General features: G+C 42.8%; 1 protein-coding gene across 1 annotated transcript; it reads right to left on the bottom strand.

The window, feature by feature from the left end:
* Positions 1-16028: 16028 nt before the first annotated feature.
* On the bottom strand, positions 16029-66404 carry LOC121541116 (neuropeptide FF receptor 2). Its single transcript, XM_041850096.1, has 5 exons — positions 66240-66404; positions 63062-63427; positions 47260-47359; positions 47029-47149; positions 16029-17098 (listed from the first exon to the last, which is right to left on the bottom strand). Exons 2-5 carry the CDS (start codon positions 63417-63419, stop codon positions 16307-16309), a joined length of 1371 nt encoding a protein of 456 aa, XP_041706030.1. The 5' UTR covers positions 63420-63427; positions 66240-66404; the 3' UTR covers positions 16029-16306.
* Positions 66405-72089: the final 5685 nt, after the last annotated feature.

The following is a 72089-nucleotide window of genomic DNA, read 5'->3' as shown; positions in this document are numbered from 1 at the left end:
CAACAACACATACAGGGGGGGAATATCCATTGTTATTGTACCGTGATATGAGGTTTTTATAGTGTTGTGGGAAACCAAGGTAGAGTTAGTAGATACGTGACTTGGTGCCACAGAGTCTGCATTCCTGATGTCAAAGGAGATTACTGAGGTTGATCTTAGAATAATTGATGTACAGGATATATGACTTGGGGTAAAGGGTAATAACATCAAATAAGGTAATGCCCACTGAGGGGTAACAGAAGTTCGTGAAGAAACTTGTAACAGAGTGTATGTATAGAGAGAGTGGCTCTTTGTTCTGGAGTTCGGAGATGGTAGAGGCAAAGCTCTGTCCTTCTGATATAACGAACCATAATACCTATTAAATACTCATATGAACTTCCCAGCGAAGTGTCTAAATCTATTCTTACATTCTTAATTACTTGATAACCGAGAAACTCATCATAACAGATTGGCATCTAAATGAACAGGATGCAGTTCACAGCCAAACTAACAGGTAAGCAGACTTACATTTTTGGGGGATTATGTCAAATTCTGCTTATCTGTGGTAAGGCTTAGCTGTAACGGACGTTTAAAATTCAATATTTTTTAAAGGGGGACGATGAGTGGTGTTGAGTTGTATAGAAGGGATGTAAGGAGAATTATCAAATTAGACAATAACATGGTGCTATGATTCAAAATAGAGTTTGGTCAGAGTAATGACTCTGACTAAAACAACAGAGGAGAATGAGAAGATTAGGTTAGAGGTTCGAGTCCTCAACGTGATGAGATTATAAGGTGTATGACATTGTAGAATGGGTCAGAGGTTTGAGTCCTCAACATGACGAGATTATACAGTGTACGACATTATGAAATAAAATAAGGTATTTTGGTACATAGGTTCGAGTCCTGTGTCGACAGAATGTAGATATGAAGAGGTTCAAGTCCTTGGTAGAAGGTTATAAAGGCCCTATAAGGTATTTTGGTGTAGGTTCGAGGCCTACGGTTGAACGTTAAAATTATTTGATTACAGTCCTCAGTAGAAAGACGATACTAAAAAGGTGAAAAGTTGTGAGGTTCAAGTCCTCAGCAGACTTAGGGATAAATGTTAGAGCCCTTTATCATTATGTTCAAGTCATAATGGTTAAAAGAAATGAGTGGGTTTGAGGCCCTTTTGATATGTACAAATTAAGAAGGTGCAATACTGTGGTGAAGAGTGAATTAGTATTTCGTGAATTACTCAATAACTACCAGGAGATGGAGCAGAAGCAACGTAACATATTGCATCATAGCACCAAAAACGACAAATAGGCAAACATTTTAATACAGACCAGGATGGGGATTTTATTTAAGTATTTAATTATTAATAGCAGTAATGAATGTCCAGCTTAGTAGACCATTAAAAGTAAAGCAGAGCTTCATTTAACTCGAACTGAGAGACAGGAAATTACGAAATTATTACAGCAAATCCGCATTTAGAATATTTGAATCTGAAGGGTGCATAATAAGTTCTAAAAATGGGTATAATAATTTGATATAAGTTTGGATAAGAAGTTACAATATATAACATAATTAATTCATAGAATATCAAGGAGTGGTATGTTTAACTGTTCAGCAGTCTTATGGCTTGTGGGTAGAAGCTGTTAAGAAGACTTTTGGACCTAGACTTGGCGCTTTGGTACCGCTTGCCGTGCGGTAGCAGAGAGAACAGCCTATGACTAGGGTGGCTGGAGTCTTTGGCAATTTTTAGGGCCTTCCTCTTCCTCTGAGGTCCTGGATGGCAGGAAGCTTGGCCCCAGTGATGTACTGGGCCGTACCCACTTCCCTCTGTAGCGCCTTGCGGTCGGATGCCAAGCAGCTGCCATATCAGGCGGTGATTCAACCAGTCAGGATGCTCTCGATGGTGCAGCTGTATAGCTTTTTGAGGATCTGAGGACCCATGCCAAATCTTTGGCATGGTTCCTCCTGAGGGGGAATAGGCATTGTCGTGCCCTCTTCATGACTGTCTTGGTGTGTTTGTAGCATGATAGTTTGTTGGTGATGTGGACACCAAGGAACTTGAAGCTCTCAACCTGCTCCACTACAGCCAAGTTGATGAGAATGGGGTGTGCTCTGCCCTCTTTTTTCTCTAGTCCACGATCATCTCTTTTGTCTTGGTTACGTTAATGGTGAGGTTGTTGTCCTGGCACCACACTTCCAGGTCTCTGAACTACCTATAAGCTGTCTCATCGTTATCGGTGATAAGGGCTACCACCATTGTGTCGTCGGCAAACTTATTGATGGTGTTGGAGTCGTGCTTGGCCATGCAGTCATGGGTGAACAGGGAGTACAGGAGGGAACTAAGCACGCATCCCTGAGGGGCCTCCGTGTTGACGATCAGTGTGGCAGATGTGTTGTTGCCTACCCTTACCACCTGGGGGCGGCCCGTCAGGAAGTCCAGGATCCAGTTGCAGAGGGAGGTGTTTAGTCCCAGGGTCCTTAGCTTAGTGATGAGCTTTGAGGGCACTATGTTGTTGAATGCTAGCAGTAGTCAATGAACAGCATTCTCACGTAGGCGTTCCTTTTGTCCAGGTGGGAAAGGGCAGTGTTGAGTGCAATAGAGATTGCGTCAGCTGTGGATCTGTTGGGGTGGTTTGCAAATTGGAGTGGGTCTAGGGCAGGGTTCTTCAATTCCGGTCCTGGAGGCCCGAAACACTTCTGTTTTTTATTTCTACCTGGTAGTTAATTGCACTCACCTGGTGTCCCAGGTCTGAATCAGCCCCTGATTAGAAGGAGAGGATGAAAAACAGAGGTGTTTCGGCCCTCCAGGACTGGAATTGAAGAACCCTGGTCTAGGGTTTCTGGGATGATGGTGATGATGTGAGCCATGACCAGCCATTGAAAGTTCTTCATGGTTACAGATGTGAGTGCTACGGGTCGGTAGACATTTTAGGCAGGTTACCCTGGTGTTCTTGGGCACAGGTTCTATGGTGGTCTGCTTGAAACGTAGGTATTACAGACTCGGCCAGGGACAGGTTGAAAATGTCAGTGAAGACACTTGCCAGTTGGTCAGCGCATGCTTGGAGTACACATCCTGGTAATCTGTCTGGCCCTGCGGCCTTGTAAATGTTAACCTATTTAAAAGGTCTTACTCACATCGGCTATAGCGAGCGTGATCACACAGTAGTCCGGAACAGCTGGTGCTCTCATGCATGGTTCAGTGTTGCTTGCCTCGAAGCGAGCATAGAAGGAATTTAGCTAGTCTTGTAGGCTCACGTCACTGGGCAGCTCGCGGCTGCGTTTCCCTTTGTAATCCGTGATAGTTTGCAAAACCTGCCACATCTGACGAGCGTCAGAGCTGGTGTAGTAGAATGCGATCTTAGTCCTGCATTGACGCTTTGCCTGTTTGATGGCTCATCAGTAGTCATAGCGGGATTCCTTATAAGCGTCCGGATTAGTGTCCCGCTCCTTGAAAGCAGCACCTCTAGCCTTTAGCTCAGTGTGGATGTTGCCTGTAATCCATGGCTTCTGGTTGGGCTATGTACGTACGATCTCTGTGGGGATGACGTCGTTAGATGCACTTATTAATGAAGCTGGTGACTGATTTGGTAAACTCCTCAATGCCATTGGATGAATCAGGAACATATTCCAATCTGTGCTAGCGAAACAGTCCTGTAGCTTAGCATGCGCTTCCATATTAAGCGAGTCACCCGTACTTCCTGTTTGAGTTTTTGCTTGTAAGCAGTAATCAGGGGGATAGAGATAGGGTCAGATTTTCCAAATAGAGGGCTAGGGAGAGCTTTGTATGCGTTTCTGTGTGGAGTAAAGGTGATCTAGAGTTTTGTCTTCTCTAGTTGCACAGGTGACATGCTGGTAGAAATGAGGTCAAACGGATTTCCGTTTCCCTGCATTAAAATCACCGGCCACTAGGAGCGCCGCCTCTGGATGAGCATTTTCATGTTTGCTTATACAGCTCATTGAGTGCAGTCTTAGTGCCAGCATCGGTTTTTGGTGGCAAATAGACAGCTACAAAAAATATAGATGAAAACTCTCTTGGTAAATAGTATGGTCTACAGTTTATCATGAGGTATTCTAACAGGCAAGCAGAAACTCTAGACTTCCTTAATATTAGAGATTGCGCACCAGCTGTTGTTAACAAAGAGACACACACCTCCTCCCTCGAACTTACCCGAGGCTGCCGTTTGATCCTGCCGATGCACAGAAAAACCAGCTAGATGTATATTATCCATGTCCTTGTTCAGCCATGATTCCGGGAAGCATAGGATATTACAATTCTTCAGGTCCCGTTGATAGGATAGTCTTGAACGGAGCGTGTTCAGTTTGCTTTTCAGTGATTGTATGTTCGCCAATAGAACAGAGGATAGAGAACAGTGGAGCCTGCTGAGGACGGCTCATAATAATGGCTGGAACGGCTGGAACGGAGCAAATGGAATGGCATCAAACACATGGAAACCATGTGTTTTATGTATTTGATACCGTTCCACTAATTCCGCTCCAGCCATTACCATAAGCCCGTCCTCCCCAATTAAGTTGCCACCAACCTCCTGTGGTAGAGGCGGTTTATTTACTCACCGAGTAGTTTCGTCAGGATGCCCGCATGTCGACCCGCCGACTCTTATTTTCCGAGTCTCTGGGATTAGGGCATGGTCCAGGGTGAGCAGTATGTCCTGCAATGCCGACTCGTTGAAGTAGAAATCTTCATCCAAAAGGAGATTAGTGATCGCTGTTCTGATGTCCAGAAGTCTTTTTCGGTCATAGGAAACGATGGCGGAAACATTATGTTCAAAACCAAATTAAGATCAACACAAAATAGCAGAATTGGTCAGGAGCCCATAAAACGGCAGCTATCCATTGCTGCACCATTCTGTTCTCTCTCCTTGTCTACTTGTACATCAAGCTGCCACAGGCTACAGAGAAAAGAGATGCTCCTGCTCCTATGAACCATTCCGGCTTGTACAAGCTAAGGCTTGTGCAAGGCTACTTAACCGCACTTACCCAAAATGGTAAGGTCTACAACAGTTTATACAGTAATGCTAATGCTCTGTGCCCAAGAATAATGCCTGTAAATGTCTTGCCAACAACAAGGACAATGTGGTGAAGTCCATGTCTAAATGTGGTGGAGTCCTTGTCTAATAGAATAGAATATAACTTTCTCGATCCCCAAGAGGGCATTAAGATGGACTTACTTTTGAAGTACTTCTGTATATGCTAAATGACTACTAGCCAACACTCTGAAACTCTCTGAACTATTTGAGCTCACTGACAAGCGTGGCTCTCTAAAAACCAATGGATTCTATACTCCTCTTTTTGAAGTTTAAAGCACAGTCCAAATCTCACTGCAGACTTGTTATACTTCTCACCTAATCTTTCTCTAGTTTTCATTTCAAGACGTAGCCTATATTAGGTGTCTGGATTTTGTCCGTGAACAGAATATTGATATATTGAAAAAAGAAATCAAACTGATAAGTCTAAATTCATGTCAAAGCGTACATTCATTCACAAACTTACTGACTCAACAACTGAGCTTCCATGTAGATTTTTAACATGTTTATTTTGAAGCCACACTGTTCTCCTCCATCAGAAATTACAAGCTCACACAGCGTATAAATCGTTTACACAGAAGCCCAGTAACACAACGTAACAACATAGTACAGCCTTTGACATCTTGAAAAATAAAATCCTCTTAACTCTATAAATTAGAAGAAAAGGGGGCTTATCTGCCTGTCTGTAAACAGTTCAAAGGATTGTCCAATCTCAGAGGGTGGGTGGACTCATCTTCAACTGATAAGATGAAGTATGTATTTTTTATGGTGCACATTTCTTAAACCAGACAATCACAACCCTGCCATTGTGACAACACTTCATGACAAATCACAGCCCTGTCCCATTTCATGACAATGACAGACTACCTATAAAAATAAATAAAGAGAGTTGCACTCTCTCTCTCTATATATATATATATATATATATAAACTCTCAGTAATTTATTGGGTACACAATAACCCAATAAATTACTGGGAGTTTACATACAGTGGGGAAAAAAAGTATTTAGTCAGCCACCAATTGTGCAAGTTCTCCCACTTAAAAAGATGAGAGAGGCCTGTAATTTTCATCATAGGTACACGTCAACTATGACAGACAAATTGAGAAAAGAAAATCCAGAAAATCACATTGTAGGATTTTTAATGAATTTATTTGCAAATCATGGTGGAAAATAAGTATTTGGTCACCTACAAACAAGCAATATTTCTGGCTCTCACAGACCTGTAACTTCTTCTTTAAGAGGCTCCTCTGTCCTCCACTCGTTACCTGTATTAATGGCACCTGTTTGAACTTGTTATCAGTATAAAAGACACCTGTCCACAACCTCAAACAGTCACACTCCAAACTCCACTATGGCCAAGACCAAAGAGCTGTCGAAGGACACCAGAAACAAAATTGTAGACCTGCACCAGGCTGGGAAGACTGAATCTGCAATAGGTAAGCAGCTTGGTTTGAAGAAATCAACTGTGGGAGCAATTATTAGGAAATGGAAGACATACAAGACCACTGATAATCTCCCTCGATCTGGGGCTCCACGCAAGATCTCACCCCGTGGGGTCAAAATGATAACAAGAACGGTGAGCAAAAATCCCAGAACCACACGGGGGGACCTAGTGAATGACCTGCAGAGAGCTGGGACCAAAGTAACAAAGCCTACCATCAGTAACACACTACGCCGCCAGGGACTCAAATCCTGCAGTGCTAGACGTGTCCCCCTGCTTAAGACAGTACATGTCCAGGCCCGTCTGAAGTTTGCTAGAGTGCATCCAGAAGAGGATTGGGAGAATGTCATATGGTCAGATGAAACCAAAATAGAACTTTTTGGTAAAAACTCAACTCGTCGTGTTTGGAGGACAAAGAATGCTGAGTTGCATCCAAAGAACACCATACCTACTGTGAAGCATGGGAGTGAAAACATCATACTTTGGGGCTGTTTTTCTGCAAAGGGACCAGGACGACTGATCCGTGTAAAGGAAAGAATGAATGGGGCCATGTATCGTGAGATTTTGAGTGAAAACCTCCTTCCATCAGCAAGGGCATTGAAGATGAAACGTGGCTGGGTCTTTCAGCATGACAATGATCCCAAACACACCGCCCGGGCAACGAAGGAGTGGCTTCGTAAGAAGCATTTCAAGGTCCTGGAGTCTCCAGATCTCAACCCCATAGAAAATCTTTGGAGGGAGTTGAAAGTCCGTGTTGCCCAGCGACAGCCCCAAAACATCACTGCTCTAGAGGAGATATGCATGGAGGAATGGGCCAAAATACCAGCAACAGTGTGTGAAAACCTTGTGAAGACTTACAGAAAACGTTTGACCTGTGTCATTGCCAACAAAGAGTATATAACAAAGTACTGAGAAACTTTTGTTATTGACCAAATACTTATTTTCCACCATAATTTGCAAATAAATTCATTAAAAATCCTACAATGTGATATTCTGGATTATTTTTCTCTCATTTTGTCCGTCATAGTTGACGTGTACCTATGATGAAAATTACAGGCCTCTCTCATCTTTTTAAGTGGGAGAACTTGCACAATTGGTGGCTGACTAAATACTTTTTTCCCCACTGTATAGAGTGTGCGACTCTTTATTTTTATAGCTTAGAGTTAATTCACCGTTAGTCAGCACCTCTACACAAAATAATTTTTAATAATTTTTTGCGCCAGCTCATGCTTTTTATTTTAATGACAGACTACCTATCATAACATTTCATGGCATTTCATGACTTTGACAGACATGATACAGTACATAATATATTTACACAGCAAACCCTTTCATGGAGAGTTACCGTCCTGTAGGTTTTTTCTCCTACCCTAATTTAGCGCAACTGATTCAAAAAATTAGCTGGTTGATAAGCTGCGTCTGGTTAGTTCCAACTGGAGTTGGAGCAAAAACCTACTGGAGGGTAACTCTCCAGGAACAGAGTTAGAGAGCCCTGGTCTAGATCCATAATTCCCTGTTAACAGTGTCAGTGGCTGTGTCCGAATACCCATACTAGCGTACTACATACTTAAACTGCATACTGTACTCATCGTCGCATAATATTTAGCACATACCGTTTAATAAAAAGTATGCAGTATGCCTCGGCCGCAACGCAGTAGCAGATCCTGACTGGCTGAGTAGGTGGAGTGGGGCTGAGTGTGAGTGGATTTTTCAAAATTCAACAGACATGCATCACATTAAACAAGCCTGATAATACAGTAGCTTAAACTCTGAATAGAATAGTAATGGAGTCATAGGCCTACTCAGGCAGGTTATATGCAGACTATCACAATCGACCTATACTGTAGCCCATATAAGACAGAAACAGATAATTTGGTTCCATTTCAACATATTTATTAGTGAAACCAAAGTGATGTACTGAACAAAAATATAAACGCAACATGTAAAGTGTTGGTCCCTTGTTCCAAATGCACAAAAAGCATATTTCTCTCAAATTTTGTGCACAAATTTGTTTACATCCCTATTAGTGAGCATTTCTCCTTTGCCAAGAGAATCCATCCACCTGACAGGTGTGGTATATCAAGAAGCTGATTAAACAGCATTATCATTACACAGGTGCACCTTGTGCTGGTTTTGATTATCAAGTTTTGAGGGAGCGTGCAAATGGCATGCTGACTGCAGGAATGTCTACCAGAGCTGTTGCCAGAGTATTGAATGTTCATTTCTCTACCACAAACTGCCTCCAACATTGTTTTAGAGAATTTGGCAGTACCACCAACTGGCCTCACAACCGCAGACCACGTGTAACCACGCCAGCCCAGGACCTCCAGATCCGTCTTCTTCACCTGTGGGATCATCTGAGACCAGCCACCTGGACAGCTGATGAAACTGAGGAGTATTTCTGTCTGTAATAAAGCTATTTTTGTGGGGAAAAACTAATTCTGATTGGCTGGGCCTGGCTCCCCAGTGGGTGGGCCTATGCCCTAGCCTACAAAACTAAAACAATCCATACGTTCGAATCAAAAGGCCTGATTAACATTGCATCAATAACCAGCCACATCCCGAGTCCCTGGTGCCAACACATTCAGAAATCAAAAGATGGTTTAGTATTTAGTTTAAAAGCTCTGACGAAGGCCAAGACAACAACAAACACTTTTCAATGAGAAAACAGAAATCCACTATGGGTAAAAAAAAAATAGACTGTTTTCAAAGATGTCGCCTACAATGCAATACTTGTGATCATTTAAGGACACCAAAACTACTTAGCCTACATTTGAACACCACTGCAGAAGCTTCGCTAATCTGAATCATCCCAATTAAAGGGTAAGTAGCATAAACATAACCACATGTAAAATATGGATTTGCATTAATATACTCATCAAAAGTCCCTCACGTTTCTATTTTTTGAGTTGTTACATAAAACCGATTAGAATTCCGAAGAATGCCGAAGTCATGTCGGAAAATGTTTTTCGGGGAGTGATGTAATATGGAGGATCCAGCAAGCCAGTCTATTTCCTATAACTCCAACAGAAATAACTTAAAATTAAACCAAATCGTTTGCACTGATGACTATTGTTTTCAATTTAATTTTCTGCCAACTTGCAAGCAAATACTTTATGAATGTATTGTTACAGGTTGCTAGCCAACTAGCCTGCTAGCATTAGCCCTACCACCCTGCTAACGTTACGTTAGCAGTGCATGAGTCAGCCAGTTTCTATCAACACCTAGCTTACAGCTAGCCACATTCAGGTAAACCAAAGTTTTGGAAATACATAACGGCATCTAACCAATTATCAACGAATGTTCACTATATGCAGTTATCTTAGCCAGCAAGCTAGCCAGCCAGCTAACGTTAGCTATTTAGCCAACTAGCTATTAGCCTAGCCAGCCAAGCCAACCACCATGGTTATGGTCGGCAAGCTAGAGCCCAACTACTGGAGACCAGCTAACTGCAGATTAAAAGCAAAGAAAGAGCAGATTTACAGATTGATGGCTGGGGCCCATATGATGGTAAAACTTTTTAAAGTGTGCAGGCTGAGTTAGCAACCAAAGCGTGGGGAAGGCGGGCACTTCACCGGGCCGAGGGAGAGGCATGGAAATCCACAATAATTTAGATAGATTCCAGATGTCCATCAGCTAGCGCGCTATCACTAAGCCAAGGTGGAAAAACGTACAAAACTCCCGTAGCCTACTTCACAGAGAACATGCCAAAAAGTTGACAAAACAAAAAGGAGAACAGACGAGATACTACACAGTTAGAGCAAGTAGGTATGATTTTCTCTTTCGTTTTTAGCCCACGGCACGAATGCACCAGAGCCTCCCATGCTAATGGGGTTTCCACTAGACAACACAGCCACAAAGGCTGTGAAGAGCATGCGGCATGGCCGTACTTGCCCGATCTGCTCCTTGTTTGCATCACACTTCCTCTGTATTGGTGGATTGTATCTCACCACTGCAGACACTTGGTCTGGAATGTAATTACATGCTAGCATGGCTAGTGGCTAACATTAACCAGGTTGAGATAGCTACTGAGCTAGGATACGAACTTGATAGGTTCCTCTATATGAAGTTTAGAAATAGTGCATTGTGGGTAGTTTAGAAGATATCCGGTAATAACTTAATATGTAATAAAACAAAAACATAACTGTTTGTACTTATAGGTAACCAGATCTTGACTACAACTAAGTTACTGAGTCTTAAAATAAAAACTCTTCCTACCCTTTAAGTAGCCTAGTTGTGTTGTTTGGTTACTTGAAGAGAACTAGGGCCTATCACTCACAGCCCACCTCTTCCAATGCATTGTGGAAAAATTTGCATCGAATTCTACTAGATGAAGAGCCAAAATGAGCATTTAAACCATACTCGATTTTCGAAAATTCACATACTATAAAACATATTATCACATACTGAGAATGTGTCATGCATGATTGCGTTGTTTCCCGCTATTCGTTGATTTCGGTAGCGCATCCCCATATCTAATTGATCAGCTGTTGTCAATGACAAAATGAGTCTGACATGCGGGCATTTAAGCTATACCCAATTTTCGAAATGTGACTTAAAAATGTCACTATTAAACTTTATTTTTATGCATACTCAAAGGCCTACTTTTTAGGACTCAAGTATGGCTATTCAGACATGGCCAGTGTGTCAGCTGTCATAACTGTGATATTCTGTTACTATGTTAAGACACAGTGTTGCGTGGGAACTGGAAACCATAACAGGAGTTTGGAAGTGAAATATTAGACTACCACTTGTTTTCGAACAGGATAAAGATTTTCAAAGAGAGTAAAACATGCATGAATACAGTTACAAAATTCAACCACCACTGACAGATAGATTCATTAGCCTCCAAATTAAGTAGGCTGTCACTCGTGAAGTAATATTGTCTTTGTAAACAATAATAAATTAGAGTAAGAGGAACAATTGTTCCTGTTTTGCAGAAGAGCTCACTATATTTTGGCACAGAAAAAGCTCCAGAAAATGCAGGCAAAAGATACACAGTTTTTAAAAAGTTTTTTTTTTGTATTTTTTTAAATTTTTATATACAGTGGTGTGAAAAAGTGTTTGCCCCCTTCCTGATTTCTTATTTGTTTGCATGTTTGTCACACTTAAATGTTTCAGATCATCAAACAAATTTAAATATTAGTCAAAGATTACACAAGTAAACACAAAATGCAGTTTTGAAATGAAGGTTGTTATTATTAAGGGAAAACAAAATCCAAACCCACATGGCCCTGTGTGATAAAGTGATTGCCCCCTACAACCTAATAACTGGTTGGGCCACCCTTAGCAGCAACAACTGCAATCAAGCGTTTGCGATAACTTGCAATGAGTCTTTTACAGCGCTGTGGAGGAATTTTGGCCCACTCATCTGTTGTAATTGTTGTAATTCAGCCACATTGGAGGGTTTTCGAGCATGAACTGCCTTTTTAAGGTCATGCCACAGTATCTCAATAGGATTCAGGTCAGCACTTTGACTAGGCCACTCCAAAGAGATGCTCCTGCTCCTATGAACCATTCCGGCTTGTACAAGCTAAGGCTTGTGCAAGGCTACTTAACCGCACTTACCCAAAATGGTAAGGTCTACAACAGTTTATACAGTAATGCTAATGCTCTGTGCCCAAGAATAATGCCTGTAAATGTCTTGCCAACAACAAGGACAATGTGGTGAAGTCCATGTCTAAATGTGGTGGAGTCCTTGTCTTTTTAAGGTCATGCCACAGTATCTCAATAGGATTCAGGTCAGCACTTTGACTAGGCCACTCCAAAGTCTTCATTTTGTTTTTCTTCAGCCATTCAGAGGTGGACTTGCTGGTGTGTTTTGGATCATTGTTCTGCTGTAGAACCCAAGTTCGCTTCAGCTTGAGGTCACGAACAGATGGCCGGACATTCTCCTTCAGTATTTTTTGGTAGACAGCAGAATTCATGCTTCCATTTATCACAGCAAGTCTTCCAGGTCCTGAAGCAGCAAAACAGGCCCACCATATTTTACTGTTGGTATGATGTTCTTTTTCTGAAATGCGGTGTTACTTTTATGCCAGATGTAATGGGACACACACCTTCCAAAAAGTTCAACTTTTGTCTCGTCAGTCCACAGAGTATTTTCCCAAAGGTCTTGGGGATCATCAAGATGTTTTCTGGCAAAAATGAGATGAGCCTTAATGTTCTTTTTGCTCAGCAGTGGTTTTCGTCTTGGAACTCTGCCATGCAGGCCATTTTTGTCCAGTCTCTTTCTTATGGTGGAGTCATGAACACTGACCTTAACTGAGGCAAGTGAGGCCTGCAGCTCTTTGGATGTTGTGGGGTCTTTTGTGATCTCTTGGATGAGTCGTCGCTGCGCTCTTGGGGTAATTTTGGTCGGCCGGCCACTCCTGGGAAGGTTCACCACTGTTCCATGTTTTCGCCATGTGTGGATAATGGCTCTCACTGTGGTTCGCTGGAGTCCCAAAGCTTTAGAAATGGCATTATAACCTTTTCCAGACTGATGGATCTCAATTACTTTCTTTCTTATTTGTTCCTGAATTTCTTTGGATCTCGGCATGATGTCTAGCTGTTGAGGATCTTTTGGTCTACTTCACTTTGTCAAGCAGGTCCTATTTAAGTGATTCCTTGATTGCTTTATCTTGGCCAGGTCGCAGTTGTAAATGAGAACTTGTTTTCAACTGGCTTACCTGGTTAAATAAAGTTTTTTTTTTTTTTTTTTAAAGAACAGGTGTGGCAGTAATCAGGCTTGGGTGTGGCTAGAGGAATTGAACTCAGGTGTGATAAACCACAGTTGAGTTGTGTTATAACAGGGGGGGCAAACACTTTTTCACACAGGGCCATGTAGGTTTGGATTTTGTTTTCTCTTAATAATAACAACCTTCATTTCAAAACTGCATTTTGTGTTTACTTGTGTTATCTTTGACTAATATTTAAATTTGTTTGATGATCTGAAACATTTAAGTGTGACAAACATGCAAACAAATAACAAATCAGGAAGGGGGCAAACACTTTTTCACACTACTGTAGGGGGTAGATCAGCTTTAATATTGCAGATAGATTGTAACTTCCATCAATGTAATTGTCTGCATCACTTCAAATCCCATTTTTTTCTGTCGCAAATATATATATATATATATATATATATATATATATATATATATATATATATATAGATATACATACATATACATATACATACATACACACATACATACATATAAATACATATACATATATACACATCCTTTTTAAAAATATATTTCCCTTTACTACTTTCCAACCCCACCACCCCTTCCCTAATTGGAGTAAACTAGTGAACAACAATGCTTAGGCCTCTACTTCCAGCTTATACATACAATATACATTTTATGGACACAGTCAACATTACAATAATTCTATTTTGTTTGTTTTTACTCATGAACTTCCTCTACCCTCAACCTCTCTGATCATTTTCATGATGTCCATCCGGTTTGATTCTATATGCCATATATTTTTAACTGTGCTCTTTCACAAAAGCTCTCAACCTATAACCTATATACTTATTATGGACACAGTATGCTTTACATTAGTTATCTTGTTGTTATTAGTTGTTAGTTGTTATTAGTCCCATCCTTCAACTCCATTCAACACCACCCATCTATCTCTTAACACCATCCATATTGGATTTCTATTTGCCATATATTTTTCAACTGTACTGTGATGTTTTACAAAAGTTCTGAACCCTTCTATTCTCATTGTCTCTATAGATTGTAAATTGAAAATAAACATTTTTGCTAAAAGTATTATTATATTATTGATCGATTGACTATGACTTTTCAGATCACCCAGAAGTGCTATCTGCAGGGTTAGCTCCAGGTAAATATTGCAATCCTTTAGCCATTCCTGGACCTGTGTCCAAAAACAAGCTACAAATGGACAGTACCAAAACAAATTATCTAATGATTCTGTCTCTTCGCAGCAAAATCTGCAGAGCTGGGAAGATTGTATCCCCCATATAAATAACATTCTATTGGTAGCAAGAATTTTATATAATAATTGAAATTGAAAAAGTTTTGAATCCGGCGTCGTTTTGCGTATCAGTTAATAAACACTATGTCATGGGATCGGTACGTCAAAAATCTCTTCCCAACTATTTTGCAATCTATATGGGACGGCTGTCAATCCTTTAGTCCTTAAATTAAACTGGTATACTTTGTTAATTATCACAGTTTTCTTTAAACAATTATGTTCTTTAATGCAAGGCCGACAGACAAGTTCCTTACATTTTCCTCCTTCCACTTTCCTCTTCCATGTTTGCGGTAATACTGCAATTATTTGGTTGTAATTTTGGGTAGAGCAGACATTTCCATATGTTTTTGTTAGCTGCATGTGCGACATAACTCCACCAGTCCTACCGATAATATCATATATGAAGATTATACCTTTTTAAAACATTTTTTCAAAAAATAATGTTTTTTTATCAATTTGTATATTTGAGTTTAACCACAATATTTGTTGCATTATTTGTTCTGTCGTTTCTGGAGGATTAAATTGAAATTTCAACCAACTTTCTATGGCTTGTTTTAGATTATTTCCTTTTCAAATAACTGAAAGTGAGAGGTTGTAATCTGAATAAAGGGGAAAAGGCCATTCTTGAACATTGGGTGAGACGATCTTACTAATTTGCTAGAGAACCAGTTCGGATTTAAGTATAACTTTTGTATGACTGAAGCTTTTAGTGATAGGTCTAATGCTTTAATATTTAATAATTTATGTCCTCCGAATTCATATTCATTAAATAAACAGGCCCATTTAATTTTGTCTGGCTTGCCGTTCCAAATAAAATGGAATAGCCGTTTTTTACTATTTTACACCTAGGGTTACTGTACATGATTTTAACCCATTTTATAAGAGATTCTCCAAAATTGAAATGCTCCAGGCATTTATATATAAACTCCAATCGTACTTGATCAAATGCCTTTTCAAAGTCTGTTATGAATAGCAGGCCTGGTTTCCCAGATTTTTCATAGTGTTCTATTGTTTCCAGTACTTACCTTATATTATCTCCAATGTATCGTCCATGTAAAAAACCTGTCTGATTAGAATGAATAATGTCCGACAATACCTTTTTAAGTCTATGCGCTATACATTTTGCTAGAATCTTTGCATCACAACACTGAAGTGTAAGGGGCCTCCAATTTTTTAAATGGACTGGATCTTTATATTTTCCACTTGTATACTGTTTCAGTAATAATGAAATCAGACCTTCTTCTTGAGTGTCTGATAATCTACCATTTACATAGGAGTGGTTAAAACATGCTAATAACGGTCCTCTGAGTATATCAAAAAAGGTTTGGTATACCTCGACTGGTATGCCATCCAACCCTGGAGTTTTCCCAGACTTAAAGTCTTTAATTGCATTCAGAAGTTCCTCCTCTGTAATTTCACCTTCACATGAGTCTTTCTGTATGGCTGTTAATGTTACATTATCAATAGAAAAAAAATCTCTACAATTAGCTTCTGTTAGAGGAGATGGAGGAGACTGAAACGAAAACATATGCTTAAAGTACTTTGTTTCCTCCAACAAAATATAATTTGGTGAATCATGGGTGACTCCGTTGTTTGTAACCAGTTTTTGGTAGCATTTCTATGTTGAAGATTTTTTTAAAATGTGGGTACATTACAGTATGTGCATTACAGTACATGCAATAGTACAAATGTTTAAATGTAATTTTTATCTGGGATACCATCTCCAGGTTATCTGAATTTATCTCTATGGCATGTACAATACAGTGTGTGTTTTACAGTACACATGGTTTAAATGTCATGTTTAAATCTGTGCTCTACATGTCCTAATGGCACATACAGTATGTATGACATGTTTAAACCTGGGATACCTTCTCCAGATCCTTCATGATCAGATCCTGCTCCTTCACATTGCTCCCCGACGACCTCTCGTCTGACGTCCGCCCGACAACTTCCTCCCGGCCCAGCCCCTTCCAGTTCACCAAAGCCAATCCTGACCTTGCCGAGCCGGGCCTGGTGGGCAGATGCAGGTTTGCGGGTAACACTGCGTTGCCTTGGATACGATGTGAGTAGGTCCTCTGGCGCTCCATGTAGGCGGCGCACAGCTGGAACTTAAATGCAACCTTGAACCCCCGGCGGAAGTTCTCGTTGAAGAAGCCATAGATGATGGGGTTGATGGAGGAGTTGAAGAAGGCCAGCCAGTGGGCCAGCGGGTACACGTAGATGTTGATGACGCGGTGCTGGCTCGCTGTCAGGCTGGCGTAGTCACTCAGCATCATCAGTGTCCAGAGCGGCAGCCACGACAGGATGAAGAGCAACGCCACCATCAGTAGCATCTTGATCACCCTCTTCTTCTTCTTCGACACCGTCTGATGGTGGTTGTCCAGGCCGGGCTTCGTCCCACCGCTGCTGCCACTACCGCTTCCCCCGCCTGAGGCGGGTACAGCCATCTTGAAGAGGGTGAATCCGATGCGGGCGTACATGATGACGATGAGTGACAGTGGGGCTAGGTAGATGTTAGCAAATAGGACGGTGGTGTAGATCTTCCTCATTTCCTGATTGGGCCAGTTCTCACGGCACCAGTAGATTGGGCGTGTGTTGTTGTAGCCGTCCCCCAGTAGGATCAGGACGCGCTGCTCCTTGGTCACCTTGGATTAGATTAGATTTTTTTTAAACAAGATTAATTTCAATATAATTTAGATTGACTTTACAGTACCTTGCAAAAGTATTCATCCCCTTTGGCGTTTTTCCTATTTTGTTGCATTACAACCTGCAATTTAAATTGATTTTTATTTGGATTTCATGTAATGGACATACACAAAATAGTCCAAATTGGTGAAGTGAGATGAAAAAAATAACTTGTTTCAAATAATTCTAAAAAACAGAAAAGTGGTGCGTGCATATGTATTTACCCCCTTTGCTATGAAGCCCCTAAATAAGATCTGGTGCAACCAATTACCTTCAGAAGTCACAAAATTCAGAAGTCACATGTTCTGTCACATGATCTCAGTATATATTCACCTGTTCTGAAAGGCCCCAGAGTCTGCAACACCACTAAGCAATGGGCACCACCAAGCAAGCTCACCATGAAGACCAAGGAGCTCTCCAAACAGATCAGAGACAAAGTTGTGGAGAAGTACAGATCAGGGTTGGGTTATAAAAAAATATCAGAACCTTTCAACATCCCACGGAGCACCATTAAATCTATTATTAAAAAATTGAAAGAATATGGCACCACAACAAACCTGCCAAGAGAGGGCCGCCCACCAAAACTCACAGACCAGGCAAGGAGAGCATTAATCAGAGAGGCAACAAAGAGACCAAAGATAACCCTGAAGGAGCTGCAAAGCTCCACAGCGGAGATTGGAGTATCTGTCCATAGGACCACTTTAAGCTGTACACTCCACAGAGCTGGGCTTTACGGAAGAGTAGCCAGAAAAAAGCCATTGCTAAAAGAAAAAAATAAGCAAACATGTTTGGTGTTCGCCAAAAGGCATGTGGGAGACGCCCCATACATATGGAAGAAGGTACTCTGGTCAGATGAGACTAAAATTGAGCTTTCTGGCCATCAAGAAAAATACTATGTCTGGTGCAAACCCAACACCTCTCATCACCCCAAGAACACCATCCCCACAGTGAAGCATGGTGGTGGCAGCATCATGCTGGGGGATGTTTTTCATCGGCAGGGACTGGGAAACTGGTCAGAATTGAAGGAATGATGGATGGTGCTAAATACAGGGAAATTCTTGAAGGAAACCTGTTTGCGTCTTCCTGAGATTTGAGACTGGGACGGAGGTTCACCTTCCAGCAGGACAATGACCCTAAGCATACTGCTAAAGCAACACTTGAGTGGTTTAACTGAGTGGCGCAGTGGTCTAAGGCACTGCATCGCAGTGCTAACTGTGCCACTAGAGATCCTGGTTCGAATCCAGGCTCTGTCGCAGCCGGCCGCGACCGGGAGACTCATGGGCGGCGCACAATTGGCCCAGCGTCGTCCAGGGTAGGGGAGGGAATGGCCGGCAGGGATGTAGCTCAGTTGATAGAGCATGGCGTTTGCAACGCCAGGGTTGTGGGTTCGATTCCCATGGGGGGCCAGTATAAAAAATAAAATTAAAAAATAATAAAAAAAGTATTCACTAACTGTAAGTCGCTCTGGATAAGAGCGTCTGCTAAATGACTAAAATGTAAATGTTAAGGGGAAACATTTAAATGTCTTGGAATGGCCTAGTCAAAGCCCAGACCTCAATCCAATTGAGAATCTGTGGTATGACTTAAAGATTGCTGTACATCAGCGGAACCCATCCAACTTGGGGGGGGGGGGTGAATAGTTATGCATGCTTCAAAGTGGTAGGCATGTTGTGTAAATCAAATGATACAAACCCCCCCCAAAAAATTAATTCCAGGTTGTAAGGTAACAAAATAGGAAAAATGCCAAGGGGGGTGAATACTTTCGCAAGCCACTGTAAAGTCCTCAATGAGGCAATTTGGCAGGTAATTTGGCAGCATATAAAACACTATAATATATACAAAGTGACAGTCACACCAAAAAAACTGACAGGGATTCAAATGTGCTCTGATGCCTACTCAAGCACCTTAAAGACCATGTTGCAAGTTACATTTGGTTTAAATTTGCCAATAAAAATAGAATAGATGGCAATACCCCCCAAAAAGGTAAAACAATTCAAATGTGCGCTAGTAAGCAATGCCCTCCCTCAAGAGCATGACAGAGCCTGTAATGTTGCCTGTGACATTGCACCAGGTAAAGGCTCTGAAGCTGACTGGGGCAATTCGACTGGGGAACATTTCTGTAGAGGAAAGACAGTTTTACAAACAAGTAGCTATTACTCCTCGGCCTGAAGTACTAGACTAAAACCAAAATGATCTACTTGAAGGTAATTGTCTTTTTTATATGTGTACATCATTTTGGGGGGGGTAAAAGGCATGAACTTGGCATTGCATTGCAACTGGTAGCAGCTAGCTAGCTGGCTTCTGACTTATTCATCCTACTTTACTATCAACTGGGAAGCTGTATCAGGCAGATTTAGATGCAAGGGTCAAACACATATATTGGCATCTGATAAAAATTATTAGAAAAAAATTTAATAAACTATTAGCTAGCTAACTTAGCTAGATTAAAGCTGCTGGGGGAAAACTAGCTAACGTTAGCTAACTCCCACCATCAGCCTCTGAGTTCACCTTAGCTAGCTAGCTAAGTGGACTGTAGCTAGGTTTCGAGAAAATAACTACAGTGAGGGAAAAAAGTATTTGATCCCCTGCTGATTTTGTACGTTTGCCCACTGACAAAGAAATGATCAGTCTATGATTTTAATGGTAGGTTTATTTGAACAGTGAGAGACAAAATAACAACAAACAAATCCAAAGAAACGCATGTCAAAAATGTTATGAATTGATTTGCATTTTAATGAGGGAAATAAGTATTTGACCCCCTCTCAATCAGAAAGATTTCTGGCTCCCAGGTGTCTTTTATACAGGTAACGAGCTGAGATTAGGGGCACACTCTTAAAGGGAGTGCTCCTAATCTCAGTTTATTACCTGTATAAAAGACACCTGTCCACAGAAGCAATCAATCAATCAATCAGATTCTAAACTCTCCTCCATGGCCAAGACCAAAGAGCTCTCCAAGGATGTCAGGGACAAGATTGTAGACCTACACAAGGCTGGAATGGGCTACAAGACCATCGCCAAGCAGCTTGGTGAGAAGGTGACAACAGTTGGTGCGATTATTCGCAAATGGAAGAAACACAAAAGACCTGTCAATCTCTCTCGGCCTGGGGCTCCATGCAAGATCTCACCTCATGGAGTTGCAATGATCTTGAGAACGGTGAGGAATCCGCCCAAAACTACATGGGAGGATCTTTTCAATGATCTCAAGGCAGCTGGGACCATAGTCACCAAGAAAACAATTGGTAACTCACTACGCCGTGAAGGACTGAAATCCTGCAGCGCCCGCAAGGTCCCCCTGCTCAAAAAAGCACATATACAGGCCCGTCTGAAGTTTGCCAATGAACATCTGAATGATTCAGAGAAGAACTGGGTGAAAGTGTTGTGGTCAGATGAGACCAGAATCGAGCTCTTTGGCATTACCTCAACTCGCCGTGTTTGGAGGAGGAGGAATGCTGGCTATGACCCCAAGAACACCATCCCCACCATCAAACATGGAGGTGGAAACATTATGCTTTGGGGGTGTTTTTCTGCTAAGGGGACAGGACAACTTCACCGCATCAAAGGGACGATGGACGGGGCCATGTACCTTCAAATCTTGAGTGAGAACCTCCTTCCCTCAGCCAGGGCATTGAAAATGGGTCGTGGATGGGTATTCCAGCATGACAATGACCCAAAACACACGGCCAAGGCAACAAAGGAGTGGCTCAAGAAGAAGCACATTAAGGTCCTGGAGTGGCCTAGCCAGTCTCCAGACCTTAATCCCATAGAAAATCTGTGGAGGGAGCTGAAGGTTCGAGTTGCCAAACGTCAGCCTCGAAACCTTAATGACTTGGAGAAGATCTGCAAAGAGGAGTGGGACAAAATCCCCCCTGATATGTGTGCAAACCTGGTGGCCAACTACAAGATACATCTGACCTCTGTGATCGCCAACAAGGGTTTTGCCACCAAGTACTAAGTCATGTTTTGCAGAGGGGTCAAGTACTTATTTCCCTCATTAAAATGCAAATCAATTTCTAACATTTTTGACATGCGTTTTTCTGAATTTGTTGTTGTTATTCTGTCTCTCACTGTTCAAATAAATATACCATTAACCTCGTGTTGTCCTCCCAAATGCCTTACGCCTTTTGTCCTCTGGGGTCAAAAATGACCCCGCCTGGTTTGACTGTTTATAAAGCATACAGTATACATTTTCAATCAATTCTGTGTTACATCTTTAATCTTACTTCTGTTCAACCCATTACTAGAATTTTTTTCATTTGTTTTGGAATTTAGAGCCAATAGACCTTGTTTACATAAAAGTATACCCTGTTTTTAAGTAAAAATACAATGAAACTATGAATTATTTTGACCTATTATTATTTTGACTATTTGACTTATCACTGAGTGGTATTTGTAAAAGTTTAGTGAGGATGCTGTTTTTGAATCATTTTATTTTTATTAATGACAGCCCATAATCACACCTTTTTGTCCTCTGGGGTCAAAAATGACCCCGCCTGGTTTGACTGTTTATAAAGCATACAGTATACATTTTCAATCAATTATGTGTTACATCTTTAGTCTTACTTCTGTTCAACCCATTACTAGAATTTTTTTCATTTGTTTTGGAATTTAGAGCCAATAGACCTTGTTTACATAAAAGTATACCCTGTTTTTAAGTAAAAATACAATGAAACTATGAAATATTTTGACCTATTATTATTTTGACTATTTGACTTATCACTGAGTGGTATTTGTAAAAGTTTAGTGAGGATGCTGTTTTTGAATCATTTTATTTTTATTAATGACAGCCCATAATCACACCTTTTTGTCCTCTGGCGTCAAAAATGACCCCGCCTGGTTTGACTGTTTATAAAGCATACAGTATACATTTTCAATCAATTCTGTGTTACATCTTTAGTCTGAAAATAACGTTAGTTGTTTAATACTATGCTCTTTATGATTCAAACAAATTTGAAGTAATTTGATTGAATTATGGGTGTTTTACTAAATGTAATAACTTCTGTTGTCCTCTGGGATCAAAAAGACCCCGCAGCACAAAGTTTACATACTGCTTGGCAAAACATCTTTGATCATGTTTCTTTGATGTGTGGGGTCAAAACATCTTTGATCATGTTTCTTTGATGTGTGGGGTCAAGCAATGGTTATGACAAAAAAAAAAAAAAAGTATTTTCTCACAGGTGTTTGGGCATTTCACATTTTAGTCTGAGAGAGACAGGCAGCACAATGAGGAGGCAGAAGTTTTATAATGCACAGGAGGCTTGCAAGATAATTTTTGAAATAAAAGAAAATAATGACCAGGAGGACAATGCTGCACATAATGAGGATGAATCAACTGATGAAGAGGGTTCAGGGTCAGAAGAGGAGGAACATAATGATGAGGTGATAGATCCAACATACAGACAGCATGCTACTTCTTCCTCCGAAGATTCCCCCACATCTCCTGCTGCAGAAATGGAAGATGATTATGAATATAAGGAAATGGATGAACGTGATGATGACGTAGAATCTGAAGCTGGTATGGAAGAAGTGTCAGAAGTGGAGCACTGCACCTATTATGATGAAGAATCAACAGATGAGGTAGAATCTGAAGTTGAAATGGAAGAAGTGTCAGAAGTGGAGGACATCATCTATTATGATGAAGACGAAGAATCAACAGATGAGGTAGAATCTGTGGAATCAACAGATGAGGTAGAATCTGTGGAAGAGGACCCATCTCAGCTGGGTCCTCTTCCTCAGATTCTACCTCATCTGTTGATTCTTCGTCTTCATCATAATAGATGATGTCCTCCACTTCTGACACTTCTTCCATTTCAACTTCAGATTCTACCTCATCTGTTGATTCTTCATCATAATAGGTGCAGTGCTCCACTTCTGACACTTCTTCCATACCAGCTTCAGATTCTACGTCATCATCGCGTTCATCCATTTCCTTATATTCATAATCATCTTCCATTTCTGCAGCAGGAGATGTGGGGAATCTTCGGAGGAAGAAGTAGCATGCTGTCTGTATGTTGGATCTATCACCTCATCATTATGTTCCTCCTCTTCTGACCCTGAACCCTCTTCATCAGTTGATTCATCCTCATTATGTGCAGCATTGTCCTCCTGGTCATTATTTTCTTTTATTTCAAAATTATCTTGCAAGCCTCCTGTGCATTATAAAACTTCTGCCTCCTCATTGTGCTGCCTGTCTCTCTCAGACTAAAATGAAATGCCCAAACACCTGTGAGAAAATACTTTTTGTTGTTGTTGTTGTTGTCATAACCATTGCTTGACCCCACACATCAAAGAAACATGATCAAATATGTTTTGCCAAGCAGTATGTAAACTTTGTGCTGCGGGGTCTTTTTGACCCCAGAGGACAACAGAAGTTATTACATTTAGTAAAACACCCATAATTCAATCAAATTACTTCAAATTTGTTTGAATCATAAAGAGCATAGTATTAAACAACTAACGTTATTTTCAGACCAATTGATGAATAAAAAACATATTTTGTCGGCAAAAGATTTAATTTGGGGTCAGAATGACCCCAGGACAACAGGAGGGTTAAAATTATAGACTGATCATGTCTTTGTCAGTGGGCAAACGTACAAAATAAGCAGGGGATCAAATACTTTTTTCCCTCACTGTATGTATTTGCTAGCTACAGTTTAATTACTAGTTATTGACTATTGAACAGTTTTAGTCAAACTTCATTCCCCTGCCTGTTTATTGATGCATTGGTGACTGAAGAAGTTGGCAAGAAAAATGCCCCTCCCGATTTCACTGCATATAGGCTGTGTTGTTTTGGTATCATTTGGCTGAATAGGCTTGTGTACATTCACATTAGTTAGCTAAATTACTGACTGACTAGGCTAATTCTTATTCATGTTTTTGTTGTTGTATTTCAGGTGGAGAGGGAGTTAGATCACTAGAAAGCAGTATGCTGACAGACCAGGGCCCGTATTCACAAAGCATCTCAGTGTAAAAGTACTGATTTAGGATCAGTTTGACCTTTTAGGTCACAATGAATACGATTACATTAACAAGGTTGAGCTGGTACAAGATCAGTACTCTGAGATGCTTGGTGAACACAGGCTCGGGAAGAAACCATTTGCCCAGTACCTTGCTCAGCAGACATTTCACCACAGAACCATATAGGCATTACAGTTCATGCTTATGAACTGAATATTGTGTGTGAATCTACATATATTGATGACGCAAACAAAAGGGCTGAAATGTTCAGCAACATGTGCAGTGAATGCTAACATGGCTTTGGTGATGAAAGGTGCATAATGCATTTATTGTAATCTACCTATCAGGCCACTACATGCTGTGAGATGGGCTGCGTGGTGACACATATTATTCAAGCTACCTGATTAAATACTGGGGCCTTCAGTGTAGTGATGGGAAGTCTTTTGACTGATTTTGTTCATTTGAGTCAGTAATGCCCAGAGCACGCAGGAGCCCTACCAGCGAACGATGAACTGAAAACTCGAAATAGTCATGATAAGCCTCTCGTTCACCATAAGGGGCTTATTGGAGCTGTCATTTGTGACTGAAACTTGTAAAAGTGTGCTTTAAACAATGTGCATTTGTTGATTGCTAGTCATACAAATACAATTATTTCTTGGTACATTTGAAACTAGGTCTAGTTGTGGCCGCAACCGGACTAGATTGTGAACGACTTTTGGCAGAATGCATTGCTTGACTGTTGTGAGGGTGACAAGCACAATATCGTTTGCGAACTGTAGCCCCCCAAACAATTTGTTCTCGAGTTCAAGTTTGTTGAGCAGACCCTGTGTATGTTTTAGCTCTACAGAGCTGTGTCCATCATAACATTCAATAATCCAGTAGGCCTTTCCTGCAGTCAAATGACCAAATCGCCCTCTAGTGGCCTCATAGGTGGAATGTTATTAATACTTTTCATAATTTCATAATTAATAAACAATATTTTTTTTAAACGCTGGAAATTCTGTGTTTCTTTGTCAAACGGTTTTGTTATATTTTAGTCTTCTGTGATGTACACTGAGTATACTAAACATTAGGAACACCTTCCTAATATTCAGTTGCACCTTCCCCCTCCCCCCTTTTGCCCTCAGAACAGCCTCAATTTGTCGGGGCAAGTACTCTACAAGGTGACGAAAGTGTTCCACAGGGATGCTGGACCATGTTGACTCCAATGCTTCCTAACAGTTGTGTAAGGTTGGCTGGATGTCCTTTGGGTGGTGGACCATTCTTGATACACACGGGAAACTGTTGAGTGTGAAAAACCCAGCAGTGTTGCAGTTCTTGACACAAACCCATGCGCCTACCATATCCCATTCAAAGGCACTTAAATCTTTTGTCTTGCCCATTCACCCTCTGAATGGCATACATACACAATCCATGTCTCAAAGCTTAAACATCCTTCTTTAACCTGTCTCCTCCCCTTCATATACACTGATTGAAGTGGATTTAACAAGTGACATCAATAAGGGATCATAGCTTTCACCTGGATTCAGCTGGTCAGTCTATGTCATGGAAAGAGCAGGTATTCTTAATGTTTTGTATATTCAGTGTATATAAAGTGTAATATTGGGATGCAAACTCTATATCTGACATGGTACAGGTGTCTTGTCTTTTTTAAGACCATAACCATATGTGTGAGGTGTATTATTTTGTTTCAAAGTAGATTTGTTTAAGAATACCAATAAACACTCTGTGTGACCCTGATTTAGCACACTGCAGTTAAAGGTTAATTGCATCCCGGATAACACGGACCTAGAATTCAGTGGGTCAAACGAACAACTAAAATGAACGAGTCACTCAGAAAAACGAATCATGACTCTCAAGTCAGTAAAAATAAAAATAAAACGAATCGAACTGCACATCCCTACTTCAGTGGTACCGGACGCAAGGGCTTTACCTGGGAGTACAACAACAGTCTCTTTGTCACAGCCATTCTGTCAACATGTATTGTATGTAACCACTCAAATTCATACAAACTGATACGGACGCAAGGACTGACTTATTTTGACTTTGTCCCTTTCTTCAATCTTGTCCGGGATATATATTTTAGTTGACCCACCTGTGTGATGTGTCTGATATGCATGAATAAAAATGTATTCACCCTGTACATGAGACGTGCATTGATTTTAGACCTTTTGAATAATAAGCTCTAAGTGTTGTCTTGTTGTTTAAGTTACCACAGAAGTTGGTCCGGTCCGGACCAACCAAATTTGGTCATGTTTGGGGGCGGAGCTCATTAGAAGTATAGCCAGTGTGTAGAATAATACCCATATGCAATGGATGATATTGAATATTTGTACCTTTGTGTACCTATTCAGGATAGATCACCCTGAAGAGAATGACATTCATTTCCATAATTATGCATTTCTGTGTAGTACAGATCAGGGACCCATTGTCACACCCTGGCTATGGGACTCTAGTTGTTGAGCCAGGGTGTGTTTGTTCTATGTGGTGTGTTTCTATGTTGGGGGTTCTAGTTCGTCTATTTCTATGTTTTGCCTGAGTGACTCCCAATCAGAGGCAACGAGTGTCAGCTGTTGGCTGGTTGTCTCTGATTGGGAGCCATATTTAAACTGTATGTTTTTCCCTTTGTGTTTGTGGGTTTTTGTTCCGTGTTCGGTCATTTATACCGTTGGACGTCACGAGTCGTTTCTTGTTTTGTATTGTGTTTACGCTTTAACTATTAAAGTATGTTCGTTCATCACGCTGCGCATTGGTCTCTCCCTGACGATCGTGACAGAAAAACCCACCAAAACTGGACCAAGCAGCGTGAAGAGGAGAGAGGAAGGACTTGGGATCGATGGAGTAGGGGTCTCGACTGGGCTAAGCTGAGTGAAGAGCAGAGAGGGTGGACTTGGGAACAGTGGAGGAAGAGTCTCGACTGGGTCAAGCCTAATGAAGAGCAGAATGGCTGGAGTTGGAGGCAGAAGAGCGAGAGTTGGGCGAAAACTATAGAGGCCTGGCCCACGGGGAGGAGAGACCCCCAGAAAATTTTTAGGGGGGGGCTCACGAAGTCGGGGCAGCAGGAGGCCGCGATAGAGCGGTCCAGCGGGTTGGCAGAGGAGGCCGCCATGTTAAGGGGGCCACTGGTCACTAAGGGGAAGGAAAGTGTGGAGGCACGGCGAGAGGTACTGGGGTGTGTTACCAGTCCGGTCCGGCCCGTTCCTGATCCCCGCGTAGGGCCAGGGGTGTGTGTCCCCAGTGCGGTCCGGTCTGTTCCTGTTCCTCGCATCGAGCCTGTGGTGCGCGTCGCCAGCCCGGTCCGGACTGTTCCTGCTCCCCGCATCGAGCCTGTGGTACGCTTCGCCAGCCCGGTCCGGTCCGTTCCTGCTCCCCGCACCAAGTCAGTAGTGCGCTTCGTCAGCCCGGTCCGGACTGTTCCTGCTCCCCGCATCGAGCCTGTGGTACGCTCGCCAGCCCGGTCCGGTCCGTTCCTGCTCCCCGCACCAAGTCAGTAGTGCGCCCGTCAGCCCGGTCCGGCCCGTTCCTGCTCCCCGCACCAAGTCAGTAGTGCGCCGTCAGCCCGGTCCGGCCCGTTCCTGCTCCCCGCACCAAGTCAGTGGTGCGCTCCGTCAGTCGGCACGGCCCGTGCCTGCTCCCCGCACCAAGCCTACGGTGTGCGTCGCCAGCCCGGCCCGGCCTGTTCCTGCCCCTCGCACCAAGCCTACGGTGCGCACGCCAGCCCGGTAAGGCCCGTTGCTGCTCCACGCACCAAGCCTACGGTGCGCGTCGCCAGCCCGGCCCGGCCTGTTCCTGCCACTCGCACCAAGTCTACGGTGCGCGTCGCCAGCCCGGCCCGGCCTGTTCCTGCCACTCGCACCAAGTCTACGGTGCGAGTCGTCAGCCTGGTCCAGCCCGTTCGGCCACTCGCACCAAGCCAGGGGTGCGAGTCGTCAGTCCAGTGAGGCCCGTTGCTGCTCCACGCACCAAGCCAGGGGTGCGTATCGTCAGCCAGGTCCGGTCCTTTCCTGCCTCACGCACCAGCCAGGGGTGCGCGTCGTCTGTCCGGCACAACCCGTGCCTGGGTCACCGGTACCTAACCAGGTACCGGTCAACGGCTCCACTACGGAGTTGAAGCTAACCGCTCCTGCTACGTCCAGTCCAGCTCTAGCCAGCGGGGCCAGACCGGACCAGGGGCACTATGGGGGGTTTGTTGGAGGGTGGTGGGCAAGCCCGGAGCCAGAACCGCCGCCGAGGAGGTATGCCCACCCAGCCCTCCCCTGTTTTGCTCTTTTTGAAGCGCGGTCGCAGTCCGCGCCTTTAGGGGGGGGTACTGTCACGCCCTGGCTCGGGGGACTCTCGTATGTTGAGCCAGGGTGTTAGTTTCTATGTTTTGTGTTGTAGGTTGTGGGTCTAGTTTTGCTTTTCTATGTTGGCCAGGGTGGCTCCCAATCAGAGACGGCTGTAGCTCGTTGTCTCTGATTGGGAGTCATACTTAGGTAGCCGTTTGGCACTCATTCATTGTGGTTTCTTGTTCTTATTTGGTTTGTGTTCAACCGTAGACATCACGTTTTCGTCTGTTGTTTTGATTGTGTGATCATTCTCTAAATAAATATGTTCACCTTCAACGCTGCGCATTGGTCCTCCTCCTTAAACGTTCGTGACACCCATGATGTAATTCTGTTAACGTAATTTTGTTACCGGGTGTAAATCCACTTCACTTACTGTAGTTCAATAACTAACAAAAAAAAATCTAACTCAAGGTGTCATGTCATAGCTGACACCCCATTCTTCCTGCAGATATCTTTGAATCTTAATTCGGAGCAGATATTTAACAGAGTTTTTATAAAACGTGATCACATAATGCTTTTTAGAGATTTTAATTCTGTTACCAAACTTTGCATCTGCACAGTTCTTCCAGTATATGTGTTTTCGTGAAATGTTTCTTGAAAATTGTTCAAAGTAGTCCTAGAGTTGTATAGTTTGTTAAACTTTGAAATGCATGGTTTTTGTTAGGCATACATTTTGTCTCAGCGTAATTCCGTTACCGTTGAATTGCCCTATTGTGATCTTATTATGTACTTAATCATAAAAGTCTGATTGAGTCATGTCTTGTTGTTTGATGAATGAAGGACTGTGGTAGGCAAAAATATGTAAACATAGATATGTTAGTAATGTCAGTGATTGTTGTGCTCACTTTCTTCATGTGTCAACATGTCTGTTCTTAGCTGTACCCCATCCTCCCATCCCTACCATCATGCCTGCTCTACTAGAGAGGCCCCCATCCCTCACGGTAAGTGGGCAAATGTAGCAATTTTTTTGTTGTCTGAGTGAGGAAAATGCTGTAAATTAAGGTGACTATGTATTTTGAAAGATGAGACATTGAGGATTATATTAAATACCACTTTGATGTCATACAAGCAAGCCAAACACCCTTGAGTCCAAATGTGCACATATACAGTGTCAACATTATGATCACTATGTTTGATGTACAGTTACCAGATGACATGGTGTCATACCCTGGTTTGTTCTGAACAGAACGAGCCTATGTTTGTTTTATTGTGAATAACATTTGCCAGGGCACAAGCACCTGAATGCACTCATCACTCCTTTCTATCTGCTCCAAGCCTAACACTGGAAGATCTTATTTTATAACTTAGCTAGTCATGTTGGCAATTGAACAAGCATTCAAATCATGCCCACCTGACCCAGATTGCGATTTATAAACAACAACAGTAATTGTGTGATAGCCGGGATGCAGGGTTGTGTTCCAAATGAAGCAACTACAAGTATGCTTGCTCTTGTTCCTCAACAGCACAGCTAGGAGAGCTCAAAAAAGTACCTTATAGTTGAAGACTCTACTTTAAGTCATAAAAGTGCATTGAAATTGCTTAGGAACTGTGCATACTTTGGAAAGATGTGTGGCCACTTGGAAACACCAATTTGGGTAGTGCGCGTGACAATATGTCTAGATTATTGAGTTGCGGCTGTCAGTGAAAAGCATTTAAAATATGTGTGAAGATAATGTGTCTTGAGTATAATTTCAAATGTTGCATCAAGAAGAAGGGGAGGGTGTGTGGCGACGATATGGTGCATCTCCAGAATGCATGCATATGTAGGAAAGTGTCCATTTGGCGTTACAGCCTTATTCTAAAATGGATTAAATTGTTTTTTTCCCCTCATCAAGCCTCACACAATACCCCATAATGGCAAAGCAAAAACAGGCTATTAGAATTGTTTGATAATTTATTACATATAAAAAACGTAAATATCACATTTACATAAGTATTCAGACTTTACTCAGTACTTTGTTGAAGCACCTTTGGCAGCGATTACTGCATAGAGTCTTCTTGGGTATGATGCTACAAGCTTGGCACACCTGTATTTGGGGAGATTCTCCCACTCTTCTCTGCAGATCCTCTCAAGCTCTGTCAGGTTGGATGGGCAGCGTTGCTGCACAGCTATTTCCAGGTCTCTCCAGAGATCTTCGATCGGGTTCAAGTCCGGGCTCTGGCTGGGCCACTCAAGGACATTCAGAGACTTGTCCCGAAGCCACTCCTGTGTTGTCGGGCTGTGTGCTTAGGGTCGTTGTCCTGTCGAAGGTGAACCTTCGCCCCAGTCTGAGGTCCTGAGCGCTCTGGAGCAGGTTTTCATCAAGGATCTCTCTGTACTTTGTTCCGTTCGTCTTTGCCTCGATCCTGACTAGTCTCCCAGTCCCTGCCACTGAAAAACATCCCCACAGTATCATGCAGGCACCATCATGCTTCATCGTAGGGATGGTGCTAGGTTTCTTCCAGACGTGACGCTTGGCATTCAGGCCAAAGAGTTCAATCTTGGTTTCATTAGACCAGAGAATCTTGTTTCTCATGGTCTGAGAGTCTTTAGGTGCCTTTTGGCAAACTCCAAGCAGGCTATCATGTGCCTTTTATTGAGGAGTGGCTTCCATCTGGCCACTCTACCATAAAGGCCTGATTGGTGAAGTGCTGCAGAGATGTTTGTCCTTCTGGAAGGTTCTCCCATCTCCACAGAGCAACTCTAGAGCTCTGTCAGTGTGAGCATTGGGTTCTTGGTCACCTCCCTGACCAAGGCCCTTCTTCCCCGATTGCTCAGTTTGGTCGGGTTGCCAGCTCTATGAAGAGTCTCGGTGGTTCCAAACTTCTTCCGTTTAAGAATGATGGAAGCCACTGTGTTCTTGGGGACCTTCAATTCTGCAGAAATATTTTGGTACAATTCCTGTCTCGGCGCTCTACGGATAATTTCTTCGACCTCATGGCTTTGTTTTTGCTCTGACATGCACTGTCAACTGTGGGACCCTATATAGACAGGTGTGTGCCTTTCCTATTGTGTGTAGATTGTTGAGGATTATTATTTTTTAAATAAATTTTAGAATAAGGTTGTAACGTAACAAAATGGGAATACTTTCCGAAGGCACTGTATATCCAGTGAAAACGAGCTCACTGGCGCAGGAAACTTTGAGGTCCCAGAATAGGCTAGTTGATACAATGTTGCAAGTCCGTTAGCAACAGTATTGGGCCGGACCCTGTGATAATTTGATACAATGTTGAACTTCACTAGCAATAGCTCAAATCAAGACAGATATAAAGGGAGGCAGACAGGTGAAGAGAGATGAATGTGATTGAAAGAACCAGAATTTTCATCAGGATATTTTCTACTGTTTTTATTTGTCTGCTTTATTTTACTTAGTTGATGATGGAAGTTGTAGGCCTACTGCTGCATTGGCCTATAGGCTATCTCTGAGTTCTATGCTCTCAATTCTTTAGCCGCCAATTGATCACAGTGTATCAATGTGTCTATGGCAGAGGCTAGTGCTCTCGCCATAGTTGAATTTTAACTTTTACAATTTTATTTCTGATTTTTATGATTAACCACGTGACAATTATTTTGAGAAACTAAAACGTTATTATTGAAACGAAACTGTTCCACGAAAATGTGCATATATAAACATTCATAACTGGCACACAGATCGGTAGAAATCGTAGAGTTATTTTGGCATTAAGACGTGTCACATATCATTTTGCAATTAATAAAGTCGCATACAAACATGGTCTCTTTTTTGCTTTCTTGAGTAAGACAGCTCCAAAATGCAGGTGTTTCAGCCTAGCTCAGTGCTTTCTGTGGTGGTGGGGCAGCCAACGGAAAATATGGAGTGTAGGAGTTGGTAATGTTCTCTAGTTGCACCCTGATTGGCTCAGTGTTCTGTCACTCATAGGGACACTATGTCACCACAAAATCTACAGGCAGAGCTCGAAACTTCAAGCCCCTTGGGTGCTGCCATATAGTTACATTAGAAGTGCCCATCCAAGAAGTCTCAAGGTCATTGGCCACAGATAAAATGACGTCAAATAACGTAATATCTACCGTTGCTTTGATTGGACTGATCATGTCAACATCATACTTTCAAAATCTTAGCTAGCAAGCTAGCAGTCATCATCATGACTCAAGTCGACAATCTACTGGCAAATCCTTTTCAATCCTTGTCATATGAAGAGGATTATGAAGAGAAATTATAGTTAAAACGTATCAGTGCTCATCGGCCATTGGACATAAGCATTACACAACAAGTTACAAATTCAACAATGAGTGGTTAGGAAGGAATCAGTGGCTAACTGCAAGCATTGCAAAGTAATCCTAGCCTGCTATTCAGTGGAGTGGATGTTTGGTCCAAGTCTGGGTTTAAGGGTCTCTTTTCCAAGCTTAAAAGGATAAAGATTCAACACCATGGGCCATGAAAGGTTGAACACATTGGCCATGCTGTCAATCCAGCATGACTTCTGCCACGTTCAAAACAACTGGAAACTCGAAATTGGGAAATCTCAGACTTCAGTGAGTTCAAGACAACTGGGAACTCTGCAAAAAACTAACTCAGACTGGGAAAATACGGTCATCCAACTCGGAATTCCAAGTCGGGAACTCGGGCCTCTTTCCAGAGCTCCGACCTGAAGATCACTGATGTCATGATTCAACCTTGTTTTTTTCCGAGTTTGATGACAAAATTTGCCCACGAAGGACCGCCGCGCCACCTTCCTGTTCAAGTGAGCACAGCAAAACAAGGTGAGTCCAAAAATGTATTGTATGCTGCTGCATAAATGTTGTAATATGCATACTATAGCTAAGAAACCAATACTAAGTGTATGTAGTGTAATAGCCCATGTGCCTCACCCTAATAATTTGGTCCCTTTCCCCCTCATAATTTAGCCTACTGTTCTGACTTGGTGGTGCACATGTAGCCTATAGCCTGTTTTAGAGAAACGTAATCATTGAATATTGTAAGAGCTTTCATTGTCTGCCTATATGCCCCCTTTATTTATCCTACGGTTCTGACTTGGTGTACAGGGAGAATACTGTAAGAACGGCCCATGTTCTGTATTCTGTTGCTGTACATTTCAAAAGTGCTGAACAAATAGTTGTATTGACTACGTCCTTCCTAGCTCGCTCATTAATGTCTTCATCAAAATTACGGATTGCCTCTTATCCGCTCGTCGTCCCCTTATGCCATAGTTTGTACATCTCAATTGTCAGTAGAAACCACATTTGTTTAAGCAAGTCAGCCATATCAGCTATGTTTTTTTAAAGGTAGTAAATGAGGCTGAATGAACTGTTTCGCTGCCAGACAAGGCTCCGCTCATAGCCAGGTGTAGCAGTGGTAAGGATTCACTACATGGTGCTGAAAAGAAAGCTCTGCAGTTGGGACAGCTTTATGTAGGCCCTAACAGTTTGTGGCCACCGTTTGTCACCATTATAGTACAATTAATGTATTGTTTAGTGGCTTTGCTGGCATGCATAAAACATTATTTTTTTTGCCCCACCAAGATTTACATGCTAAAGTCGCCACTGGGATTTATAATTACAACAATTTTTAAAATGCGTGTAAGCGGTTGCACACATAGGAGCTCTCGTGAAAAAACGGGCCCGCCTATGGAAATCAAATGCCCGTCCAACTGATTCGTTCTGGTGCTGGGTCTGCTTTCAAGACTGCTTATTACAAACTACTACAACCATCAATCAAACTATATCCCTCTCATCATTGTGTTGTGTACATTCCTCTCTCATGCAGTCTGTTTGTAGGCTATCCGTCTGATTCAGAGGGGTTGGGTTAAATGCGGAAGACACATTTTGGTTGAATGCATTCAGTTGTGCAACTGACTAAGTATCCTGCTTTCCTATTTGCCTAATGAAAACTACAACTCCCTTCATCCCAGGGTCCCACATAGTTCTTCACTATATTTCTCTGGTGAATGATTTGATTTCTTTCTAGAGAAACGGCGCGTTCAGCTCACAAAAAAATGTCAGAGGAGGCTTTGAATAGGTCAGTAGCCTACAGAGTAATATGAGAAAAATGCAATTTCTTAATTTATGTAGATTCTAAGTGTTTTGATAACTTTCAAATGTAGTAATCTTTTCTACTATTTCTCTTTTTTTCCCCCTCTGCATTGTTGGGAAGGGCCCGTCAGTATTTCACTGAGAGTCTACACCTGGTGTATTTCACCCAATACATATGGGAGTTTATCAAAATTGGATTTGTTTTCGAATTCTATGTGGGTCTTTGTAATCTGAGGGAAATATGTGTCTCTAATATGGTCATACATTTGGCAGGAGGTTAGGAAGTGCAGCTCAGGTTCCACCTCATTTTGTGGGCAGTGTGCACATAGCCTGTCTTCTCTTGAGAGCAAGGTGTGCCTACGGCAGCCTTTTTCAATAGCAATGCTATTCTCACTGAGTCTGTACATAGTTAAAACGTTCCTTAATTTTGGGTCAGTCACAGTGGTCGGGTATTTTACCACTGTGTACTATCTGTTTAGGGCCAAATAGCATTCCAGTTTGCTCTTGTTTTTTGGTAAATTCTTTCCAATGTGTCAATGAATTATCTTTTGGTTTTCTCATGATTTGGTTGGGTCTAATTGTGTTGCTGTTGCTGTGTGCTGTCCTGGAGCTCTGTGGGGTTTGTTTGTGTTTGTGAACAGAGCCCCAGGACTAGCTTGCTTAGTGGACTCTTCTCTGGGTTAATCTCTCTGTAGGTAATGGCTTTGTTATGGAAGGTTTGGGAATCGCTTCCTTTTAGGTGGTTGTAGAATTAACGGCTCTTTTCTGGATTTGGATCGTTAGCAGGTATCGGCCTAATTCTACTCTGCATATGTTATTTGGTGTTTTACGTTGTACACGGAGGATGTTTTTGCAGAATTCTGCATGCAGAGTCTCAATTTGGTGTTTGTCCAATGTGAATTCTTGGTTGGTGAGCGGACCCCAGAACCATATATAAGTGATTCAAGTATTTTTTGCCAGATCCTAATTGGGATGTCGAATTTTATGTTCCTTTTCATGGCGTAAAAGGCCCTTCTTGCCTTGTCTCTCAGATTGTTCACAGCTTTGTGGAAGTTACCTGTGGTGCTAACGTTTAGGCCGAGGTATGTATAGTTTTTTGTGTGATCTCTCTGTCCGTTCCTCTTACTCAACTCCTCTCGCTCTCGCTTTGTACCCCTCTCTCCTTTAGATCAGGGATTCTTAAACTATGGGTCGGGACCCAAAGTGGGCCTTAGGCATGTTAGAGATGGGTCATGAGTTATGAGAATGCATCTATAATCACACACTATTTCTTCTTAATTTGGGTCTATGGGGGACGATTTGGGTCACAGGAGGACGGTACATTTCTCATTTGGGACTCAAGCTGAAAAAATGTAAACCCCTCACCCTCAAGCCCCTCAGTCAGTGTATGAAGCATGTGTGGCCTGAATGTAATGTGATAATGATATAATACAGTATATGTAATTTAGCAGACGCCTTTATTCAAAGCGACTTGCAGTACAGTGAATTTGTCTGAAAACATGTCCTGTATGTCGTTTGACAGGGGGAGTCACTACCAGAGCCAGCCAGGGAAGAGCTCCGGGGGCTCCGAGCATGGGCGGTATGTAGCCAGCCAGGCAGCCCATGGCACCTACTGCCAGCTCATCCGGGCACAGCATGCCTTTGTCAGCTATGCCAGCAGCTCGCAGTTCAGAGTTAACCGGTATGGTTATATACAGTACCAGTCAAAAGTTTGGACACACCTACTCATTCCAGGGTTTTTCTTTATTTGTACTATTTTCTACTTTGTAGAATGATAGTGAAGACATCAAAACTATGAAATAACACATATGGAATCATGTAGTAACCAAAAACGTGTTAAACAGATCAATATATTATTCAAATATCCACCCATTGCCTTGATGACAGCTTTGCACACTCTTGGCATTCTCTCAACCAGCTTAACCTGGAATGCTTTTCCAACAGTCTTGAAGGAGTTCCCATATATGCTGAGCATTTGTTGGCTGCTTTTCCTTCACTTTGCTGTCTGACTCATCCCAAACCATCTCAATTGGGTTGAGGTCAGGGGATTGTGGAGGCCAGGTCATCTGATACAGCACTCCATCACTCTCCTTCTTTGTAGAATAGCCCTTATACAGCCTGGAGGTGTGTTGGGTCATTGTCCTGTTGAAAAACAAATTATAGTCCCACTAAGCCCAAACCAGATGGGATGGCGTATCGCTGCAGAATGCTGTGGTAGCCATGCTGGTTAAGTGTGCCTTGAATTGTAAATAAATCACAGACAGTGTTACCAGCAAACCACCCTCACACCATAACACCTCCTCCTCCATGTTTTACAGTGGAAACTACACATAAAGAGATAATCCGTTCACCCACACCACGTCTCACAAAGACACAGCGGTTGGAACCAAAAATCTCAAATTTGTATTTCAGACCAAAGGACACATTTCCACTGGTCTAATGTCCATTGCTCGTGTTTCTTGGCCCAAGCAGGTCTCTTCTTCTCATTGGTGTCCTTTAGTAGTGGTTTCTTTGCAGCAATTCAACCATGAAGGCCTGATTCACACAGTCCCCTCTGAACAGTTGATATTGAGATGTGTCTGTGACTTGAGCTCTGTGAAGCATTTATTTGGGCTGCAATTTCTGAGACTGGTAACTCTAATGAACTTATCCTCTGCAACAGAGGTAACTCTGGGTCTTCCATTCCTGTGGTGGTCGTCATGAGAGCCAGTTTCATTATAGCGCTTGATGGTTTTTGCGACTGCACTTGAAGAAACTTTCAAAATTCTTGAAATGTTCCGTATTGACTGACCTTCATGTCGTAAAGTAATGATGGACTGTTGTTTTTCTTTGCTTATTTGAGCTGTTCTTGCCATAATATGGACTTGGTCTTTTACCAAATAGGGCATCTTCTGTATACCCCCCCTACCTTGTCACAACACAACTGATTTGCTCAAACGCATTAAGAAGGAAAGATATTCCACAAATTAACTTTTAAGAAGGCACACCTGTTAATTGAAATGCATTCCAGGTGACTACCTCATGAAGCTGGTTGAGAGAATGCCAAGAGTGTGCAAAGCTGTCATCAAGGGTGCAAAGCTGTCATCAAGGCAAAGGGTGGCTATTTGAAGAATCTCAAATATAAAATATATTTTGATTTGTTTAACAGTTATTTGGTTACTACATGATTCCATATGCGTTATTTCATAGTTTTGATGTCTTCACTATTATTCTACAATGTAGAAAATAGTAAAAATAAAGAAAAACCCTTGAATGAGTAGGTGTGTCCAAACTTTTGACTGGAAGTGTATATAACACAATAAAATAACAATAACGAGGCTATATACAGGGTATACCAGTACCAAGTCAATGTGCAGGTTAGTCGAGGTAATTGAGGTAATATGTACACTAACGTTCAAAGGTTTGGGGTCACTTAGATCTTTCCTTGTTTTCCATGAAAACATATATGAAATGAGTTTTAATAGGAAATATAGAAAAATGCATAGGAAATGTAGTCATTGACAAGGTTAGAAATAATGATTTTTAATATTAATAATAATTGTGTCCTTCAAACTTTGCTTTCGTCAAAGAATCCTCCATTTGCAGCAATTACAGCCTTGCAAACCTTTTGTATTCTAGTTGTCAATTTGTTGAGGTAATCTGAAGAGATTTCACCCCATGCTTCCTGAAGCACCTCCCACAAGTTGGATTGGCTTGATGGGCACTTCTTACGTACCATACAGTCAAGCTGCTCCCACAACAGCTTAATAGGGTTGAGATCCGGTGACTGTGCTGGCCACTCCATTATAGACAGAATACCAGCTGACTGCTTCTTCCCTAAATAGTTATTGCATAGTTTGGAGCTGTGCTTTGTGTCATTGTCCTGTTGTAGGAGGAAATTGGTTCCAATCAAGCGCCGTCCACAGGGTATGGCATGGCGTTGCAAAATTGAGTGATACCTTCCTTCTTCAAGATCCCTTTTACCTTGTACAAATCTCCCAGTTTACCACCATTAAAGCACCCCCAGACCATCACATTGCCTCCACCATGCTTGACAGATGGCATCAAGCACTCCTCCAGCATCTTTTCATTTGGTCTGCGTCTCACAAATGTTCTTCTTTGTGATACGAACACCTCAAATTTCGATTTGTCTGTCCATAACACATTTTACAATCTTCCTCTGTCCAGTGTCTGTGTTCTTTTGCCCATCTTAATATTTTATTTTTATTGGCTAGTCTGAGATATGGCTTTTTCTTTGCAACTCTGCCTAGAAGGTCAGCATTCCGGAGTCGCCTCTTCTCTGTTGACATTGAGACTGGTGTTTTGCGGGTACTATTTAATGAAGCTGCCAGTTGAGGACCTGTGAGGCATCTGTTTCTCAAACTAGTCACTCTAATGTATTTGTCCTGTTGCTCAGTTGTGCACCGGGGCCTCCCACTCCTCTTTCTATTCTGGTTAGAGCCAGTTTGCGCTGTTCTGTGAAGGGAGTAGTACACAGCGTTGTACGAGATCTTCAGTTTCTTGGCAATTTCTCACATGGAATAGCCTTAATTTCTCAGAATAAGGATAGACTGACAAATTTCAGAAGAAAGTTCTTTGTTTCTGGCCATTTTGATTCTGTAATCGAACCCACAATTGCTGATGCTCCAGATACTCAACTAGTCTCAAGAAGGCGAGTTTTATTGCTTCTTTAATCAGCAAAACAGTTTTCAGCGGTGCTAACATAATTACAAAAGGGTTTTCTAATGATCAATTAGCCTTTTAAAACGATAAACTTGGATTAGCAAACACAACGTGCCATTGGAACACAGGACTGATGGTTGCTGATAATGGGCCTCTGTACGCCTATGTAGATATTCCATTAAAAATCTGCCGTTTCCAGCTACAATAGCCATTTACAATATTAACAATGTCTACACTGTATTTCTGATCAATTTGATGGTATTTTAATGGACAAAAAAATTGCTTTTCTATTGAAAACAAGGAAATGTGTAAGTGACCCCAAACTTTTGAACGGTACTGTACATGTAGGTAGGGGTAAAGTGACTATGCATAGAAAATAAACAGTGAGTAGCAACAGCGTAAAAAAAGGATGGATCAATGCAAATAGTCAGGGTAGCCATTTGATTAACTGTTCAGCAGTCTTATGGCTTGGGGGTAAAAGCTGTAAAGGAGCCTTTTGGACCTAGACTTGGCGCTCCGGTACCGCTTACCGCGATGTACTTGGCCGTATGCATTATCCTCTGTAGTGCCTTGCGGTTGGATGCCGAGCAATTGCCATACCAGGCGGTGATGCAACCAGTGATGCAACCAGTCAGGATGCTCTCGATGGTGAAACTGTATAACTTTTTGAGGATCTGAGGACCCATCCCAAATCTTTTCAGTCTCATCAGGGGAAATGGCCGTTGTCGTGCCCTCTTCACGACTGTCTTGGTGTGTTTGGACCATGATAGTTTGTTGGTGATGTGGACACCATGGAACTGAACTTGAAGCTACACTACAGCCCCGTTGATGTGAATGGGGGTGTGCTTGGCCCTCCTTTTCCTGTAGTCCACGTCAGCGCCTGTGTCTTGATCACGTAGAGGGAGAGGTTGTTTTCCTGATACCACACTGCCAGGTCTCTGACCTCCTCTCGATAGGCTGTCTCATCATTGTCGGTGATCAGGCCTACCACCATTGTGTTATCTGCAAACTTAATGATGGTGTTGGAGTCCTACATGGCCATGCAGTCGTGGGTGAACAGGGAGTACAGGAGGGGACTAAGCATGCACCCCTGAATGGCCCCCGTGTTCAAGATCAGCGTGGCAGATAGGTTGTTGCCTACCCTTACCACCTGGGGGGCGTCAGGAAGTCCAGGATCCAGTTGCAGAGGGAGGTGTTTAGTTCCAGGGTCCATAGCTTAGTGTTGAGCTTTGAGGGCACTATGGTGTTGAACGCTGAGCTGTAGTCAATGAAAAGCATTCTCACGTATGTGTTCCTTTTGTCCAGGTGAGAAAGGGCAGTGTGGAGTGCAATAGAGATTGCGTCATCTGTAGATCAGTTGGGGCGGTATGCAAATTGGAGTGGGTCTAGGGTTTCTGCGATGATGATGTTGATGTGAGCCATGACCAGCCTTTCAAAGCACTTCATGGCTACAGACGTGAGTGCTACAGGTCGGTAGTCATTTAGGCAGGTTACCTTGGCGTTCTTGGGTACAGGGACTATGGTGGTCTGCTCGAAACACGGTCTGGGACAGGTTGAAAATGTCAGCTCTGAGTACACGTCCTGGTAATCCGTCTGGCCATGCGGCCTTGTGAATGTTGACCTGTTTAAAGGTCTTACTCACATCAGCTACGGAGAGCGTGATCACACAGTCGTCCGGAACATCTGGTGCTCTCATGCATGCTTCAGTGTTGCTTGCCTCGAAGCACTCATAGAAGTAATTTAGCTAATCTGGTAGGCTCGTGTCACTGGGCAGCTCCCGGCTGCGCTTCCCTTTGTAGTCCATAATAGTTTGCAAGCCCTGCCACATCCAACGAGCGTCAGAGCCGGTGTAGTAGGATTCAATCTTAGTCCTGTATTGACGCTTTGCCTGTTTGATGGTTCATCAGACGGCATAGCTTGATTTCTTATAAGCGTCCGGGTTAGTGTCCCGCTACTTGAAAGTGACAACTCTACCCTTTAACTCAGTGCGGATGTTGCCTGTAATCCATGGCTTCTGGTTGGGGTATGTACGGACACTGTGGGGACAACATCCTCGATGCATTTATTGATGAAGCTGGTGACTGATGTGGTATACTCCTCAATGCCATTGGATGAACCCCGGAACATATTGCAGTCTGCTCTAGCAAAACAGTTCTGTAGCTTAGCATCTGTGTCATCTGACCACTTCTGTATCGAGTGAGTCACTGGTACTTCCTGCTTTAGGTTTTGCTTGTAAGCAGGAATCAGGAGGATATAATTATGGTCAGATTTTCCAAATGGAGGGCGAGGGAGAGCTTTGTACACGTCTCTGTGTGTGAAGTAAAGGTGGTCTAGAGTTTTTTTTCCTCTGGTTGCACGTGACATGCTGGTAGAAATTAGTTTTCCTGCATTAAAGTCCCCGGCCACTAGGAACGCTGCCTCTGGATCAGAGCATATGAGCGGAGTGGAGCGGGAGCGAGCGTGGAGCGTGAGCGGACGGATTTTGAACAGAGCGCAGAGCGGCATTTTAAAAGGACGGAGCGTCGCCCTATGTCCCGCTCCAATTTCGCTCGCTCACACCACGAGTCTGAAGCATGCTCAAGCCTGACCCAGAATCCATCTGTTTAATTTAATTTGTGTCGTCCATGAATTTGTATTTTATAGAGCGAGAGGAGCAGCAGCAGCAACAAGAGAAAAGGGTTGAGGAATTCAAAAGTGTATTCGCTGCACGCAAAGGCCCAACCATAACAAGGGAGAGAAAAAGAGAGCTGGATGTAGCATTTTTTGAAATTATTTTCATGGACTATGAACCGCTGAGTAAAGGAGAACGCGAAGGGATGCAACACTTCGCCAGCGCAGCTCAACCGGGCTACACCCCCAAGAAAAATTTACATCTGAGATGCCCCATTCACATGCTTCAGCTGGCGATCAAAAACGCCTTTAACGAGCACGACAACATTAATAGGCTGTTAGTGAAAGTTGGGCACCTGGTGAAAAGTGTACGCAAGAGCACAGAGGAAACCGACCAATTAGGTGTCCGCCCCACAAATGCCTGCGCCATTCGATGGAGCAGCCAGCTGCGGATGATTCAGTCGTTCATCCGGTTGTTCCAAAAATACCCGTTATGGCAAAACAAACTCAAGTCTAATGTTGCTAACATCACCCTGAATCAAGTACGGCAGCTGACGCACCTTGTCAGTGTGCTGACACCACTAGCAGATCTCACAGACAAAATGCAGAAGGAGCTGGGGAACCTGGGGATGATCCTCCCTGCTGTCACAAAAATCAAATCCCTGCTCACCGATTACACTCACGCTGCACTTCCAATGGGCATCGCTGCTTTTGCAGAAACATTGGCAAACAACGTGTCAATTCGCTATGGAATATACTATACTGATTAACATCTCATTTTAGCGTCAGTGTTAGATCCCCGTTCAAGACAGAATGGATAATCCGAGATGAGTCTGTATGCAACAAATTCGGGGAGATAAAGTAAGGCTGTGGTTTAAGCTAAAAGTGAAATACATGCAGATTTTGTTCCTTTTTTGGAGTGAGCAGGGGGCGATTTGAGTGGAGCGCGATGCAAACTGCGTTGAGCGCTGAGCGATAATGAGCGGACTGGCCTGATGTGGCTTTGAGCGGGGGGAGCGGAGGGGTGAACAGCTCCGTGAGCGAGGAGCTGAGATTCTCACCGCTCCACTCCGCTCATATGCTCTGCTCTGGATGAGCATTTTCCTGTTTGCTTATGGCCTTATACAGCTCGTTGAATGCGGTCTTAGTGCCTGCATCGGTTTGTGGTGGTAAATAGATAGCTATGAAAAATAAAGATGAAAACTATCTTGGTAAATAGTGTGGTCTACAGCTTATCATGAGTGTTGTCCTTATCCTCAGTAAAAAATAAAGTTTTATATATAAATAAAGAGTTTTTGTAGAATTAAGATAGACTTTATTACACAAGCAATAGAGCCGAGCTGGTCTGCAGAGCAACTAACTCTCCAACCCTCAGCTCTCAGTTTATATACAGTTTCATTCTTGCTCATAGTACACACCTTTTTAGCTTAATCCCTCCCTGTTTAGTTCCTCCACCATTGTTTCCAATCTTAACATCTTGACTGCCCTGCCCATCATGTTTATTCTTTAATAGTGGCGCAATCTGGCTTCTCCTCCTTCTATTCATTCCATTTTTGGAAAAAATAGTGGTGCAACCAAACCTTATTATGTAAAAAATAACAGAGCCATTTCCTGGCTCTGTTTTAAGGCTTCTTCCTTAGAGTAATTTCCTGTCTCTGTTTTAAGGCCTCTTCCTTTTGCACCATACTTAGCTTGTTATGTTTTCTATCCTTATGTGAGATAGAGTGGTTAACTGTGATTAACTATGATTATCTGAGAAATCTCCAATATGAGGTACTTTACCTCAGGCAAGCAAAACCTTGAGACTTCTTTAATATTAGATTTAGTGCACCAGCTGTTATTGACAAATAGACACAGACTACTACCCCTCGTCTTACCGGAGGTAGCTGTTCTGTCTTGCAGATGCACGGAAAACCCAGCCAACTGTATATTATCCATGTCGTCGTTCAGCCACGACTCTGTGAAACATAAGATATGACAGTTTTTAATGTCCCGTTGGTAGGATAGTCTCGAATGGAGCTCATCCAGTTTATTCTCCAATGATTGCACGTTGGCCAATAGGACGGATGGTAGAGGCGCGTTACCCACTCGCAGACGAATTCTCACAAGGCACCTGGACCTGCGTCCCTTGTATCGGCGTCTTCTCTTCATGCGAATGACGGGGATTTGGACCTGGTCCGAGGAGCAGTAGTAAATCCTTTGCGTCTGACTCATTAAAGAAAAGTTGTTCGTCCAGTTCCAGGTGAGTAATCGCTGTTCTGATATCCAAAAGCTATTTTCGGTCATAAGAGACGGTGGCAGAAACATTATGTACAAAATAATCGAAAAACAGACAAAATAGCACAATTGGTTAGGAGCCCGTAATACGGCAGCCATCCCCTCCAGCGCCATTCTCAGCTATGTGAGATTTAAAGCATATAATGTGTGTCTGGTAGCCTGGTCCCAGATCTGTTGTCTTGCCAACTCCTATGGTCATTGTTATGCCGAACATGTTTTACAATGATCAAAGGAGTTGGCAAGACAACACTAACAGATCTGGGAACAGGCTATGTATCTATTGGTATTATGTTTCTCAAGGTGACTGTGTTGAGGTCATTATGAGAATGAGAAGCCTAGTGTGTATGCTGTCTGGGTGCGTGCTTCATTCACAAATGCCTCGTTATGTCCCCTCCTCTGTCTCCAGGTGCCTCAGTGTTCCAGGCCATGCAGTACCTGCCTCACCAGCAGCAGAGCTACACTGTACATAGCCACTTTACCTCTCAGCCAGGTGCCTTACACCTGTGTGTCTGTGTCTACTAATGTATACATGTTGTTGAAGGCCTTACAGTTGTGATTGTGACATATTATGTATAATAAGGTTTATGCATAATGGTGCTGGGATGACTTGGTGTACTGACTGTACTACTCACTCACTATTCTCTTGAGCCTTTGACTCTTACTTGTCATCTCTTCAGGACTCGGGGTTCTCTCCAGTGGGAGATTTGTGGAACCCCCGACCTCGTAAGGATCTGATCCATACACACAGAGATGGCCCTGCCAGTGCCCAAGTTCAAGGTTAGAACCCTAACCATAACCAAATGGTGGAACAAGGTTCCCCCTAACGTCAGGACAGCTGAGTCCCTGTCCATCTTCCAAAAACATCTGAAAACCTACCTCTACACAAACTATCTTTGTATCCAAGTAATAATCCCCCCACCCCCCCTCATCTTTCTAGCACTAACTCTCACACTTGTCTTTTGTTACTAGCACTGACTTTGCTGATAGCTACTTTATTGTAGCAAAATGTACTTATTATGACTGTGATTTGTGGTTGTCTCAACTAGCTACCTTATGATGAATGCAGTAACTGTAAGTCGCTTTGGATAAGAGCGTTTGCTAAATGTAAAATGTCTAACTCCCTATATTGGCTGACCCTCATCAACTGCCTCACTTTTTGAGAGCCACACTGAAGCATGCCATCTCTCATGTCCAACTCTTTTCCCCCAATGCTACGAGGGGCTCATTCCCCTCAAGGAGGTGACCTTAGCCCGCCTCAATGACAACATCAAGGAGCCCTTCTTGGCCAAGATGTGTGCCAAATTTGGAGGAGATCTTCACCAGCACAGGGCTAAGGATACGGTCAAACACCTTTTTCATGGGCAACATCATTCATGCTCAGCTGGATATCAAAGGTAGGACATGGCTTCATGTCTGTATAGTTAGACTTTCTGTGAGCATTTGATTTTGTGAGTGTAGGGACAAAAACATGTAATTAATACTGAATCTTAGAGCTGTTTTATTGTACTCAATATCCCTACACCACAGGCTCCTCTGCTTCCTCCCAGGGAGGAGGAACACCCTACACCCCTCGCTCTGGGACTCCGTTCTCACAGGACTCAGGCTATGTGTTGCCAGGTCAGTCTTGGGGGTGACCCTGTTGGGGTGACATTTTGTTAGTCTTTGGAAGATTATAAAAAAAATAATAATAACATAAGCTCATGGCATAACAGCTCAGTTAGAGTTGAGCAACTATCCACGTGTTGTTCTTATAACAATTATATATATTTTTATATTCATTAGGATCGCAATAATCAATGCGGCAACTTTTGTATTATCTAAACCCTCTTTCTGTCATTGTGTTTCTGTCAGACATGTTGGATACAGCGCTGGGGTGTTGACCAGCAATGGCTACCCTGCCCAGGACATGTTGCTCTCCTCCTCATGCTCCTCCTCTTCCGTCTCCTCCTCAGTCGGGGCATACAAAGCTCCTCGTTAACCAGAGGACCCCATGCACGACTGGGACAGCAGGGTCAGGGACAGAACAGCTCCGATCCCACCACACCCCTCTGCCTCCACCCCCCCAAAATCAACTGTGAACACATGAACATTCATTGACATTTAGCTATCTTGCTGTTGCTAGCTTATTTGTCCTGGGAGATAAACATTCGGTTGTTATTTTACCTGAAATGCACATGGTTCTTTTCTTGGCTGGATCTTTGTAGAATTTTGACCCATTTTGAGTCATACAAAATAATTTGTTCTCTACTCCGACAATTAATCCACAGATGAAAGGGGAAACCTAGTCAGTTTTTAGTTAGTTTTCTTTGATTAATCTCGCCTTCTTACTTTCGCCACTAGGGGTAGTCACCCGATTTCTTGGGGTCTTTACTCCCAAAGTTCTGCTTGCAAGCAAACTTCCGGTCTGTTAGCTAGCAGTTTTCCGCTGAAGGCAGTTCTTTGTGGTGATAAAAATTGTTGATTGACATCATTTATTGGAGTCATTACTGAATTATTTAATGCAACAAATCAAACATTAAAATGCTGTTAGATAGAAAGTAAAGTAAAAATCCAAACCAGTCTGTGAAAGAATACCTGTATATAGTTTTATTTTACGGTTTACCGCCCAGCCAGTGTATTCTGTGCATATGACAAATAGACGACTTGAATTTTGTTATGTGTATAACCAGGAAACTTCAGCGACACTGTATGTTATCGGGTAAATTCACTGGAGTACTCAACATGATCATGCCACGTGAACGGACCTATAAATGTGGCTTGAACACCAACCTGTCTGTTTCACATCATACACGCGGGGTGTGCTGAAGCCATGTATGTGTGACATGGCGTTATAAACTCCCAAGAACTTTCAGTTTGCGGAAAAATTATTCAAGACTTTTCAACCCAGAAACATGTATTTTCATACAGTGATATCAGATTGATACATATATGCACTATTCATAATTGTTTTGCTTTTGTAAAAGTGAAACATGGCCTTTAACATTGATGTTGAACCTGACATTTTGATTAATGTATTCCTCTCAAATCCATTGAATAATAAAACCTGACATGTACCAGCATTAGACAGTACCTGGAGCATGACCCCTGAGGGACACATGATGGAGATAGCCAGGACCCAGATGATGACAATGATCAGCGTGGAGGTGAAAATGGTCAGCTTCTGCTTGAAGGGGTATACGATGCAGCGGAACCTGTCATAAGGAGAGGTGAGAGGGATGGTGTAAGAGTGGATTGTTCCTTAGTGATAGGAAAATTGTCAGCACACACACACACACTTTTCATCAGTTGAAAGAAACCTCACCTGTCCACAGCTATTGCCACGAGAGTAAAGACTGAAGCTGACACTGATATGCCTTGAACCATCCCACTCAGCTTACACACTAAACTTCCAAAAGGCCAGCCTGTCAAATGAGACAAAGACATGATATGTAGAATATACAAGGAAAGAAGATATCTGGGACAAATAATGAGTCGGAAGTGGATCCTGAGCTTCAATCTCTTTTCCTTAAGAAAAATGTACACTCTTAGAAAAAAAGGTGCTATCTAGAACCTTAAAGGGTTCTCCGTTAAAGGGTTCTTCGCCTGTCACCATCGGAGAACCCTTTGAATAACCCTTTTTGGTTTCAGTAGAACCCCTTTTGTTCCAGGTAGAACCATTTTGGGTTCAATGTAGAACCCTTTCTACAGAGGGTTCTACATGGAACCCGAAACGGTTCTACCTGGAACCAAAAAGGGTTCTACCTGGAACCAAAAAGGGTTCCCCTATGGGGACAGCCGAAGAACCCTTTTGGAACCCTTTTTTTCTAAAAGTGTTGATAACATGCAATTTCATAAGCATGAACAAAATTGAATAGGGACTGAGTGAGGGAATACATGGAAAGAGAAGTAGAGTAATTGGAAACCGTGTAATAGACATTGGGTCAATGTAGATGGCACTAATCACTCTATACTCATGACTGTGCCACTTACAGTAAGTGCTGTATAGAAGCAGCAACCGTTGACAGTCTAGGACTGATTTTGTCCATTAGATCTATCAGCTGTCAAAACATGACCATTACAGTAAACACAAACATTCAAGGAAACAACCCCAGTACCACCAACAACATGTCAGCGGTAGCCAGGATAAGGTGCTAACCAGGGGTTGGAACCAGTTCAGAGAGCAGAACTGAAAACTGGAAAATAAAAAACATTTGAGGAACAGAAACAGAACCGGGAAAAACTATACTGTTCCTGAATCGTCATTTTAAAAGCATGGGAACCGATTCATAACATTATTTTATGTTCCACAAAAAAACAATAAAGTGCCTATGCAAAGCCCTCACTGTCACTCAGCAAAAATCTGTCTGCCAGTGTGTGTGCATGTGTAGCCACCCATCCCCACTCCGAAGCATACAGTGGCTTACGAAAGTATTCACCCCCCTTGGCATTTTTCCTATTTTGTTGCCTTACAGCCTGGAATTAAAATTGATTTTGTGGTGGTCTGTATCATTTCATTTACACAACATGCCTACCACTTTGAAGACGCAAAATAAAAAAATGTGTGAAACAAACAACAAATAAGACAAAAAACAGAAAACCTGCACGTGCATAACTATTCAGACTATTTTAGTCTCATCTGACCAGAGTACCTTCTTCCATTTGTCTCCCACATGCCTTTTGGCGAACACCAAATGTGTTTGCTTATTTTTTTCTGTAAGCAATGGTTTTTCTCTTCCGTTAAGCCCAGCTCTGTGGAGTGTACAGCTTAAAGTGGTCCTATGGACAGATACTACAATCTCCGCTGTGGAGCTTTGCAGCTCCTTCAGGGTTATCTTTGGTCTCTTTGTTGCCTTTCTGATTAATGCCCTCCTTGTGTGGTCCGTGAGTTTTGGTGTGCGGCCCTCTCTTGGCAGGTTTGTTGTGGTGCCATATTCTTTCAATTTTTTAATAATGGATTTAATGGTGCTCCGTGGGATGTTCAAAGTTTCAGATATTTTTTTATAACCCAACCCTAATCTGTACTTCTCCACAACTTTGTCCCTGACCTGTTTGGAGAGCTCCTTGGTCTTCATGGTGCCGCTTGCTTGGTGGTGCCCCTTGCTTAGTGGTGTTGCAGACTCTGGGGCCTTTCAGAACAGGTGTACAGTGAGGGAAAAAAGTATTTGATCCCCTGCTGATTTTGTACGTTTGCCCACTGACAAAGAAATGATCAGTCTATAATTTTAATGGAAGGTTTATTTGAACAGTGAGAGAAAGATTAACAACAAAAAAATCCAGATAAACACATGTCAAAAATGTTATAAATTGATTTGGATTTTAATGAGGGAAATAAGTATTTGACCCCTCTCAATCAGAAAGATTTCTGGCTCCCAGGTGTCTTTTATACAGGTAACGAGCTGAGATTAGGAGCACACTCTTAAAGGGAGTGCTCCTAATCTCAGCTTGTTACCTGTATAAAAGACACCTGTCCACAGAAGCAAACAATCAATCAGATTCCAAACTCTCCACCATGGCCAAGACCAAAGAGCTCTCCAAGGATGTCAGGGACAAGATTGTAGACCTACACAAGGCTGAAATGGGCTACAAGACCATCGCCAAGCAGCTTGGTGAGAAGGTGACAACAGTTGGTGCGTTTATTCACAACTGGAAGAAACACAAAATAACTGTCAATCTCCCTCGGCCTGGGGCTCCATGCAAGATCTCACCTCGTGGAGTTGCAATGATCATGAGAACGGTGAGGAATCAGCCCAGAACTACACGGGAGGATCTTGTCAATGATCTCAAGGCAGCTGGGACCATAGTCACCAAGAAAACAATTGGTAACACACTACGCCGTGAAGGACTGAAATCTTGCAGCGCCCGCAAGGTCCTCTTGCTCAAGAAAGCACATATACAGGCCTGTCTGAAGTTTGCCAATGAACATCTGAATGATTCAGAGGAGAACTGGGGGAAAGTGTTGTGGTCAGATGAGACCAAAATGGAGCTCTTTAGCATCAACTCAACTCACTGTGTTTGGAGGAGGAGGAATGCTGCCTATGACCCCAAGAACACCATCCCCACCGTCAAACATGGAGGTGGAAACATTATGCTTTGGGGGTGTTTTTCTGCTAAGGGGACAGGACAACTTCACCGCATCAAAGGGACGATGGACGGGGCCATGTACCGTCAAATCTTGGGTGAGAACCTCCTTCCCTCAGCCAGGGCATTGAAAATGGGTTGTGGATGTGTATTCCAGCATGACAATTACCCAAAACACACGGCCAAGGCAACAAAGGAGTGGCTCAAGAAGAAGCACATTAAGGTCCTGGAGTGCATAGCCAGTCTCCAGACCTTAATCCCATAGAAAATCTGTGGAAGGAGCTGAAGGTTCGAGTTGCCAAACGTCAGCTTCGAACCCTTAATGACTTGGAGAAGATCTGCAAAGAGGAGTGGGACAAAATCCCTCCTGAGATGTGTGCAAACCTGGTGGCCAACTACAAGAAACGTCTGACCTCTGTGATTGCCAACAAGGGTTTTGCCACCAAGTACTAAATCATGTTTTGCAGAGGGGTCAAATACTTATTTCCGTCATTAAAATGCAAATCAATTCATAACATTTTTTACATGCGTTTTTCTGGATTTTTTTTGTTGTTATTCTGTCTCTCACTGTTCAAATAAACCTACCATTAGAATTATAGACTGATCATGTTTTTGTCAGTGGGCAAACGTACAAAATCAGCAGGGGATCAAATACTTTTTTCCCTCATGTGACAGATCATGTGGCACTTTACCAATTTGGACTATTTTGTGTATGTCTATTACATGAAATCCAAATAAAAATCCATTTAAATTACAGGTTGTAATGCAACAAAATAGGAAAAATGCCAAGGTGGATGAATACTTTTGCAAGGCACTGTATCCTACTTAACTTTTTGTTATTAGAGAAGAATGGATTCACTTTTTCAATGCTAGTTAAGGATACTATTGTTTCACATTGGATTTATTAAATACAAAAAGGTAATTTTTAAATGCCTTCGCACTGGAGGGTATTTGCCTTAGCACACTAAGGCTTGCCAAACCACCCCAAAAAAATATTGTAAAAAATTGTTTTTTTTTATGCCTTGGATTTGACGTTTATTATCTCACTTATTTTACGCCTCTTTTAAAAAATATATAAACTGGAGAAAATTATTGAAATTGCATGCATTGGTTTCGAAATTGCATTGATATTCACTGCAATGTTGTAGTTCCCAAGGCATGTCTAATCTGATTAGCCAAAGGGCTTTCATAATTTTGCAGGTTTCATATTATTAGTTCAGCGCAAGATAACCCGCCTCTGCCGCCAAATTCAAAACCAAGGCGGCACTGAGATTAGAGATTCGTTTTCACATGGCTAGGAGCTAGCAAGCTTTCTTTTGTTATTAAAACAATTTTAGTGTGCAAAATGTCATAAGCAAAGAAAAATAAGGCAGATGTCCACTCATTTATTGCCTCTTGGACAAAGGAATATGGATTCGATTTACTGAAAGGCCAGGCTGTTTGCGCTCTCTGTTGTAAAACTGTTGTTCGTCGGACGTCAAGTGTACAGCGTCATTTTGAAACGAGACATGAGAAAAACTTAAAGGATGAGGAGGACAAGGCTGAATGAATCAAGAGGGCTGTGTCCAGGTGTGAAAAGCAAAGCAGTGTGTTTACAAATCTACATGCAGTCAAACATCAAGCAACAACAGAGGGGAGCTACAAAGTTGCGCAGTGCGTTGCTTAACATGGAAAACCATTTACTGATGGGGAATATATCAAGGAGGCTTTCCTCAGTAGTTCGCAGGCTTTATTTGATGGATTGCCTAACAAAGACACAATCATCTCAAAGATAAAAGACATGCCTGTGTCTGCCAGAACTGTTCAAAGACCCATTACGCCAGGGTTGTGGGTTCGATTCCCACGGGCGGCCAGTAGGAAAATGTATGCACTCACTAACTGTAAGTCACTCTAGATAAGAGTGTCTGCTGAATGGCTAAAATGTAAATTGTCTGCTTATATGCCCCCTTTATTTATCCTACGGTTCTGACTTGGTGTAGAGGGAGAACACTGTAAAAACGGCCCATGTTCTGAATTCTGTCGCTGTACATTTCAAAAGTGTTGAACAAATAGTTATATTGACTACGTCCGTCCTAGCTCGCTCATTAATGTCTTAATTGAAATTACGGATTGCCTCTTATCTGCTTGTCAACTCCTTATGCCATAGGCAGTAAATGAGGCTGAATGAATTGTTTCGCTGCCAGACAAGACTCTGCTGATAGCCAGGTGTAGCAGTGGTATGGTGTTTGGACTGCTGTTGGGACTCTGCTGATGGCACAGATTTATGTAGGCCCTAGCAGTTTGTGGGGCCCGTCTGTCACTATTATAGTGCAATTAATGTATTGTTTAGTGTTGTGTTGTGTAGTGGCTTTGCTGGCATGCATCCCACATTATTTATTTTTTTGCCCCACCAAGATTGACATGCTAAAATCTGATAATTTTGAGGAGAGAGGTGTCGATATTAAAAACATATTCGCTATTACAACTGATGGTGCCCCCACTATAAAAGATTAGCAAAGCTGATTGAAGATAAGATTGGCCACCCCGTGGTTAAATTTCACTGTATCATTCACCTAGAGAATCTGTGTTCCAAGATTTCAAATTCCGATTTAGGTACTGTGATGGCTACTGTAGTTAAAATCGTGAATTTCCTTGTTGCTCGCTCATCTTTGACACACAGTTTCGGTCACTGCTGGAAGAGATGGAACAAATCCACAAAGACTTGCCTCCTCACTGCAGTGGCAGGTGGTTAAGTGGAGAGAAGATTCTGGAACTGTTCGTGGAGTGTTTGGATATGGTTAAAGCCTTTCTGGCTGAAAAGGGCCAAAACTACCCAGAGCTTGAGTCATCAAAATTCACGGAGCTGTGCAAAGAACTGGAAGGGATTAGGAGAGATCAGGGGGCCTCCATCATCCATTGTTGGAAGAGCCTGCCTGTGAAATTTGACAGTCTGAAGAAGGTTGCAGGTGCAATGCTTTTAGCATTTGGATCCACGTATCTATGTGAAAAGATCATTTCACACATGAAGTCAATCCTGAGCCCCTCACGCAGCCGGCTGACAACGGACCACTCAGAGGCCTGTGTGCAGCTCAAGTCTCCAAATATAACCCAGATATTACGCGGCTCTGCAATGGAAAGCAAGGACAAGGATTGCACTAAATTGGTAAGATGTGATTTTCAACACCAAATAATACAACCTTGTAATGTTCATGCCAGTACATTTCAGCAAGTAGTAATGTGAACGCGTGTGTGTGTGTGTGTGTGTGTGTGTGTGTGTGTGTGTGTGTGTGTGTGTGTGTGTGTGTGTGTGTGTGTGTGTGTGTGTGTGTGTGTGTGTGTGTGTGTGTGTGTTGCAGGGGATTTGGAATAAGACGGGGGAGACTGAGTAGGCTACGATTCTCAGCAGCAGATATGGAAACATGGAGTTGATAATATGGAAATAGGATAGTTTTTTCTTACATTCAGTTTTGTTTAGGGCTGTTGGTAGGCCTAACAGTCATCTCAGTCGTTTATTTTGATTGAACCTTGTATTTTTCAATAAATAATGTTATTTTTTAATCACATGTATTATTTGGCCTTTGTAGTTTTGTAGCCTATATTGAAATGGGACTGTTCCACAAAAATACATGAAACAGGAGGTTCTTTATACACATTAGTATTATAAGTATTATAAACGAAGATGTATAAATCATATTTCCAAGTGTTCCAATTTAAATGTTTGATAAATGCAATTGAAAACAGCAGAAGACACTTGATACTAAATCTTGATTCTATCTTGATAAAACGCATCGAAAGGAATATTGTCCATAAATCAAAACCATAAATAAAACCAACATTTAGACAGCTTTACGAAACGAAATATACATAAAGCCACTACATTTTTACATTTACATTTTTGGTCATTTAGCAGACGCTCTTATCCAGAGCGACTTACTACAGGCCATCAAGTCACAATAAGGCCGACTTCAAATGCAGACATCAAAATTAAAATGACCATCCCATTAATACTGCTGACCACAACTGCATGCCAGACAAATACACATAATGCAATGGAATAAGAGGCATAACATCAAAGGAATTACTTACAATCATCAAGGAGGCTTGCCAAACAACATCGACCAAACAATGGCGAAAATCAGGAAGTACAATACAAAGATCTATAGATGCGTTTTAAAAGGAGCGAAGACGGCGCCGGATTCAACACCTTGGACAGCGCCTTGGTGCGGCATCGCTCATCTGATGCAGGTAGGCCTATATTGGAGCTCCGTGGTGCTAATGGACAGCACCTCTGTTTAGCGACCTATGGAATGCATCCGTTTGTGCGCAATTAGACATTCAACAGTCACAATTAGTTATAATGCACATATGAAAATCATAACTGGCACGCAGATGGTTAGATATGATAGGATCAATTGTAAATTGGCACGCAGATGGTTAGAAATGGTAGGATAAATTGGAAATTGGCACTCCACACAAAAAAGATTGCCGACCCCTGCTCTAGAAGTACCCTAGCCCTATGGGTGGTAAATCATTGGATCTGATTATTAATTTGATTCAATGCAATTTCATCTTTGAGGACTGCAACCATAGAAATACAATTTATTTATGCCTATTAATAAGCCATTGTCAACTTCCTGTCAATGGTTATTTTGCTCACTGCTCACTGTCAATTGCTCGCTGTCCAGTAAATTAGCATTATGATTAATGCAGTCATTCTACAGATTCAAAATTGGCCTACAAACGCACCTTTGCATTATGACAGCTAAATCTCCCATAGTAACCATGCCATTCCAAACACAAAAACCGGGCAATACATTTTTTTTAAGTGGCCAGTGGCATGTAAGAGGAAGACGCCCTTCTTTTGATCCTAAAATGGCTTACGGTGTTATAATATCGATGATCAATTTATATTCCCGTGTCTATCGTCTTCCTTAGTTGTCTGTCAATGTTGTACAAGGTTATAGCTATAGTAAATGTTTAAGAATGAATGATTTGCAATTTATAATGGTTAGAATCCAACCTTTGGCTCAAGAAATGATTGTAGGCCTATGTGCTGCAAATGAGCACAAACCAAACCATATTTACGTTTACATTTACGTCATTTAGCAGACGCTCTTATCCAGAGCGACTTACAAATAGGTGCATTCACCTTATAGCCAGTAGTACAACCACTTTACATGCATCTGACTTGACTGTTGGTGATTGAATGTGTATTTCTTTTTAAATAAATACATTGTTTTAATGTATTGATTTATTTGCTAGGGACAGATACAATGATTAGGCTATTATTATCTACTTATATATTATTATCTCTACTGCCTAAAACTCTTATAAACCATCTAATAATAAAAAGTCAAAGTCATAACAGTTTTAGTTAAAAGCCCATATTTTACTTAAAGGTCCCAAACAGTCATTGATTCCCATGTAAAATAGCCTTTTGAGTGACTATTTTGGGGGATAGAAACGCTCAGAATTTGAGAAAAGGTACTTTTTCTCTCATGGCTAACTACCAGGAAGTTAGAAAAGACAGGCTAAGTGGGCGGAGAGCTTGTATTCATGAGCTCGCCTTGATTGACAGCTCTTTGAAACGCCTATATCAAGAAACTTCGATGCAGTGAGCAGTGTTGCAGAAAAATAATCTCAAGAAAATGTGGTGATATACAAAACAACTCAAACAACATTGAAATTGCATCAATGATGTCAATTGTTTTTACATCTCCCATTTGGCATGTCTCTTGTGATGCAGTTCACTGCAGCACTGACAGATGTGTCGAAATGACAACTGCTTCACAGTTTTGAATGACCCTCCCCCCTTTTGTTCCATGCTGGCTGAAGACCTAGCTAGCCAGTAACTAGCTAACATCAGATACAGATAAAAGGGGAGACATTGAAGTATCTTTGCCATAGATGAATAGTGTAAACTTTTAATTATATTTGCTGACACCCTACAGTCAACTTTTGGCAACAGTAGAGTAGCTATCTAGTTATATAAACCACACCCCTCCACAAACACACCTTCTCAGATGTTGGTTACAAGGCGGTACTTATATAAATGAGGTAAGAGAATATCATGTTACCATTGGTGTATTAAAATGAGAGTTAGGGTGATGTCACCCTATCCCCTTAATAATCCAGCCTTCTGAATCCAAGTGTTTGGCATGGGGGAGGGGACCAGTAAATTCATGATCAAACTTTATTCATGTAGAAGCAACAGTCATTTTTCATACTTTAGTCATCATACTTTGATCTGGTTTCATCAGAATATCATGACCTTTAAGCAGACTTTTATCATCTCTACACTACCAGGGATTCAAGCCAAGCCTCCTCTTCCACCCTCTCTTGCTCTCTCCCCACCCGCAAAATGTCAGTCTCATCTCGTGCCCTACACTTGTCTGTAAACAACTAGGTAGCTTGCCCGCTCCTTAGCAAGCTGCTCTATCCGCACTGATTGGTGAAGTATTTTAATGAGCTGAATGTAAAAACAATGTAGATTTCACAGGTTAAAAAAGGAACAAAAAGGAACAATATAAACCTGTACTTTGGGATTTTTGGAACCGGTTCAGAAATTAAATTTGAACAGTGAAACGGAATGAAAATAATTGTGGTTCTGTTCAGAACGAAACGATTGGAAAATTATTAAGGTTACAACCTTAATAATGGGGCTCCACGCAAGATCTCACCCTGTGGGGTCAAAATGATCACAAGAACGGTGAGCAAAAATCCCAGAACCACACGGGGGGACCTAGTGAATGACCTGCAGAGAGCTGGGACCAAAGTAACAAAGCCTACCATCAGTAACACACTACGCCGCCAGGGACTCAAATCCTGCAGTGCCAGACGTGTCCCCCTGCTTAAGCCAGTACATGTCCAGGCCCGTCTGAAGTTTGCTAGAGTGCATTTGGATGATCCAGAAGAGGATTGGGAGAATGTCATATGGTCAGATGAAACCAAAATATAACTTTTTGGTCAAAACTCAACTCAGTCGTGTTTGGAGGACAAAGAATGCTGAGTTGCATCCAAAGAACACCATACCTACTGTGAAGCATGGGGGTGGAAACATCATGCTTTGGGGCTGTTTTTCTGCAAAGGGACCAGGACGACTGATCCGTGTAAAGGAAAGAATGAATGGGGCCATGTATCGTGAGATTTTGAGTGAAAACCTCCTTCCATCAGCAAGGGCATTGAAGATGAAACGTGGCTGGGTCTTTCAGCATGACAACAAAGGGTATATAACAAAGTATTGAGAAACTTTTGTTATTGACCAAAGACTTATTTTCCACCATAATTTGCAAATAAATTCATAAAAAATCCTACAATGTGATTTTCTGGATTTTTTTCCCTCATTTTGTCTGTCATAGTTGACGTGTACCTATGATGAAAATTACAGGCCTCTCTCATCTTTTTAAGTGGGAGAACTTGCACAATTGGTGGCTGACTAAATACTTTTTTTCCCCACTGTATGTGTTTATACCCACAAAACCAATTATGCTTTCGGGGAATCTCGAATTGTCTTGTCGGAAGAGGGATTTGACTGGCTACAGCGCTTCCACCAAATCCGCCCATCTCTAAGTGGTTATCAGGGATCCGAGAAATTTTTCTTTAGCTGTCATAAAAAGCAAGGCGTAAAAGTGGGGGAAATATTCGAAGAGTATGGGCTGTGATGTGACTTTCGGAAGTCTAAGTCTATAATTGTGCATAATTTAATCATAGCGCTTGATGGTTTTTGCTACTGCACTTGAAGAAAGTTTCAAAGTTCTTGAAATGTTCCATATTGACTGACCTTCATGTCCTAAAGTAATGATGGACTGTCATTTCGCTTTGCTTATTTGAGCTGTTCTTGCCAGAATATGGATTGGCTCAAACACTTTAAGAAGGAAAGAAATTCCACAAATTAACTTTTAACAAGGCACACCTGAAATGCATTCCTGGTTGAGAGAATGCCAAGAGTGTGCAAAGCTGTCATCAAGGCAAAGGGTGGCTATTTGAAGAATCTCAAACATAAAATATATTTTGATTTGTTTAACACTTTTTTGGTTACTACATTATTCCAAAACTTATTTCATAGTTTTGATGTCTTCACTATTATTCTACAATATAGAAAATAGTACAAATAAAGATCAACCCTGGAATGAGTAGGTGTGTCCAAACTTTTGACTGGTCCTGTATATATTTTTATCCGGGGGCAAGGCTAGCCTCCCTGGGTCTGCCCCAGCCCTCCCTGGCCGCGGATCTTTCAATCATTCTTAAGAGTGGGTTACCGTGTGCAGGGCTGAACTTAGGCTGTGAAGGACAGTGTGGAGCTCTATAGGGTGGGCTTAGGGAGTAGGCCGTGGTCTCAGGTCCAGGGAGAGGGCAGGCTGGGAGTGTAGGCCTAGAGGTCTGGACTTAGACTATAGAGCTCCAGTGTAAGGCGTGGAACTCCAGAGAGGGTGAGGCAGGAGTGAAACCCAGAAAATGGGTGCCTCGAGTGGGGCAGAAGTCATCATGTCATTGGGAGACTGTCTGGAGCTCCAGAGAGGGCCAAGGGAGAAGGTTGAAAAGTGGGACTGTTATTTTTTTCAAAATGCTCCTATTGATTTGTATTGGGTGACCAGGTAGGTGCCCGTGGTTAAACCGCTCTAAAACGGCCAGTGCCTCCCCCCAGTGACTGACCCCGTGTAGGGGCCTTGGTCCCCCCAGTTAGGGTCTCCCCCAACCAGGCCATGGACCCCCAGCACACCCTTGGGGGCCCCTAGAGCTTTCCCCCTATCCAGCTCAGATACCAGGTGCATGGATCCAGTGTGCGTTGGCTCCAGAGTGCGGTTCTTGCTAAAGTAAATCCCTGATATTTATATTCTTGTCTCTCTCGCAATACAGACTTGTTTTTTCCAATCGCCTGGCTTGCGCCCGATTGGCTTTTCCCCCTTTCCCCGTTAGGCAAGGCCTCACGGCTGCGTCCAAGGTGGATTGGGGGTGGCTGGTGAACCGGGTCTTCCCACCTCTCTCTCCCAACACAGACCTGTTGGTTCCCATAGCCTGGGTTGTGCCCCGACTGACTCCCCCTTTCCTCGTTACGGACAGCATCAAGGCTGCGTCCGAGGGGGGTCGCTGGTGAACCGGGTCTTCCCACTTGTTCCCCTGTTGTACTCTGCATAGCGCTGCCTAATTCAAACCTCTGCTGTCGGCAGGGTAGGGTAGGGGGCTCACTCCCCCCGCCTCTCTCTCCCTTGGCTCGGGGAGCTTGTGGTCAAGGACAGGGCTTTTGCCTGGGTTTCCTGGGTAGCGTCCGACTGGCTCTAGTGCCTCCCTCTGGAATTGAAACACGGATCTGATGGGTTTCCGTCTCACCCAGGACCCTCACGGGCGCGCAGACACTGTAAATCATAGGTTCCACGACACTGTGACAATAACCTCTCGCCCCCAATCTCATTCCCGGACCTAGCCTTCGGGTCTTTAGCTTCGACTAGAATCAAACCTTAGGTTCCGCGACACTGTAGTGGGGTTGAGAACAAAAACCTCTAGCCCCCATCTCATTCCCGGGCCTGGTCTTTGGGCCCCTAGCTTCAGCTAGAACCAGTTAAGTAGCAGGTTACCAGGTGCACGCAGAAGGTCAAGGGCCATTGGCTACAAACAGAGTCAGAGACAGAGTGTGAGGGCCGGGCAGGCCGTTAATGCAATGAGCCCCCATATTTGGACTACAGTTACCCTCGGTCGAACCCCCCGAAAAGCCCTCCCCCTGCTGCCCTCACCTTCTAACACGGTTATCCTATATTTAACATGATCTAAAAATTTATCTGATTATGGGGAAATGCATTTCTAGACTTTTTGTTTTTGACTTATTAATGTTTCAACTTGGGTGTTGGAGTTTTTGTCCACCACTGACTATGCAAAACCGAAGCTCTGTGGGTACCAGGGCGTTTGTAGACTTTGCAGCCTCTTCCATAGTAGCCCCACTCGGTTCCAGGTCGACCAGACAGGTAATGGTTTTCGACAACTAAAGAAGCCCTCCGGCGACCCCAAGGTCAGTCTGAAGCCCTGTGGAGGGTCGAGTTCTTTACCTGGCCCTAGTAAATGTGCAGGCGGCTATTGGGGAAGGGCTGGGTGCTTCCCACGCCTGGTTCTCACTCCCTGCAGACGACCACCAAGTCGGTCTCTTAGTCCCGGGTTACCAGCACCTCGGGCTGGACTCTAAATTAACAAAAAATAATTGGTAGCACTGGTCTAGGCGCACGGTGCTTCCAAAATAGCACAACAAAATACTTAAGAGCATATTCGACCAAAATGGTCATACTTTAGAGCCCTGACAGCAGGTGTACTCTCAGGCCCAGTGAGAGGGAATGTGAGTAGGCAGAGATTGTGGGTCTATGTCCCTGGAGGTCTGGCTGTAGAGAGTCAAGGTGGAGTTCCACGGATGTATGGGTGACAAAAGTGGATGTGTGATAATGTACCTTTCACCCACATTTAACATGGGCGGCAGCGAGCCTCAAACCCAAGACCTTTGGGTCGGGAGGCGGCCCATCTACCAGGTGTCCTACAAGGGCAGAGAGAGCCAGTGTGCCCACGTCCTTACCAGCCACTGCCTGTCGATTGCCTGCCCACGTGTCCTCCACAGCTGTGGGCAATCCTGCAATTGTTTAGGGTTAGGGTCGAGGCGAAGTGTGGACATTTTTTTATTTATTATTTTTATTTATTTAACCTTTATTTAACCAGGTAAGCCAGTTCAGAACAAGTTCTCATTTACAACTGTGACCTGGCCAAGATAAAGCAAAGCAGTGCGATAAAAACAACAACACAGAGTTACATATGGGATAAACAAAACGTACAGTCAAAAACACAATAGAAAATATATATACAGTGTGTGCAAATGTAGTAAGTTATGGAGGTAAGGCAATAAATAGGCCATAGTGCAAAATAATTACAATTTAGTATTAACACTGGAATGATAGATGTGCAGAAGATGATGTGCAAATAGAGATACTTGGGTGCAAATTAGCAAAATAAATAACAATATGGGGATGAGGTAGTTGGGTGGGCTAATTACAGATGGGCTGTGTACAGGTGCAGTGATCGGTAAGGTGCTCTGACAACTGATGCTTAAAGTTAGTGAGGGAGATAAGAGTCTCCAGCTTCAGAGATTTTTTGCAGTTCGTTCCAGTCATTGGCAGCAGAGAACTGGAAGGAATGGTGGCCAAAGGAGGTGTTGGCTTTGGGGATGACCAGTGAGAAATACCTGTTGGAGCGCATACTATGGGTGGGTGTTGCTATGGTGACCAATGAGCTAAGATAAGGCGGGGATTTGCCTAGCAGTGATTTATAGATGACCTGGAGCCAGTGGGTTTGGCGACTAATATGTAGTGAGGGCCAGCCAACGAGAGCGTACAGGTCACAATGGTGGGTAGTATATGGGGCTTTGGTGACAAAACGGATGGCACTGTGATAGACTACATCCAATTTGCTGAGTAGAATGTTGGAGGCTATTTTGTAAATGACATCGCCGAAGTCAAGGATCGGTAGGATAGTCAGTTTTACGAGGGTATGTTTGGCAGCATGAGTGAAGGAGGCTTTGTTGCCAAATAGGAAGCCGATTCTAGATTTAACTTTGGATTGGAGATGCTTAATGTGAGTCTGGAAGGAGAGTTTACGGTCTAACCAGACACCTAGGTATTTGTAGTTGTCCACATATTCTAAGTCAGACCCGCCGAGAGTAGTGATTCTAGTCGGGCGGGCGGGTGCAAGCAGCGTTCGATTGAAGAGCATGCATTTAGTTTTACTAGCGTTTAAAAGCAGTTGGAGGCTGCGGAATGAGTGCTGTATGGCATTGAAGCTCATTTTGAGGTTTGTTAACACAGTGTCCAATGAAGGGCTAGATGTATACAAAATGGTGTCGTCTGCGTAGAGGTGGATCTGAGAGTTACCAGCAGCAAGAGCGACATCATTGATATACACAGAGAATAGAGTCGGCCCGAGAATTGAACCCTGTGGCACCCCCATAGAGACTGCCAGAGGTCCAGACAACAGGCCCTCCGATTTGACACATTGAACTCTATCTGAGAAGTAGTTGGTGAACCAGGCAAGGCAGTCATTTGAGAAACCAAAGCTATTTAGTCTGCCAATAAGAATGCAGTGATTGACAGAGTCGAAAGCCTTGGCCAGGTCGATGAAGATGGCTGCACAGTACTGCCTTTTATCGATCACCGTTATAATATCGTTTAGGACCTTGAGCGTGGCTGAGGTGCACCCATGACCAGCTCGGAAACCAGATTGCATAGCGGAGAAGGTACGGTGGGATTTGAAATGGTCGGTGATCTGTTTGTTAACTTGGCTTTCAAATACTTTCGAAAGGCAGGGCAGGATGGATATAGGTCTATAACAGTTTGGATCTAGAGTGTCACCCCCTTTGAAGAGGGGGATGACCGCAGCAGCTTTCCAATCTCTAGGGATCTTAGACGATACGAAAGAGAGGTTGAACAGGCTGGTAATAGGGGTTGCGACAATTTCCGCGGCTAATTTTCGAAAGAAAGGGTCCAGATTGTCTAGCCCAGCTGATATGTAGGGGTCCAGATTTTGCAGCTCTTTCAAAACATCAGCTATCTGAATTTGGGTGAAGGAGAAGCGGGGGGGCATGAGCAAGTTGCAGCGGAGGGTGCAGAGCTTGTGGCCGGGGTAGGGGTAGCCAGTTGGAAAGCATGGCCAGCCATAGCAAAATGCATGTTGAAATTTTGGATTATCGTAGATTTATCGGTAGTGACAGTGTTTCCTAGCCTCAGTGCAGTGGGCAGCTGGGAAGAGGTGCTCTTATTCTCCATGGACATTACAGTGTCCCAAAACCTTTTGGAGTTAGTGCTACAGGATGCACATTTCTGTTTGAAAAAGCTAGCCTTTGCTTTCCTAACTGATTGTGTATATTGGTTCCTGACTTCCCTGAAAAGTTACATATCGCGGGGGCTGTTTGATGCTAATGCAGTGAAGCTATGGTTAGGGTTGTGGTTGAGGATTAGGGTTGAGCCGGAGTGTGGACATGAAGCTAGGGTTAGGTTAGAGTTAGGATCAGGGTTAAGGTAAGGGTTCGGAGGCCTTTGAGTACTAACCTGTTATGATGTTGTCCACCAGGGTAGTGGGCATACAGAATATGCCAACCAACAAATCACTAATAGCCAGATTGAGTATGAAGATGTTGGTGACTGTCCTCATGTTCTTGCTGCGCAGCACGATGAAACACACCACGCCATTCCCCACCATGCAGACCAGGAAGATGAGCAGGTAGAACACAATGAAGACTACCGCCACCGAGGGCTCGTGGAGGTACAAGTCCACGTAGGTGATGTTCTGTTGGGTGTAGTGGGAGGGCGGGTATAGGAGGTATTGGGGATCCCTGGAGGAGTTGAAGTAAGAGGTGTTCCAGTCTTCTGAGCTGTTGGAGCAGTTGGGATCCAGAGTCTGCGTCATGGTGGAATCTGAGCAGGGAGGGAGGGAGGGAGGGAGGGAGGGAGGGAGGGAGAAAAAGAGAAGGAGGGAGAGTATGAGAGCGAGACGATGGTTTTAGTTTGTGGGTTTCTTTGTGCTGTACAGATAGTGAAAGTATTTGTCACGCTGGACACCTTGAGAATATACTGTAGTAGTTCACAAAAGAAAAGTTCCGGTAGAGATGGTGTGTTACTTTATTATTTTATATGTCAAAAGACATCTTTCTATTGTGGTGTTGAACCTTGAAGGCTCTTACCATTGCCATACAGTACACCATATGTGATAAATCTTCTATTGTGTGTGTGGGTCTCTGGATGTGTGCGTGCATGTGTGTGTGTGGCAGTAAATGGAGGGAGGCGTAAACAGTGCTGTAGTGGAGGGTAAACGCAAGTACATTTTTTACAAACATTTTACGAAATCATCCAATCAAGAAAGCCCATACTCAGAAAGGTTAGAGCCTTTACAATCTACAGGTAATAATAGGTAATACCACACTCACAGGAAGTGGATAGTGATTGGTCATCATTACATACTAGCATTACACAACCTAGTCTCCAGAAATCAACTAGAACCATTTTGCTGCCTTGATGATTGTGTGATGATTCAGTCAAGTGTATGCTGTCTCTCAACCTCACTCACTCACACGCACACACATACACACACACTCATACACACACACACACACACACACACACAGATGACAAAAAAATTAGCTTGAGTGAAAAATTCCAATGTATTTTTGATGCTGATGATATTCTGCTGGCGTGCTGGTACCCCTCTGCGCACCAAGGCATCAAAACGTTATTCATCAATCACATCAGTGCCGTCTGACTCAAAAAATTGGCACATTTCTCAAATATTTGACTGGAGAGAATTACTCTTGATATCAAGCTCCTTTCTCTCTGAAGTTCCAAACTGCCAATGATTGATAAGTACACTCCTTTAGGCTTTTGTTAACCTTCACATATTAAACTTGAACAGAGTTGACAAGTAGATTTGAAGTCCTTTTTTTCTAGCTAAATACACTTGACATACCACCTGTGGGCACTTTCATCCTTACTTTTCTTTAGAAGTAAAGAAGTTCAATTGGATTGAGAACAAACTCCACCAACATTTTTTCCCCCCTTTATTTAACTAGGCAAGTCAGTTAAGAACAAATTCTTATTTACAATGACAGCCTACACCAGCCAAACCCGGACGACACTGGGCCAATTGTGCGCCACCCTATGGGACTCCCTATCACGGCCGGTTGTGATACAGCCTGGAATCAAACCAGGGGATTTGTAGTGACGCCTCATGCACTGAGATGCAGTGCCCTAGACCACTGCGCCACTCGGGAGCCCAAGCCCAACATGAGAAATTATCAGCTCAGAATGACTTCCAGATGCTGTCAGTGCACCTGCAGCACTTCATAACTTAAGCCTCAAGTGAGACCCGCTGATGGAATTTACCATGGCAATCATTCTGAATTTCAATCAGTCTCCCGAGTGGCGCAGTGGTCGAAGGCAATGCATCGCAATGTTGCTGTGCCGCTAGAGATCCTGGTTCGAATCCAGGCTCTGTCGTGGCCGGCTGCGACTGGGAGACCCATGGGGCGGCGCACAATTTGTCCAGGGGAGGGAATGGCCGGCAGGGATGTAGCTCAGTTGGTAGAGCATGGCGTTTGCAACGCCAGGGTTGTGGGTTCGATTCCCACGGGGGGCCTATACACTGTAGGCCCTCTGCTCACTGAACTCTGACACTGAAATGTGCAGTTGCGGAGTATCATTCAAGGTCAATCATATAATTAGGTTGATTATGGACCACGTGATGGCAGTCGTCATCTCACTTTGAAAAGTGACAATTTGTATGCATATAAAATAAAGGCAATGTCTTTTTCAATGGAAAGGCCTAATGCATTGATGATTCATCATTACTTTCTAACATTTAGTGAATTCTTCAATCCATCAGCAAATCCTGAAAAAAATTGGTAACACTTCACTTGACACCTAGCGTCATAACACATTATGACACGGTCATAACCTGTCATAATATGGTCATAACACTGTCATGACCCATATATATACACCTGTTGTGACATATTTGTGTTATTTTATGGCTAATTACGACACCTACATAAGAGTGACACCTACATTCTCCCTGCCAAGAAGTTTCCTTTTATTTGAAAGTTTGTTTCTTAAATCCTTTGCTGTTGTTGTAATGAATTTTTTCCAGTCATGTTTTTTTCATCATATTTTAAAGAACTTGTAGAAAATACACTTTATGGCACTGTCAATAAGCATTATAACCATCAGAATCATGTAAGCCAGATAGGCCTATCAAGTACATGCCCTTATGTCAGTCAGTCATCAGTTAAAAAGAGGGTGTCTTGTACTGCTCCTGAAATCTGCTCCTGCATTCATCAGCAACAGAGCATTGGGGTAGTTGCATGTCTGACATCAATGTGTGCGCAATTACAATGATAATTTAATATGGTCAATTTCAAAAAATGGTATATAACATAAACATACTGTTGACTAGTAGGCTATGGTGTAATGGAATGTTTGCCTTGTGTGGTAGGTTATGTGGGTATTGACCCTCTTATGTAAGTGTCATAATCAGCCATAAAATAACACAATACATGTCACAACAGGTCTAAACATATGTGTCATGACAGTGTTATGACCATATTATGACAGGTTATGACAAGTTATGTCAGCTGTTAACACATATTATGACATGGTTATGACCGTGTCATAACGTGTTATGGCACTAGGTGTCAACTAAAGTGTTACCCACAAATTTAAATAAGAATGATCTTACCTTAAGAACTTGATAAAAATGTCAAACTGATAATATTTCCTTCCAAAAGGTGATGTAGAAAACTAGTAGAGGAAGACTCAAAAGTCCAAAGAGATAGATGTGCGTCACTTCTCAATGAGATAGCACTGCTTTGAAGAAGATCTGTACATGGCAACGACCGAGAAGAGAGACACGGACTGACTGTTGTCGCTCTGCACGCTTCGGCACAAATAAATCCACTAAGCACAAGAGGCGCAGAATCGCAGGGCGGGTAGGTAAAGTGCGTGCCTCTGTTATGATACTGATGGTTTGTACGGTTGTGGCTACCAGCACAGCTCCATCTAGTTGTGTAGCATTTTTGCTAATTTGCGTTTTAGCTAAGCCTTACCCTTTTCCTAACCTTAACCTATTTTTCATAAGAGCCATTTTATGAATAGAAAGAGACATCTGTTACAAAACACCAAAAAGTTTAATGACATTCGGGAGATTGTCAAGTCAAGCCTTCGATACTGGGTAGGGAGGGATGCATTTTCTGTTTGTCCAGATTATAAAAACAAATAAAGAGAGTCGCACACTTTACATTTTACATTTAAAAATAATAATTTACACTCTATGTATAAACTCCCAGTAATTTATTGGGTAAGAAACCACCAACGTTTCGGCATCACTGTGCCTTCTTCATACTTTTTATTAGACTGTTTGTCGAGATTGACATAAAGATTAGCAATATTGACTGTATAAAATAAATAATTCAAATGCTGAGCTATATTGTATACAAATTTTTTGGGGGAAATTATATAATTTTATACTAATACAATTGCTCAGAGAAAGAGATTTCTAATAGAAATGAATGGTAAACAATGTATTGTGTCATTTTGTTTCACTCACTCACAGTCACTAGTCTCAAAGCACAAGTCTCCCCTTCTCCAAACATTATGTATGAATCCGTAGCTAGTCGTTGTTGTTCAATCTAGTTATTTTCTGTAGACTTTGCTGATGTCATGTGGTTGTTTTTGTCTGTCTACTTGTCATTGTTTAGTAGGCCTACTTTGTCTGTCCATATAATTATTCCGTTGCTGATGACATCTGTCGTTATGTCGTGATCAAAGCCCATGCATCTTGCTATTATTATTTATTATCGCCCAGGCATGTTTACCGAGCACCAGATCATTAGAAAATCAAATTATAAATGCAGATAGTTTATTTTAATTGTACAAATGTTGTGACATAAGAGTCGGGAGAGAAAAGCTTTGCTCATCTCAAAAGCGAAACAATATATGGGGCAAGCGAATTAGCCTACCTTCATCTAAATCTGTGTCTGGAATAAATGCAGGCAGTAGTAGCCAGCCGTGCATTAGGCTATTTATTAGCCTATTTCGTTGATAATTGAATTGGACTAAGTAAGTAAATGGCCGTAATTTGCATTTTCATCTGTCGGGGTCGTTTACCTTTGAACAATGTTTGTGAATGAGTGAAGGAACATAACGATGCGCTCTGTGATGCACTCTGAGTGATAGCGCAGTAATGCAGACTTGAGGTATAGGTTTTAAAGCACGCTTCGGTTTTTCTGTTCACGAGTAAATCCGATTACGAGTATCAAGTGTAATAAAATGGATATGATTACGAATACAAGTATGACGAGATCCGCACACCCCTAGTAGCATCCACATGAATGTAGAAGTGTTTAGAAACATATTATATTCTTTATACATTAAAATGTGACTCCAAAATGACACAATACATTATTTACCATTCATTTCTATTGGGCACAAAATAATCTGAAATAAAACCAAAACGAACTGCAAATGCATCCAACAAGTCACAAGCTCGATGTAGTCAATGTGTGCTAGGAATATGGGCCCAAATACTAATCTTTTGACAAAGCAAACGCTGAAAGTATTTCATACATGTTCAGTAAATATGTTAATAGTATTTGAACCCAGGTGTATGCTGTGAGCTCTAACCAAGACACATGGAAGTGCAAGCCATTACACAGTCAGTACATGAATGCAGGAGGTCTCTACTGAACATTACAGAGGAAGATGGCACCATGTGGTTTTTGGAACATAAATCCATGTCAAATGCTTCATCCTAAGTCCCTAACCATGGCTTAATAGGCTACCATGATTAACTACAGTCAATGCGTGCCCTGCTGTGTGTTTGATGATTGAGACAGGAGGAAAGGCTCAAACATACTGAACATGTATGACAGGGCCAGCTCCAAGCATAAGCGACATAAGTGGTCACTTAGGGCCCCCAGCCACTAGGAACAGTCGGGTCTCAAATTACTGTTGAGAGTTAGAACATTAGAATACACCAGGTGCAATTTCAAGATTTGGTTGTGCATCAGTCGTTTTTCTCTTGTTATGCCAGTCACTGACAGTCAGTGGTGTAGTGGGGGCTATACGCAGGTATATTTACATTCACGTCATTTAGCAGACACTCTTATCCAGAGCGACTTACAGTTAGTGAGTGCATACATTTTTCATACTTTTCAAAAGTATACCCACTTTTCTTCAGTGGGCATTGCATATACTCACTTCTTAATCTCTACTGATGCGTATCAAAGTAGTGTAGTGGAGGTATACAACTTATCAATGATGTAGTACAATAGAGAAATCATGCACAAAGTAGCCTACACAGTCGCAAAGCACGTACATATAGCCTAGTTTTAGCGGAAAATAGCAGCAAGACCATTCAGCTCTCCGCTGGTTGTCCCATGGAGCAGCTCACAGAAGAACGACAAGTAGGGTAGGTAGGAAAGGTGTTTCAACTAAGTGCTAACTAAGGCAACAATGGATATGCAAACAAGGTATTGAAAAAGTTTGGTACGAAGTCTTGGTTGAATCTTTGCAATGCGCAATTCAGTCATCATGCACTGTTTGAATGAACATTTCAAAACGCTTTCCCAAAAAACTTTCACAATTAAATGTTAACTGCAATGTAGGCCTACTTGGCAGAATGATATCATGATGATTTGTATCAATCGGGAGGGCATTTGTTTTGAAACTCTGCCATCACATGTACACTGTAGGCCTACATTGTACAGTACAGACACACCGCTAGCCAAACGGTCTCTTGCTAGGTGCCCAATTGAAAATATTTCCCAGACCTCAAAAATGGTCTCCTGATGTGGTATTGTTGTGGACTTAGAATATTCAATTTTGTAGCTTTCTATTAAGAAAAGTGTGATTTGTTTTGCGAAAACCTGCAATTTCTGACTCAGTTGACAGCCTAATTTATCTATTCATAGACCTACTATTAACCGACTTGCACAGTACAGCTTGGGTTGGCCTGACTGTGAGACCAATATGGAATTCATCATTTTAGGTCATTCAGCGTACATGTCACTGTTTCTCATATACTTTTTCAGACAGGGCAACTTTCCTTCACTGGGCGGGCAGTTTGGGACATTTTGGGCAATATTAAAGTATACCCACTTCTCCAGGCACCACTACACCACTGTGTTATTCAATGCGTTTCTATAGTAGTAAATGCCAAATTCAATGTGCAAGGTGTGATGTGCTTTAGCCTTTAAAAGTCTAAGCCGTTGTTGGGGGGTACTAAGCTAACATATGCAATTGTTTTAAGATGGTCATAGCATGGATCATTTAGCTATTTGATTTTACATTTTAGGACCCCTTTAGGGACAATTTATTTTTATACGAGTTGACAAAATATTGAATTTGGCATTTACTACTATAGAAACGCATTGAATAACACATTCATAAATGGCAAAAAAAGACAGTCAAAAAATAAATCATAAGGAATAAGTTTTAAAGTTTCTGTCCTATATCTAGGTGATATGAGAACACTCAGGAAATATTTTTGTTTCTTTGGACACATTTAACCCCTTATTTTTGTTGGCACAAAACTACCTCCATACTTCCATTAGTTTCTATGGGTTACCTTCAGACGAGTCTCGTGACACTTGTGGGGGTTGTAGAGCAAAAAACCTGATATCTCTAACTTAAACTGACTGATTTTCTTATTATATTATTTAGACTGACGCACAGGTGCATCAATAGACTCTTAGGCTATGATATGGACAAGGTTTCAATTACCTGCATCATTGACTAAAGAAGAAAATCTTCTTGATGCTGTCACCCTGAGCATACAGTATGTCTCTACCAGGGAAAACACAATTACTACAGCGTTCTTTACTGTACAGTCTGGTTGCAGAGGATTAGATGAGAGAGAAATTAATGATGTGATTATACAGTATTGTGTGTGTGTGCGTGTTTGTAAAGTGGTGTTTGTGTTTGTTTGTGTGTGTGTGTGTGTGTGTGTGCGTGCGTGTGCATGTGCGAGTGCGTGTGTGTGTGTGTGTATAGCACATATATTTATATATATATATATATATATATATATATATATATATATATATATATATATATATTTATATATATACATACAGTGCTGTCACGATCGTTGTAAGAGGCAGACCAAGGCGCAGCGTGATAGGCGTACATCTTTTAATAGGTACTTTACACCAAACAACAAAACGATACGTGAAGTCTAAAGGTACACCAACACAAACCTATACAGAACAAGATCCCACAAATAACTAGTGCCAACAGGCTGCCTAAGTATGGTTCCCAATCAGAGACAACGAGCAACAGCTGCCTCTGATCGGTAACCACCCTGGCCAACATAGATCTAAACGATCTAGAATAAACACATGGAACAACTAAACATAGGAACTAACACCCTGGCTCAACATTAAAGAGTCCCCAGAGCCAGGGCGTGACAGTACCCTCCCCCCCCCCAAAGGCGCGGACTGCGACTGCGACCGCGCCAACCAAACACCACAGGGGAGGGGCCGGGTGGGCATTCCGCCTCAGAGGCGGATCCGGCTCCGGGCGTGACCACCACTCTCTCTCTCGCCCTCGTGGTCTGGCCCTGCTGGCCGGAGCTGGACTGAACACCGGTGGAGCGGATTGCTCTGGCTCCGGCGTGGAGCAGCTGACCGGTGCCGGACCAGGCACAGGTGGAACAGGCACGGACCGTGCCGGACTGACGACGCGCACCACTGGCTTGGTGCGGGGAGCAGGAACGGGCCGGACCGGGCTGGCGACGCGCACCACAGGCTTGGTGCGGGGAGCAGGAACAGGCCGGACCGGGCTGGCGACGCGCACCACAGGCTTGGTGCGAGGAGCAGGAACAGGCCGGGCCGGGCTGGTGACGCGCACCACTGGCTTGGTGCGGGGATTAGGAACGGGCCGGGCCGGGCTGGCGATGGGCACCACAGGCTTGGTGCGGGGAGCAGGAATGGGTCGGACCGGGCTGACGACACGCACCACTGGCTTGGTGCGGGGAGCAGGAACAGACCGGGCTGGCGACGCGCACCACTGGCTTGGTGCGGGGAGCAGGAACAGGCCGGACTGGACTGTGGAGACGGACTGGAGGTCTGGAGCGAAGAGCTGACACAACCCGTCCTGGCTGAATGCCTATTTCTACACACTCTGTGTGAGGCATCAGCACAGAACGTACAGGGCTGTGCACTCGTACTGGCACTACAGCACGTGGCACTGGCGCAGGATATCCGGGACCGAGGAGGGGTACTGGAGGCCACGAGCGTTGAGCCGGCACACTCCGTCCTGGCTGCATGCCCACCTTAGCACGACACGTGCGTGATGCTAGCACAGGACGTACAGGACAGTGCCGGACCACTCGCGGCAAAGTACGCAGCTCAGCATAACTCGGAACCTGCCCAGTCTCACGCTGCCTAGCCTGAGTACGGGGAGTTGGCTCTGCTCTACCTCTAGGCTCCGCCAACTTCCCTTCCAGCCCCCCAAACCTGGTGGCCTCCTCTCCTAATCCGCCGATTCGTCCTGTAGCTGCCTCCAGCATCCCCGTCATCCATGCCGT

The sequence above is a fragment of the Coregonus clupeaformis genome, chromosome 27 (assembly GCF_020615455.1).
Source record: "Coregonus clupeaformis isolate EN_2021a chromosome 27, ASM2061545v1, whole genome shotgun sequence".
Classification (NCBI taxonomy): domain Eukaryota; kingdom Metazoa; phylum Chordata; class Actinopteri; order Salmoniformes; family Salmonidae; genus Coregonus; species Coregonus clupeaformis.
The sequence above is the reverse complement of the archived record's forward strand: the minus strand, read 5'-3'. Positions and strand labels throughout refer to the sequence as shown.

Excerpts from the sequence above, each read along its gene's own strand:
- LOC121541116 (XM_041850096.1), bottom strand. The coding sequence starts at position 63,419 with ATGACGCAGACTCTGGATCCCAACTGCTCCAACAGCTCAGAAGACTGG. Across the intron at positions 47,360-63,061 it reads GGTGGACAACATCATAACAG|GCTGGCCTTTTGGAAGTTTA; the intron begins GTTAGTACTCAA and ends CTCATTTGACAG. Across the intron at positions 17,099-47,028 it reads CCTCAGGGGTCATGCTCCAG|GTGACCAAGGAGCAGCGCGT; the intron begins GTACTGTCTAAT and ends ATCTAATCCAAG.